The sequence below is a fragment of the Benincasa hispida genome, chromosome 2 (assembly GCF_027475165.1).
Source record: "Benincasa hispida cultivar pf3 chromosome 2, pf3_genome.v1.1, whole genome shotgun sequence".
In the NCBI taxonomy this organism is placed as follows: domain Eukaryota; kingdom Viridiplantae; phylum Streptophyta; class Magnoliopsida; order Cucurbitales; family Cucurbitaceae; genus Benincasa; species Benincasa hispida.
The window spans coordinates 19,010,813-19,082,901 of NC_143479.1; the positions used below are offsets into that span (position 1 = coordinate 19,010,813).

At 34.0% G+C, this 72,089-nt stretch overlaps 3 protein-coding genes across 6 annotated transcripts; 1 reads left to right on the plus strand and 2 right to left on the minus strand.

Annotated features, from left to right (window-relative positions):
- The first annotated feature begins 13,754 nt into the window (after positions 1-13,754).
- On the plus strand, positions 13,755-16,731 carry LOC120071115 (heptahelical transmembrane protein 2-like). Its single transcript, XM_039023177.2, has 4 exons — positions 13,755-14,265; positions 14,362-14,457; positions 14,613-14,688; positions 15,716-16,731. The coding sequence occupies exons 1-4, from the start codon at positions 14,018-14,020 to the stop codon at positions 16,385-16,387; spliced, it is 1,092 nt and encodes a 363-aa protein (XP_038879105.2). The 5' UTR covers positions 13,755-14,017; the 3' UTR covers positions 16,388-16,731.
- On the minus strand, positions 16,629-33,993 carry LOC120071114 (Tetratricopeptide repeat (TPR)-like superfamily protein). 4 transcript variants are annotated; one of them, XR_005480162.2, is made up of 24 exons: positions 33,564-33,993; positions 33,121-33,182; positions 29,809-29,901; positions 25,470-25,542; positions 24,907-25,326; positions 24,319-24,383; positions 24,076-24,204; positions 23,947-23,988; positions 23,351-23,875; positions 23,104-23,261; positions 22,444-22,930; positions 22,218-22,280; positions 22,026-22,127; positions 21,499-21,813; positions 21,323-21,415; positions 21,138-21,239; positions 20,922-21,026; positions 20,713-20,846; positions 20,429-20,612; positions 20,214-20,345; positions 20,023-20,135; positions 19,591-19,669; positions 17,200-19,321; positions 16,629-17,002 (listed from the first exon to the last, which is right to left on the minus strand). XR_005480162.2 is itself a non-coding variant. In XM_039023176.2 (23 exons), exons 1-23 carry the CDS (start codon positions 33,631-33,633, stop codon positions 17,324-17,326), a joined length of 5,544 nt encoding a protein of 1,847 aa, XP_038879104.2. In that variant the 5' UTR covers positions 33,634-33,993; the 3' UTR covers positions 17,095-17,323. The 4 variants fall into 4 exon arrangements, 1 of the variants encoding a protein (XP_038879104.2); XR_005480161.2 differs by having other exon boundaries at positions 16,629-17,088; XM_039023176.2 differs by lacking the exon at positions 16,629-17,002 and having other exon boundaries at positions 17,095-19,321.
- A 5,265-nt stretch (positions 33,994-39,258) lies between these two features.
- Positions 39,259-40,051, minus strand: LOC120071517 (DNA-directed RNA polymerase subunit beta). The gene is made up of 2 exons (XM_039023840.2): positions 39,675-40,051; positions 39,259-39,579 (listed from the first exon to the last, which is right to left on the minus strand). The coding sequence occupies exons 1-2, from the start codon at positions 39,980-39,982 to the stop codon at positions 39,441-39,443; spliced, it is 447 nt and encodes a 148-aa protein (XP_038879768.1). The 5' UTR covers positions 39,983-40,051; the 3' UTR covers positions 39,259-39,440.
- Between the last annotated feature and the right edge of the window lie 32,038 nt (positions 40,052-72,089).

Genomic DNA, 72,089 nt, shown 5'->3' on the forward strand with positions numbered 1-72,089 from the left:
CAAAACCCAAGTGAATCTAGAAAAATCATCAACTATCACAAATGCATAATAATTTTCTCATAGCTAGCAATTTTAGAAGGGCCAAATAAGTCTATGTATAATAGTTGTAGGGGTCTAGTAGTAGAGATCACATTTTTAGATTTGAAAAAAAAACTTGGTTTGTTTTCCCATTTGACAAGCATCACAAAATTTATCTTTTTCAAATTTAAATTTAGGAAAACCTCTAACCAAAGAATTTTTGGAAATATTTGAAATTAAGTGCATGCTAGCATGTCCTAGTCTTCTATGCCATAACCAAGAATCATTTTGCAACGCGGAAAGACATTTATCAATAATAAGACAATAATTCAAGTCAATGATATACACATTTTCACCCTTATTTCCAACAAACATGACTTTTCTATTACAAACATTTTCAATAATGCAATTATTTTTATCAAACACAATTCTAAATCCTTTGTCACACAATTGACTATAATAAGTAAATCATGTTTTAAACCATCAACTAAAAACACAATTTCAATCAAAATATAAGATTCATTACCTATATTGTCCTTGCCAATAATTTTACCTTTCTTGTTATCACCAAAAGTTATCATGTCTCCATCCTTTTTAGAGAAAGAAATAAACTTGGATCGATCTCCAGTCATGTGCCTTGAGCAACTACTATCCAAGTACCACTTATTTTTCTTAGAGGCTTTCAAACAAACCTACAAACAAAAAAATTCAAGTTTGATTCTTTGGTACCCACACTTATTTGGGTCCAATAGTGTTAACATTTACAAACTTAGGGATCCATTTCATTTTTGCATTAGTATTAAAAGCATTGGATCTAGACAAGTAATAAGAATAAGCTTTATGTCCATAATTGTCACAGGAAAAACAAACAACGTTATGTAAAGATTTATCTCTAACAACAAATTTATGCACTTTACTCTTGGAGAAATTCTTTCTTGGAGCATTGTAAAACTTTGCTCTTTAAGAAAAGTTTCTTTTTGAAGAAGTAGTGTGGCCATACTTCAGTCTAAAGCACTTAGTTCTAGTATGACTTTCAATACCACAATTATGACATATAGGCACGAAACTAGATTTAGCATTATTAGACACAATATTAGACATATTACGCACAATAGAAGATTCTTTAACAAATATAGTTTTAGAACTTGAAAAAGTAGAACATTCATCAATATAGCCCAAACCCCTTTTATCACCAAAAGACTTGCCTACTTCAATTATTTTGTCCAATCTTTGAGCATCTATTGTCAACTTTTTAATAGACTCCTTAGTTTTATCAAGTTCTTGCAAAACATTTAGTTCTTTTTCTTTAAGTGATTTAATCAAATTATCCTTTTCATAACCATCATGTTCAAGAAATCTAACTTTATCAAGCAATGCATTTTTCTCATCACAATCACATACCTGCTTATTCTCTTTAAAGCAAGCAATTTCATCAAGTAAAGACTTATTTTCACTAGTCAATTAGTATTGTATTTCTTCTTAAGCACAACATATTTTGAGCTAAGTTTTTCTAAGTCATTTTGCATACTTTCAAAAGCTTCAAACAATTCATCATAAGGATTCTATAGTTACCTCATCATCAAGTTCATCATCTTTTTCATTATCGGCCATAAGACCAAGATGTGTCACTTCTTCATCATCACTTCCACTTTCACTTTCACTACTATCATCCCAAGTAGTCTTCATTGTCTTCTTCTTGGATTTCTTAGATGATTTGAGAATTGGACAATTCGTTCTTATATGACCCAATTTTTTGCATTCATAACAAATCACCTCATCTTTTTTGCTTTTCTCACATTTTGACTCTCTTTGGGTTGATAGGTGTTTCTTGAATTGCTTCTTCCTCTTTTAAAGATTTTGTACTTACGTAAAAAATAGGTGGTGTCATCTTCATCAAGGACATCCTCATCTTTGGAGTTAATTTCCAAAGAGATGACTTTTAATGCAATACTCTTCTTCTTTTTGGCCTCATCCTCCAAGTGTTCCTTCATAGTGATCTCATGGGTCATGAGTGAACCGATGAGTTCCTCCAATGAAAGTTTGGTGAGATCTTTTTCTTCTTGGATTGTCATCACCTTTGCTTCCCAAGTCTTAGATAGAGACCTAATAATTTTCTTAACATTTTTCGATGTTGTATAGATTTTACCAAGTCCCTTCAAAGCATTGATAATGTTAATAAATCTAGTAAACATATCCGTTATACACTCATTAGCATCCATCTTAAATAATTCATAATTATGAACAAGCATGCTAATTTTAGACTCTTTAACTTGATTTGTTCCTTCATGAGTAATTTCAAGAGTATTCCAAATTTCTTGAGCGGAAGAGCACATGGATATTCTATTAAATTCATCTTTGCTCAAAGCACAATATAAACAATTAATAGCTTTAACATTAAAAGAACACTTTTTTATTTCATTTTCATCATACTCTTCTTCTAGTTTAGGCTTATCAAGATTATCAACCTTTTTCATGAGCACATAAGGACCTTTAGCAATAATTAACCACAAATTATTGTCAATAGATTGCAAATAAATTTTTATTCTAGCTTTTCAATATGCATAATTTGAACCATTAAAATAAGGAGGTCTAGAAATATATTGCCCTTCAACAATTCCATTTCTACTAGGTTTGCCTTAATACTCTAACAATAAAGTTTATCAAGAAAATTAAATTTCAAAAGAGCAATCCGGTCTCTGATACCAATTGTTGGATCGGTATGGCAACCCTAAAGGGGGGTTTGAATAGGGTTTAATTAAAAAAATTTCTTAAACTATGCTCAATTTGATCTAATTAGATATTTTTAAATTAAATTGATAAAAACTCTAATTTATGTTAAATAACAAGATTGATAAAAATTATGTAACAATATACTGAAACAATCTCAACCAACAAAATCAAGCAATTACAATTAAAATTAAATGCAAGAATAACTAGTGGTTCGATCTATATCTACTTTCCCAAGCGCTTCTTGGGACTTCGATTAAAAAATCTTCTTTTGACTCTTTCGACGGGTGAGAGCCGAATCGCTACCTTGCTCATTTTACGGGTTCAAGAGCAAACCTTATCCTTTCCATGGGTTAGGATCCAATCGTTATAATGTTTTGAAATTTTAAATCACACAATGAAACTCTCTAAAAAGAGTGGGTATACAAGATTGCGCTCACACACTTTAATCCTCATAATACAATAGAAATTTCTCTCAAGAATAAGATGAAAAGAAAGAAATTGGAAGCTTGTAGAGAGAGTAGAAATTGTAGTTTTTTTTTTTTTTTTGCTAATTTTGAGGATTGTAAAATGTGAAAAATTAGAAATAATTTTAGAGAAGATGAAATATAAAAAAAGAGCAAAGTGTGAGTTAAAAGAGGGTTTTAATTTGAGTCATTGAATTGTTCAAAAAGTTAAATTGAATGGTTGAGATTTAAACTCAACTAGACAAACACAAATAAAATATAATATAATAATATATATCTTTTAAAAATATTTATTTTAAAACCCAACAAAAAACAAGAGCCTGCCCATTTTTCAAAAACTAGCCATTAGACACAAACATAAAATAATATTAATTTTTTTTAATTTAACAAAATAAAAATTTTTACAAAATCAATTTTTTTAATTCTTTTTTTTTTTTAAATAAAAACTAAAGTCCACCAATTGCAAATTTAAAGCCTCATATGTCATTCACTCTATAGCTCCAAGTGGCTTTCTTTAATTGGTCCAATTTGATGATTAATTTGCCATGTCACCATCTCTAGTATGTTTCCGTTACGCTTCTTTTTGTTATATCTTCTTCATCCGAACTCCGATTTGGGTGATTCAAGATGCGTCGAAATCGTTATTCCAAGATCTACGTTGTGAATTATTCAAAATAATAAAATTATCAACTAAAAAAATCAGATTTATTATCATTAAAATATTAATTAATTAATTAATTAATTAATTTGGGATTAAGAACCAAAAAGCCAACACAAGTGCTATTAATTTGACTAAGAATCCTATCAATCTTTCTAAGACTAAGCATATTAATACTAGACATCATTTTATTAGAGAGCATGTGCAAAATGGTAATATTACTCTTGAATTTGTAAGCTCTAATAATCAATTAGTAGATATTTTTACCAAACCTTTGAATGAAGAAAGTTTTTGTAAAAATAGGCTTGAGCTTGGTACATTGTGATGCATCTTGATTTCCTATCTTACTTGATGTTATTATATAATGCATATAGATAATGGGAGAATTTGGAAACTTTGTATGTGCTCATGGTTTTAGGGGGGCGCTTATATGTATATTGTTCTTTTTTATGATTCTAAAGGGGGTGAAGTATAAGAAAAATGTATTATAATTATGTTGAATGATTGTTTCTATTGAATGTATTATTTAGGGGGAGAATTAGTTAAAGGGAATAAGTTAATTCTTTTGAATGAATTTCAAGCGTGATCTTTGTAGTGATACGTATACTTGATATTGAAATTATTTATTGATCACATGTGTTGCATGTGTATTTCAAGTTATTTTTTTCTATGGTTTGTCATCGTCGAATGAGATTGTTAACTTTTTTGTCCTTAATTTCCAATTAATTAATTTTAATTAATTAATTAATTAATATTTTGATGATAACAAACCTAATTTTATTTACTAACAATTTTATTATTTTGAATAGTTCATAGCGCAAAGCTCGAAATAACGATTTTGATGCCTCTTGAATAACCCAAATCGGAATTTGAATGAAAAAAATATAGCAAAAAGAAGCTTAAAGGAAATACCCGAGATGGTGACGTGGCGAATTAATCACCAAATTAGACCAATTAAAGAGTGCCACTTGAAATTATAGGGTGAGTGACACATTGGGCTTAAAATTGCAATGGGTGGGTTTTAATTATATTAAAAGAAAAGAAAATTAAAACAATTGATTTTATAATTCAAAATTAAAAAATATAATAATAATAACCAACGGTCAAATTTATTAAAAAAAGAAAGGAAAATTGAAGACCGTTGGATTATTATATATATATATATATATATATATTTCTTTTATTTTACTTTTTCACTTTCAATCTCTCCATTTTATCAATCTAATGGTCTAATCAAAATCTGATTTTTACCCATTTTTCCTCTCTTTTTATACTTCAACTTTTTCATAATTATTTTAACTTTTCACATTTTACAATCTTCAAAAAACAGTAAGAAAGCCACCATTGTTACTCTTTCTACAAGCTTCCAATTTTCTTTCTTTTCATCTTATATTTGAGAGAGGTTTCTATTGTAACGTGAGAATTAAAGTGTGTGAGCTCAAATTTGTACATCCACTCTATTTAGAGAGTTTATTGTGTACATTTAGGGTGTGTTTGGTAGGTGATAAAAGTAGAGAGTTGAGTTGAGGTGAGTTGGTAATTATTATCTGGAGAGTTAAATTATCTAGGGAGTTAAATTGTCTGTGTTTGTTTGCAGAATTGAGTTGAGTTGGTAATTATTGTCTTTGTTTATTGTGCATTATTGTCTATGTTTGTTGTGCAGAGTTGAGTTGAGTTGGGGGATCTTATGCAGTTTTTTATGAATAAGATTAGTTCTATTTTTTCTGTTTGTTTTTTTTTATTTCATTCTTTTATTTTTTAGTTTTATGTTTTGCTATTGTTGATTAATTTTCAAATATACACGTATTTTCTCAAATCATTTATGACATAAACTGGACAATCTCAATTTTTTTTCTCTATCTGTAGAACATAATAGATTATTTTTCATATATTCTTTTCAAAAACTGTACTAATTCTAATTCTCTTCAAGCTATAAAACATACCAACAAAATATATTTCATATTGCTGCTCAATTAATTGGTATATTGTATATTATATGTATATATATCGAAGGTAATTATCTCAATTACTAATTGGTATATTGTATGTATATATATCGAATCTAACTTAACATTATTAATCACATATCATACAGTTTATTTTTATATAATATGGATAGTATATTTGGAATTGAAATTGTACATAGGATAATTAACTTTCATTTGATTATGATGGTGAGAATGTAATATAGTACAGTAACATTTTTCTTAAGATCACAAAAATAATATGAACCGACTGAACATATGGCCGTTTAAAAAAAAATCACAAAATATATGTTCTTTTCGATACTTATAATATTCGTGTCATAATACAAACACAAAAATTACATGTCATGACGTATGCAAATGTTATAATTCTTTTGACGATAAAAAAAAAAAGAAAAAAAAAAGAGAGAGAAATATGGGGAGAATCTAAATGGCGAAGATGAGGGAAGAGAGAAAGAAATGATATGGTTTTTAGGGTTAGTTTTAAGTGGGTAAAAAAAAGGTAGTTTTTTTCTTTATGGGCTTAATAAACATGGATAATAAATATCCATCCAACCCAAACTCATACCCATTTATCAAACACCCCCTTAAGATTCAAAAACATGGTAATGGTTGGATCCTAACCCATGGAAAAAATCGAATTTGCTCTTAAACCCGTAATATGAACAAGGTAGCGGTTCATCTCTCATCTATGGAAAGAGTCAAAGAATATTTTTTTAATCAAAGTCCCAAGAGATGCTTGTGTAGGTTTTGTTTGACCGAACCACTATAAAAATCACGATGTTCTTTTCTCTAACTCTTTTCTAGTTATTTTTTTCACTTAATTTTAATTGCTTGCTCTTGTTGGTTGATATTGATTGAATAGATTATCACATACTTTTTCTTAATCAATATTGTTATTTAGTATCAATTAGAGTGTTGTTAATTTAATTTAAAAATTATCTAATTAGATCAAATTGAGCATACTTTAAGAAAAAAGTTTAATTAAACTCTATTCACCTCTCTCTAGGGTTGTCATACCGGTCAAACAAGCTCCGGTTCGAAGGTATGGATTATTTGACTTTTGCATTCCATCTTTGTTCGAAATTAGAATAAATCTGAAGCAACTCTTGTTTTTCTCTCTTAATTTTTGGGAAATACATGGCAGTTTCTCTTAATTATTCTTGGGGACCAAGGATTTAATATGAAATGCTCATTGACTTGGATCCATCGTTATGCTAATTCTTTTGTTGTTGATGTGATTAACTGATCTGCCTTTGATCGGCAAAAAAAGGAGATTTTAGATCTTGCTTTAATCTTGTGATTTATGTACATTATGTTTAGAGATACTTGCAAATATATCAATCAGGCCTAAAGTATTAATAGATATTTGTTCCATGATGAAGCGCTTTTTAGGTAAGTAGAATTTTAGACTACTCAAGACATTTTAAAGTGTTTTTAGAGTACTTTAATCGGTACTTTTCTTATAAATGTTTATAGGAAAGATTTTCACATAAAAACAATACTTATAAGTCATTTTAAACTCATACGTAATTACTCTAAAGCTCACTTGAATTTTATATGCTTAAATTACATGAGATTTCGATATTTATTTTACATTGTCATAGTAGTTTTATGTTTGGCAAGCTTGCATTTATTTGTTATCTTCATTGAGAGTAATATTATGTTTTATTTTTTTGCTTATTTGTTAAAATTATTGTTTTATCTACTTTGTAGGTAGGAGAATGACCTATGAGTTCCAAAAATTGACACTAGAGAAACTTGAGAAGACATCATTGAACACTCCTCATTTATCTTTAGCATATTTTTAATCATTTTAACTATTTTGTGATTCATTTATTTTGAATTCTATTTTTGTATGCAACTTAGCATGTATACTCGTTCACTGTAGAATATATATGTATACTTCATGGTTGATACGTAGGGATTTGTTGCCGAAACCATATGGAGTTGATTTGGATGAAAAATATATTTTATTTTGATTTTGGAGTTAAATTATCATCCAATTTTTCTTTTGTAACTTATTGGAGATTTGTGAAAGCAATTAAGATTGTGTTTTGTGCATGTGCGGGTAAAAAAGAAATATTATTGATTTGCACGTGCGTAAGCAACAAATATATATATATATATATATATATATATTTTCAATGATAGAACGATGACATACTTTTAATATTGAACAATTACTGACAAAAAGTAGGTGAAAAATCGACACTGAAGATAATGTTCAACGTCGGTTGAAAATTGACATTGAAGATAACTGACATTGAAATCGTAGTCATCTATGTCGGTTTAAAACCGACTTTAAAGACAACCGACATTAAAGATCTTTTATAACATGATTTTCGATGTCAGTTTTCAACTGACATTGTACCCCTATAATGTCAGTTTTAAATCGACATTAGAGCCCAGTTTTGTTGTTGTGTCAACCTACTTTAATGGATTGAGATATATATAATTAATTATGAAGTTAAATGTTTGGTTCTTCATATCTATTTCTTTCACAAAATAATTTAGAAATATACATATAAATCATTATTTGTTTAGATATAGGTCACATTATAAGTTAGTATTGTTGGGGTGATGTCCTAAATCTCGTAAATTTTGTAGTTTGTAAATTATTTGTATACATATTATTTATTTAATAAAATAAATTGTTATTTTATGTGACATTTAATTAGCATTAACACAATCCAATAAACTAAGATTCAAGGTTATTTTATATAACTTAAACATGCATGTGGTTGACATACAAGTGAATCATGTTTAAGTAAGAACCTATATGGTATATGGTATATGGATAAGGTTGGGTGTCTTATCTTGGTGACACTACAAATGTAACCTACTTTGTGATTATTACCATAGTTGTAAAATATTATAAATTATTTGATCTTAACCATTCATGTGGAGATGTGAGTGGGGGTATTCTATACAAAGAGTTTGTATAAGATTGGATTGCGAAATGATTAGTCTCTCTTGATAATGTCATTACTTGAAGAGACTTCCATTTCACTAGGATAAACATAGGTGATTTGCCCTTAATCCTAAGTGAGTTGTGAACTCCTGTCTATGAGGGCGATCTTTTGATCTATATAGGTGAGAGTGGCCAGATTCGTCGACTCGATATGTCCACCATTTTGGAGATACGTTCGAGTAGGGAGTTGGGAACACAACTATATAAGTTGGAATTCACTCCTTTGAAGGAACTCTTATCAAAGAGTACCTATGAAAGGAAGCAAGATCGTTTCAAATTCATTGTGACAGAAATACCGCATTCACAAACATACAACAAGTTATACAACTACAAACAAATTACGACATGCTTTTAACAATTAAACAACAAAGGACAAGAGATTTACCCTTGAAGAACTTTTCTTCCTTTGATCTCTCGCTCTCGTCCAGGCCAGCAACTCTCGCTGACGTTGTGATTGTCAAGTTAAACGTCCACCAAATCTCGTTGTTGCTCACCATCGAATGGTCCTCTACACGAATAGGCAGCAAGGAGGACATTACCACTCAGTAACCTCGGTATTCTCGGAGTGAGAATTCAGGATTTGTGGGCTCTGTTGGATTTGGTAGAGGGGAGGATCGTTTTCAACGACCAGGGAGAGATTTTGTGTCTATCATATAGACAGGTGCTTGATCATTTTTTAAAGGGTGCACGATCGTTTAGTAAAACGAGACTGATCATTTAGATGATCGTTTAGGAAATCTCACTCTCGTGCGTGACCGTTTAGAAAAAGTTATACAATCGTTTAGGTAATCTGCGTGTGTACATGATCGTTTAGGAAAACTTTAGCTATTGTGTATGCTCTCGTTAACTAGACGATGGGCAGTGTACTAATCGTGAAGCGATTATTCGACCTCTTTGTAAAATGAAACCTATTTTCATTTTATATCCTTCAGTTACGAAAACTGAATGCAACCTCCCACTTTCATGTACGGTTATAGAGAAAAAACCACCAACAATTATCTCATAATTGTTTAATTAAAAATAAATATAATCATATTATATTTATAACCTATAGTTTTAATATCACATCTTATGCAACATATAAACCATAGTCTTTTTCTCCTCTACTAGATATAAATTATATTTATATCATTTTCCTCCAATTAATGTATCTCATACATCATGTCAACTATATCATATACAATTGACCAGTTTAATCATGTCAAATATAATCAAACTCCCTCTTGTCAATTTGAACACTTCAAAATGACCCAAAACTAATTCTCAACTTGAATCCATTGAGCTACCAAGGGGACCATATGAACCTGTGGCCTGAAGATCCAACGGTACGTGAATAGCTTACTAAACTCTTTAGCCACGAGATCCACCATCCATTAACTACCAGGCATTTCACTAAAGACCGACAGCTGCACTCTTCTCACCATAGATATATTTCTGTATCCATCGGATATAACCAGTCATCAGTACGATAATCCTTCACAGATACTCGTAAGTACAACTGGGTCAATTTATCGTTTTGCCCCTATAGTTACATCTAACTCCTTAAGTACCACTGATCCCTCTAATGAACAATACAACATAATCCTACTATGTGTGGACACCTCTCGGGCCATGAGAAGGTGTATGGCGCCATATCGTTCAAGTCCCAGAATCAGCCCTTAAGAGAGCAATCTATCTACTTACCCCTGGTTCGGGGAAGGAGTGAATTCCATCTTGTGTAGCTGAGTTTCCAGCTCCTAAATCAGATGAATCCTCAATGTGGTAGGTTTGAGTCAACAATCTGGCCACTCGCACCCATGAAAATCAAAGGACTGCCCTCAAAGGCAAGTTCTCAACTCACTCAAGATTAAGGTCATGTTACCTATGGTCATCCTAGTGAAGTGAAGTCTCTATCATGAACGGCGTTATATAACGAGACTATAACACTTCGTGGTCTGGTCTTATACAAACTTCTTTGTATAGGATGCCCCCACTCACATGTCTCCATATGAATGATTAAGATCAGACCATCTGTAACAAGTCACAACACTTGTAACTATTTTAAAAAGCGGGTCGCATTTGTCGCGTCACCAGATAAGGTTTCCCTCCTATATTCATATACTACAGATCATTTTGGTTATCATTTAAGGCATGATCCACCTGTATGTCTCCACATATATGCTTAAGTCACAATGACAACCAGGGATCTTAGTTTATTGGTTTGTGGTAAAGCAAATAAAATATCTCATGTTTCATAGATAATAGTGAAGAAAATATCATATATTATTACATCACAAGCGTTTGTTCAATACGGTGTTTACAAATTATAGGACCCAATGAGAGTTTAGGGCATGAACCTCAACATCTTTTTGTTATTGAGGGTAAGTAGATGAATTGCTTCCTAAGGGTTGATTTCGAGTCTTGAACAATAAGACGCCTTACCCTCTCATTGGCCAGAGGAGAGTCTAGTTTATAGTTGGACTATAACTAATTGTTCATTAGAGGGATCAATGGTATTTAAGGAGTTAGATGTAACTACATGGGTAAAACGATAATTTGATCCAACTGTAAACGAGCAATTCGGGAAGGGTCAACTTACTGTTGATTGGTTATATTTGTGGACACAGAAATATAGCTACAATGCAAAGAATTTAGTAGTTGGTCTTTAGTGGAGTGACCAATGAATGTTGATTAATTAAATTAAAGAGTTTAATTAGCCTCGTATCGTTGAAGCTTCTAATTTTTAGGTCTATAAGGTCCGATTACTAGCTTACTAAGAATAAAACAAGGAATAATTGTTTTTAGAATAATTTGAATTGTTCAAATTATTTAAAGGAATTGAAGGTATTTATTATATTAATGTGATTAATATTCAATATAGTGTATATTGATATACTATATAGTTAATTACAAATATGATTTATGATTAAAACTATATAATATGCGAGAGATAAATATTTGAATAAGATTCAAATATTATTTATATGAATAAGATTTTTATAAATGTTATAAGTTAAAATTAATGTGAATAAGATTTATATTAAAACTATAGATTATAAATGAGAGTTGCAATATGATTAAGATGCATAACATATGGTTCATTAATTAATGGTTAATTAGTTAACCATATATTATAATGCTAATATTATATTAATAATATATTATATGTGTGCACGTATGGGAGGGGTTTGTTGTAACTCCCCTCTCTCATCTATCCTTAGTCTATTGTGTGAGCAGATAGAACGTACAGAATGTGAACACACAAAAGGGTTTCAGAAGAAAAACTCTCTTCCTATTAAAATCTCCCTGGTTTTACCCTTCTCCCAAATCATTAAAGGAGGCTACACTTCCTATTCCTTGCCAGTGAATACAAATGCTCCAAGTGGTATCAAAGGAAGATCAGTATTTGTGTTGTCCTGTTTGAGGGAGAAAGTTATTGTTCGTGATTTTGTGAAGGAGTATTCGTGAAGAGGACATCTTCAAGGGCAAGTGCACGTATTCCCTTGGGTAAGCGTACTTATTCTCTTACTTCTCAGTAGAACAAACTTAGAGTTATTAATGTTTATCCTATGTTACGTCTTTTGTATGTTTTTCTCTGTTTTTCATTGGTTTTAAATTGAATTACAAATGCATGACATTCACACGCTTCCACATGAAATTTAATTCCTTCAGGTCTATAGTGTTTTATACCTATCATGCCTCTAAATATTAAAATATTGGTCATTTCCTTTTAGAATATTTATAGAAGGTTTTTTAACCATCAATTTATGTCTTATAAGTTTCTAGTTCATCATGTTGAAAAATTGAGGAGTAAAACGAGACACCACCGAAATACAAAATACCAAGAGAATATAATATAATGTATTTAATCTAAAATAAATAAAATAAAATAAAATAACAAAACAATAAAATATGGGAAATCCTATGGAAATTTTCTCATTAATTTCTTACAAAATTTCACATTCTATTGGAAGAAAAATTATATATATACATATTGAAACATCAATATAAAGTAAATAACAAAGAAAAATGAAAGATGAGAATTTTGTTTATAAACTAAAAATAAAAAATTAAAGTCACACTTGATAACACTCGATAGTATTTAGTTTTTAGTTTTTGAAAATTATACTAGTCTTTTCACAATGTCTTTCCATGGACTTTTTATCTTTCTTTAAGTAACCAAATTCTTTGAAAAAGGAAAAAGAAAAAATCAAACTTTTTTTTTTTTTTGTAAGTTTTCCGAACTTGGCTCGAATTTTTGAAAACATGTTCCAAAAGTAGATTAATGAAAAAAATTCAAATAGGTAGAAATGATGCTCACAACCTTAATTTTAAAAAGTAACAAATTAAAGTATTTGGCCGAGTCGGAACTCAGAACTCTACTCCCTATTAGATCAAAGGAGTACGTTGAATCTAGAACTAAAAGACATCAATTTTACGTTTTATTTAACTTCGATTTCATAAATTTTTAAACTTCATTTATAATAATGGTCTCAAACACAACAAAATGGTTTTCTTCCCTTTTTAGTATAATCAGATAGTTATCACGCAAATTCTCAATTATATATGATTAATTTGATCAAATGAAGGCTTTTATTTATTGGGGAAAAAAAACAATTTGCATGCCTAGTGCACAAACTCCAATTTAAAGTTGAATTCCCAAAACAAAAGAAGAAAGGAAAAAAAAGAAGCCCTTTGGTTTCTCTTGTCTTGAAAATTGCATGACGAACACATGGTCAAGCCTCCGTCAAAACCAAAATCACAAGAAAAAAGGCAAAGTGGGCGGTGATCAGAAGCACCCGTTTTCATCTACTCTCACCTAAATTAAACCCCTAAATCCCCCAATACAAATCTTAATATTTCTCCCCCAATTTTTTCCCTCCAACCAACAGCTAACTGCCACGTTGTCATTTTTCGAATTTTCTTTATTTTCCTAAAAATAGTAACGTCCATCTACACACAGCATTTTGCCATTTACACATTTTCATATTCCCCCCCCAAAAAAAAAACAATAAATAGAAATAAAAAATAAATAAAAGGAAATTAGTTGGTTAAACTAAACGAAGTCGTTATTGCCTATTATAAATCCCGAGGAACAATCGGGGGATTTTTAGACCATTTCTTCCCGTCATCTGCCAGAGAACGCAGATCCGGCGAAAATCAGCCGGAAATTCCAAGAATTTGAAGTTGAATCCGACGGTTGTGAATCATGAGCAGCCATCGCAAATGCGACGATGGGCGAGATGCGGAGGTTAAATACAACGAAAAGACAGAGAAGAGGAGGGAGAGGAAGAATGAGACGAGGTCGTTTCAAAGGCGATTGGTGAAGTACAAGGACTTGCCGGAGTATCTTAAAGACAACGAGTTCATATTGGACTATTACCGGTGCGAATGGCCGGTGAAAGAGGCGCTCTACAGTGTATTTTCATGGCACAACGAAACTCTCAACATCTGGACGTAAATGCCCTTCCCTCACTCTCATTTACTTTTGTATTTCTTCGTTCATCTTTGCCGGTTCTGTAAGCTGATAGTTTCGCGTCCGATTTTGAGCAGCCATTTGATAGGGTTTTTTATATTTGGGGCAATGGTTGTAATGACGCTGATGGAAGGGACGGAGCTCGGAGATTTTCTGCTCGTCAATTTCTCCAGGTACACGAAGCTAATCTCCCGACCCGAGGATTTTTTATGCTTCGTTTTTTCACATTCATTATTAGGGAAATTTAGGATCGAATCGATTTGATATTGATAAGGATGAGTAATTTCATAGCTGATCTGTAATTGATTGTTTTTGGTTTATGGACCAGAGGTACAGTTACGGTGCCGTTTTGGACAACTATGGGTATGGAAAAGGACGTCAACGGCTCTGATAGCTTTATTCCAGTAAGCTTTTCGTTTGTTCTTTATATTATCGTTATCTTTTTAGCCATACTTTGTTCTTTGGATTGGATGTTTGATGGACGGATTGTGACGAACACTTTTCATTTTGTTGTCTACAGCTTATTTATTCATTTATTTCGATGGTCTGTGGTCTGCAATTAAAATAAGTTATCATAATAATGAAAGTACAAAAAGAAAAAAAAGATAATAACTCGTGAAAGGAAAAGGAGAATAGACTTCATTGAATTTGAAAAGAATGGAAGAGTGTTGGAATGAAGCATGGTTGTCATTTTGGATACTCATATTCAATTCCCCATGTTAATGAAATATGCAAACTCGATATGAGCTGTTTAGTGATTATTTATTTTATGTCAATTGGGTTGGGGAGAGTCACAAGAAAGAAGGAATAATTCATTCTTCAGCTACTTAAAGAGGTCCACACGTTTTGGGATGATAGGAAGTTGAAAATTTTAATTGCAGATTTCTATTTTCACGTCTTTTGATTTGCTTCATTGTTGCTTCACTTTTAAATCGAATCCAGATTCTCAACCCAAACAAGAATGTTTCGTCATACCCATTTGAAAAAAGGTAACGATCTTTTTTCTTCTTGTTAAAGATGTGGAAAATTCTGTGACAATGACACGTGTTTTTTGGTCAATATATGTTAGATGATATAATATTAAATTTATCATCGCTCATCAGTTTAAAGTTTTTAGTCGATCAATGATTTAACATGGTATCTTCTATTTATTGGGACTTCTGCATATTTCAACCTCATAAGTTAAGAGAATGTTAGATGATATAATATTAAATTTATATTCACCCATGAACTTAAACTTTTAGATCTATGAGTGGTTTAACAATACAAACGAGGGTTATCCTCGTTATTGAAAAGTGGAGTTTTAGTTCACGTTTATGATGCCAATGATCCATGTTGAGTGATAATGTAGTTCGTAGTCGGGATTCTGGAGAGAGAATTGGCGTTGATGATTTAGGAACTTTGATGAATTTTTGTTTCTTTTATTTGCAGGAAACAAGACACGTCTCAAAGTCATCAGTTTTCTTAGTAGACAGAGCGGATGAAACCACGACTTTACCAAGATGGCCATGGCTCGTTTTCTTAATTGGTGCTATGGGTTGCTTGGTTTGTAGCAGCCTCTCCCACCTTCTCGCTTGCCATTCCAAACGCTTCAACCTTTTCTTCTGGCGCCTGGATTACGCAGGCATTTCTTTGATGATCGTCGGATCCTTCTTTGCTCCTATTTATTATGTGTTTCTCTGCAGCTTTTATCCTCGGTTGTTCTATCTTTCTTCGATATCCGTGCTCGGTGTTGCTGCCATTGTTACTCTTCTTGCACCTGCTCTCTCGGCCCCTCGTTTCCGGGCCTTCAGAGCCTCCTTATTTCTCACCATGGGCTTCTCAGGGATAATCCCTGCTGCACATGCTGTTGCTCTCTACTGGGGATATCCGCGTATTTATCTTGCCTTCTCCTATGAGCTTGTCATGGCGATTTTATACGCTACAGGAGCTGGGTTATATGTTAGTCGGATACCAGAACGATGGAAACCTGGTGCCTTCGACATTGCAGGACACAGCCACCAGCTTTTTCACGTGTTTGTCGTTCTGGCAGCTCTGGTCCATAGTGCAGCAACATTGTATATTATTGATTTTCGACGGAGTTCACCCACTTGCAACTCTTAGGGATTCCTTGATGGCTAAGCTGCCAAGTAGATCGAGAGCGAGTTTCTGGGTCATACTCATCAATCGTCTCCAAATATGTTATGGCATGGTGTAAACTGAAACAGCTGTAGTTCTTCAACTAAGGAAGTGCAGGAATTACGTGTCCCATAGCATTTGCTATAAAAGAATTCTTTTGCTCTCAAGAATCTAGGAACCAACATCTCATTCAATAGAAAGCACAAATCACTTATACACAGTGTACTTAAAAGTAATTAGTTCATATCTTCCAATTGCTTTCCACTAAGTTGCTGTAGAACTCGAATTAGCTTATTTTACAAATTCACGTGTTCACGAAGTTGAAGAAATTGAAGGTTTAACAGTTGCATGTCTTTAAAAAAATTATACTTTAACACTGAACTCTAAATAAACGCATTCATACATGTCATATCACTCGTAAATAGGTCATAAAACCAGATTTTTTGAGAACTATGATGAATCGGTCCGATAGAAGGTTGATATCCAAGCAGCTCAGGATGGCTTTTCTTCGGTTGTATCAGTAAAATTTCAAGTTGCCCACGGAACATGAATATTCATTACAGCAGGCGACTTCCACGCAGCTATCAGTCCAGGAATGATCTGTGAAGAGTATAAATCATCCAAGAGACGTTTCCAGATTTGGTTGAAATTATGGCCGGAGTTGAGAAGAATTTACAGATAAGAAACTGAGATAAACAAACAAGAATGCTAATGAAATCCTTCATTGCTTGTGGTATATTTTATTAACATGTTAAGACATTCACGATACTCAAATTAGGAAGACTTCTGCTACGTACCTAAACTGCATGTGTATTCACATAGCCTCGATTGCAGCCGCTTGTACTACAGCAACAGAAACTACCACTCAGCAACATTCGTCAACAAAATTATCTGAGGTAATACAAAACTGGTGATTCTCCTTCAACTAGAAACCTCAACAATCTCAGCTTCATTGTCACTGTAATCTCCCCAATGCTTGCTAGATTTTTTCTCCAAAACCATGTCCTGGGAAACTTCTTTTGTTGCAACAGAATCACACGCAGCCACCAGAGCAGAGTCGTGGAGCTTTTCTTGAACATCAGATTGCGAGTGATCAGTTTCTAAAGATTCAACATGTGGCTTTGGCTCCATTTCTTGTTGATTCTCACATTCAACATCAGTTGCAGAATTAGTTTTATCATTATTTTTTTCATCTTCAGTCTTGATTTTTATTTTGGAATCAACATCTACACCTGGTGAAGATGCATCTACTGGACTTCCATTTTGAGTCACTGGAATACCATTAACTGGTGCCGGATAACCAGTTGGGGACAGCAGGATACCATTAGGGGGAAACGGGAAACCATTTGGAGAAGCCAAATATGCATTTGGAGATACTGGATAACCATTTGGAACCCAAGGGTGGCCAGGTACAAACTCAGCTGCATGGGGATTCATAATTCTAGGAGCATTGAAGAGATTCCCATCCGCACTATGATCACTATTTTGTGAAATTGGTTTGTTACGGGGGATCCGATTACCAGATCTATTGTAGCCACCGGATAACCGTGGACCATAGGGTACCCTGGCTGTTGCTGACTGATTTGGCGATCTGCGAACTGGATTAACAGTAAGCATTGGAGGAATATTAATAGGTGGAGGCAAAATGCCTCCATGATCTTTAAATCCTGGACCTGAAACTGAGCCAAAGACGGGGATCGTAGATGGATTGAAGGGAGGTGCAGTAGCAGAAAGTTTCTTAGTTGTCTCCTTCCCACCTTCCACTTCATCTTGCTTTTCTACTTCAGTCGGTATCGGCTTAACATCAACACTATCAACTGGTAAATCATTTTCAGTTGCCTTTTCTCTTGAAACAGATGAATTTTCTTCGCATGAAATACAATCATTTTCTGGGAAAACAGTAATACATTCTTCTATTTGTATTGAAGCCTCAGAACTTTCAACTTCTATTTCATCACTGGGCTTGGTAATCACTTGCAATTCATCAGCACCCGCCATTCTATTTTCCATGGATGAACACTTCACAGCCTCCTCCTGGAGTTGGGCAGATATAGATTTCTGTTTGTCTGTTTCTGTAATCTCATTGACAAGGCCTTCAACTTTTTGTTCTGCACCAATTCCCTCAACTTTCACATCCTCTCCATCTTTGACGGTGGCTACTTCACCATGAGTGAGCTCAGCTGTAGCTGTCTCCTGGATTTCTGGTGAACTCACTTCAACATGATTAGGCCCTTTTGCCAGCTGCTCTGTCGCTGCCTTTACAATAGTTCCAGGTGGAGCCAATGCAACTTCTTTGTATGAGAAAAGTTTTCCAGCTACCTGAACACTTCCTGAAGCAGATATAGATGCAGATTTTGCAACTTGATCAGTTAAGGCAGGAGAACATGGAGCTGATTTGGGGTCAGATATTTTTTCCACACTGCCTGGACTGAAAAGGCTACTCGTAGGCTTAGAACTGAAACTTCCACTCTTAGTCAATTTCTGAGGAACAGGAACGGATGAGCCAACTGAAGCTGTAGATTCACTTGAGCTGGTTCTAGGAGATACAAAGCTATTAGGCTTTCCTCTGTATCTTGATGATTGAGATACGTTTATGAAATTGGTATTCAATTTTGCCAAGCTTGGTCTCTTTGAACCTGAAGACTTGCGACCTACAATAGAACGGCCTTTAGGAACAGCCTCTTGCCAGTCACCATCTGAGGCCTCATCTTGCACTTGGTCAACATTTTTATTAAGCTTCGTAGCATCAAACAGAACCGTGTCAGGTTTTTCAATTACATGTTCCTCCAACGGGGCTTCTTGAGATTTGTTTTCTTTATCACTTGGACTCTCAATGGCAGAATAATTTGGCGACAAATCTTCGTCCTTATGGACTTCTTCAGCTCCTGTTTCTGTGTATTGACCCGATTTTCCTTTGATCTGTTCAGAAAGGAAAGGCAAAGAATGTTTCAACAATAAGAAAATTTAGGATGTTAAAGTGAATTTTGTAATTTCCTTTTAGTTTAATGTTTTGCTAGTAAATCTAGCCAGTGGTGCTAATTCTCTATAAATAGAGAGAGTTTAGATCATGAGTTCATATTTTGTGAAGACCAAATAAAGATTTCCATGTGAGTTTTTTGAGTGAGCTTTAGGGTCCATAAAGAAAGGAGTTGAAACTAAGAAGAGTCGAGAAAAAGGATGATGGGAACCTTGTTACGAGCTTTCCTTTGAGCATCTCTGACTTTTAAATCTGCATCAGGGGCTATATAATCCAAGAGGTCTGACACACTAACCAAAGGAGGGAAACACTGATTAGATTTTTTTCAAAGTAATGGGACAAGAAAAGATGTAAGTTGGATATCAATTGTCAACTTAATAGGAACAAAAAAAAAATAAAAATACCGATTTTAGAAAAAGGTTTTCACTATTTTTCAAAATATCATGAAAAAATACCATATATTTTTTATACAATTACGAAATAAAATTAAGAAAATCCCAAAAACCTCCACTTTTTGGGCATTGCATCAATAATAAGCGTCAACAGTATTTTTTATTATTATTTTTGAAGAAAAAGAAACCCTAAATATCAAGGTAACAAAATATGGTGTCAACAATAAGAATTAATTCTGTAGGTCGCATACCTCAAATGACCTTTACTGGAGATGGAAGCGTCTGGCTTAGGGGTGCCATTTCGTGCAGCTTCCTGCTGCTCCAAGGCCTTTGATTCAAAGTACTCGAGCCATGCAGCTGCGTCCTGTGTCACTTAAATTTTCTCTTAAGTTTATGGCTTAAAGGCAATAAACATGGCTGCACTTTAGACTTCACATCTAACCTGAGTACGCAAATCCTCAGATCCAAGTTTGGCCTGTAGTATTTGCAGAGTGGTCTGCTCATGCTGAACACTCAGTGAGTATGCTTCCATTAAAGAAAGAGCAATTGCTATCGCATGGTAGCTTGCAGCAGTCTGTAGAAAATGATTACTAAATATGATTATGAACAGAAATACACAAGTCTATGATCGAAAAAGACATAGACATAGAGATTCGCCTGTATGTGATCAGCCCCTAGAAGTCTTTGGTTGCACTTCAAAGCCTCATGCAGGTATCTTAAAGCAACATGCACATTTCCTAAACCTTCTTCCATCATTGCTACGTTAATGTAAGTAGCTGCTGTGTTTGGATGAGAAGGTCCACAAGTCAAATGCAAAAGGTACAGAGCTCGGTTAACATACCTGTAATCCAAAAGACATTTTACACATTGGACAATGAAAGATTTAATCCATCTAACATCATTCAATCAATATCAGCTAAATGTAGCAAGTGAAAACATACTTCAACGCCAATTCTGTGTGCTGAAGTCGATAATAGAAAACAGCTAGATCTCCATAACTTTTCATTGTATCAGGGTGGTCAAGTCCAAGTTCTCTCTCATTAATATCCAATGCTTTTTGCTGATATATTGTTGCCTATGTAAAGAAGTGCCAAGTACTTAGTCTTTAAATACTTGTATGAAAAATCCATTGTATTAGAAGAGAATCTACCTGATTAAAATCCCCTGTGTGATAAAGCACAACTGCCAGAAGACTATATGCTCCAGCAGTCATTCGATGATATGGACCGCAAACAGAGACAAGTTTTGAGAGTGCCTTCAAATTCAATAAGTTTCCACCGAGTTAATTTATTAACTTAAAGATGTTAAACTACAAGGTCAAAAAAAAAAAAAAAAAAAAAAAAAAAAAAAAAAAGATATCCCTCACCTTTGTACCATAATTAACAGCATCCTCCAATTTCCCTTTATCCAAAGAAGTTTTGGAAGATTCCAACAGTGTACGCCCATCTGCAGACGAACATGCAACATGCTGTAGCAAAGGAATTAACATTGTCAAACCAACACAAAACTCTAATCATCCAGTTCATGGTATGAAACTTCAACTACACCAACCTTGTACACAGGGACCATGCTAATAATATCTGACTTTGTGAAAGGTGACGCACTTTCCATGTTGTAATCTCTGGGGACAAGCTCTAGCCCAACCTGATGGGACAAAATGTCAGTGTTAAAAAAATGATGCCAAAAACTATTCAAAAAGAAAAGCGTGGCTCGTCTCCTTTTTAAACCTTGTGACATAATCCTCGAAGGATAGCATATTTTCTGAGATCTTGAGCGCTGTCATTTTTCCATTGCCATCCAAATCTCTTTAGAAGGAATGTTTTCACCCACTTCCATTTCAAATTACAATCATCATTCCAATCGGTTTCATCTTCAACTGAAGGTGTTCCCAACAACACATTTAGACAGGATGCTATTGATGTGGCCAAGTCAGAAAAATTGACTGCAGCTATAACTGCTTGCAATATGTGTTTATAAGCGCGAACAATCATTTCATGTATACATAAAGATTGCACATGTGGAAGCTTATCTGCAAGTTCAACCTGTAATAAAACAAGGAAAATAAGCTTAGAAGCAACAAATAAGAATTCCAGCCACCTATTTCATTTCAAATCCCATCATTCACGAAGAATAACGTATATATTTCTGTTTTGGATTATCCTAAAAAATAATAATAATAATAAATAAATAAATAATCAAATAATAATAATAAATGTCTAAAGAATGGTGTCATAAAATAAAATGAGGCAATTACCACACGGCCCAATGAACACATTTGCAACCCCCGGGTGTGCATGAAATCTGTCAACGTCCTTCCATCAACAGGTGAGAGTTCAAGGGATCCAAAGTCTGCAACCTGTTATATTTGGGGTCATATAAATAAGTCCTCTTGAGCGCAAGATATGAGAAGCACAAAAAAAGAAAGGCTGATTATTGACATTCTAACCAGTTTCGGAAGGGCAGTATCAGCATAATAATTATGAGCCATATCAATCAACTCCTCGGGTGACTGTCAGGGGAAACCAATAACCAATATTAAGACTGAAGTTAAAGCATAAAAATTATCTTCTAAAGGTTCATCCATTGAGAAAAAAGTGTGAATGGTACAAAATATCTTAGAATAAGTAGAGAATAAGTAGACTAAGAAGAATTAATTTATTAAAAAGAAGAACCTTTTTGTGAAGACCGGTTTCTGATTCTTTCAGTCGCAAATAAGCAGATTCAGGAAGCAACATTTTCCACATTTGTTCCATATCCTCGTCTTGTTTCTCCAGTTCCTTTTGGTTAGTGGGATCAACTTCCTTCCCAGGTTCTACTTTACTAGTTCCAAGGTCTGTTTTTCTCTTAATCTCCTTTAAAAGTCCACCTTGTTTTCCAAGACCCTTTACAACTGGCTCTAACTTGGTTTCTTCTGTTTTCTTAGGCTCAGTTTTTCCTGAAGCCTGATTTTGCAAATGTTGAACCCAACATGCACCAAGCTCCCACCTAATGGACCTAGAGTTTTTGGCAGGTTCTTCCTGCAACCTTAACAAACTTTCTTCTATTACCTCCCTCACAATCGTCCTTGAATATTGTAAATGATCAACATTTGTGCTCGGCGATCGTGTAGAAGTATTTGATGCCTGAGGTGTGATTGACTTGTGCAGCAACATTCTCAAGCTAAATTAAAATGACATAATCCAAATATTAATTAAGTTATAAAAACCTGTTACCAAGTAATAAAGTATGACTCCAAGCCAATAATTTAGAGATTGTTGCCTTGCACTCCAACTCTTTCCTAGAAAGATGGGTCCCTGGTCAAGACTTAGAAGATTTTAGAAAAATGAAAATACCTATTAACATTTAGAGCATTTTCTCCTCCTTCTGGTTGATCTTCAATGTCAATGTCCTGAGGAATGGGATTTCCCTCCCAATTCACCTCGGCTGTAACTTTCACAATAGCTGTGTAGCCACAATGTCTAATGACCACAACGCCTAATGTGGAAGTGTCCTACATTGATAGGTTAAGAAAGCAATCAAAACAACTTGAAATTGAAATAACATATCATATCAAACATTTATGTTAGCCATACTGCTTACATGGACAGTAGCACTCTCATCAGCAGTTATGCCTTTAAGTAAATTTCTACGAGAAAAATCCTCCGTCGATACTCCTAGAACCAAGCTCCCATCATTTTTACAGTCCAATTTTATGCTTGCATCTTGTACGTCTCTTGTTACCTTAATGATTAAATCTCCAACAACTTCCTCGTGAGATACTAAACTATTTGGATCATTCACAGGAAATTGACTAGTCTTGATAAGCCGATTGATTACTTCAACAGCTTTAAAGACCGACACATCGACAAATAAACTGTGAAGCAGAAATGCTTTTCTATCACGGATTTGCCTCTCCTCTGCAGTTTTGCAAGGCATTGCAACCAGAATTGCAAACTCTTTTGCCCATTCTCTGAAATTATGCTTGCCATCTCTTCCTTGCCCTCCTCCATTTCCTCCCCAATTCTCATCTTCTACAGGAAGTTGGGGGAAAGTAGATGGGTTCTCAGCAACAACAGGAGGAACCACCCAAGTATTTGCCCTAAAACCATAAGGTAGGTTTCCAAACTGAAATGAAACAGAGTCAATATGACATTATCTTCTCCAAGTTCCCAACACTCTATGTCAAATATACTTACTTTGTTGTGATCTGTGAAAGCTTTCATAAGAGCTCTATATGCCTACAAAAAGATTGTATGTTAACGATTAATGAAACCTTTCATAAACTGACAAAAATAAGATCATGCGTGCTTTAGATAAATGCTTACAGCATCAAATGCTCTGCTTATCTGCTGCAACAGTCCCACCAAGGAATGATTAAGAAGATGTTTCCCAGCAGGGTAAAACCCTTTTCTTGAAGCAACAATTGTTGTTGGTTTTCCATTGCAAACTCGAACCTTGAGATACAATTATACACAGTATATAAGAAGGCAGTCCCCAGGGATGAGTAGTTTTGTGAATAAAAGAACTTGTACAAGGGAAAAATACTGTAACATAATGACTATCCTCACATCAATCTGAAAGAAATCATCTTCTGTCTTATCCACAAGGAATGGACGACTTGATCTCCGAATGTCTGCAAGAAAAAACTAAATAAGAAGACAATATGACCAGACATTTCTTAAATAATAACTTTCATCAAATGATTCAAATCAAATCAACTACAAGAAGTAAATAAAATTGTCATCCAACCACAAGTTTTCGTAATGTACCCTCCGATTCACACACACTGACAACACAAAACTTAAAAAGAAAAAGAAAAAAAAGTTTTAAATGAAGCTTCCCACTTCAATTTTTGTACCTATCAAAAATTTCACCAAGTAACAGAATGAGTTCACATGGCCATATCTCAGAGTGTGTGGGTCGCAAATAGCTTATGAGTTCTTCTCAAACAGAGCAGACGGTGTAATTGACTCGTTACCTCAACTATAACAATTAAAACTTGAAATGTCGGAATGAAAACAAAATGAAATAAGAAAACGAAATGAACTAAAATTTCAGAAAAGGAAACAAGAATTTAAAGAATAAAAGATAGAACCATGAAGCATTGGCTCCATTTCCACCAATGGCAGCACCAAGAAGAAACATAGATAACTCACATTGAAGTGGTGGTGTCAGGTAAGAGAAGGAGAAGAACTCATAGAATTGGCCAAGCCGCGGCGGCGGGCACATTGAAATGGAGCCATCAGCTTTCTCCGAACTATCGTATGAGCCGTCCAGGTTTCTGAAACCCTTAGGCCCATGTCTGAGATTCTGTGCCCCACCGCCAGAGCCAGTGGCCACCTTCTTATCTCCGGTTCCGGTCGATTTAGGTTTGAAACTCTGCTCGCTGCCGGTTTCGGGACTGGGTAGTGCAGCCTCATAATCGGTCAAACAAGATTCTTTCGAGGCAAGGTCTTTGGGACTGGTTCGAGCCGGTGACTTGGGGGAATTGGAGGATCCGCCGAATGAGGTGGTGCAAGCGACGATATCCAGCAGTCGCCGGATGTGCGCGACGGCGAGTTCTTCTGTGTAGTCCTCTGCCAAAATACCAACACTGGAAAATGAAAATTTGGGAGGAGAGGGAGGAAGGATAAGGTGCAACAAGATGTATGATAACAATATCCATTACAAATTTTGGTACGTTGGATTCTTTATTTCTAAAGTGTGGGGTCAGGTTTACCTTGGACGATTGTGAGGTGGCAGGGTTTTAGAGAGATGATGTCCACCGAATCTTTTAGCCTAGACCCTCGAACCTGAAAATTTTAAATTTGTTAAATGCTTGTATCAATGGACGCAACATGTTTCTTGTATAAGAGTACAACCAAGGATTTGTAGTTAATAAATGTTGTTTAATTTAATTAAAGAGTTTAATTAATTAATCTCAAATCATTGGAGCTTGTAGTCTCCATTAGATTCCTTTGTTAGCTCATAATGAATTAACAAAGACCAGTATTTTGAAAGAATAATTTGAGGTGTTCAAATTAATTTAGAAAATAATATGTTAATTGTATATGATACCGTTAACATAATATACATAGATATATTATAATATATAGTTAATTCTAAATTAAACTATATAATATAGGAGATTTAATATATTTGAATGTGATTCAAATAACAAATTTATATGAATGAGATTCATGTTAAAGTTATAGGTTAAAAGTTAATATGGATAAGATTTATATTGAAATTATAGGTTATGAGAGATTTATACATTTGAATATGATTCAAATGTTTATTTAATAAGATATGAGATGTCTAATTAATTAATAATTAGATTTTATTATTTTAATTAAATAAATATTCATTTAATTAAATTAAATAACTCATATGCATTGCAGGGATGGTGGATTGAAATAGGAAGTTATCCCACTTCATGTTAAAACACATAAAAGGTCTCTGGTTTTAGGTTGGTTGTTCTTTGTACAAGAAAAAAAAATCTACTCTCTCACTCTCGTAATTTCACACAAAGAAAAAGTTCTCTACATAAAAACTTTTCTCCACCCAATTCCCGCAATCTCTCGAAAGAGGCTTTCACCAGCTGGGCTTTACCAAAGTCATAGTAAAGAAGACTCTTTGGAGGTGTCAAGATGTTGAAAATAAGAAGAATAAATTACTGGAAAAAAGAATAAGAATTATTGTTTAAGAGTCCTACAAAGGTGTGTTAATTTTTCTTTCCTCTCATGCTTAGCCTGATTAATTACAGCATGTGATGTTGTTTGTTGTCTGTATTTTAATTTTGTGTTTTATCTTCTAAAATAAAAAGAAAAGCGTTCACAAGCTTTCACTGTAGGATTTGATCATATCAAAAAGTTTGTGGTAAGCGTTGATTTCTTTAGGTTGAAATTTGGCATCCCAAAGATGATCTATTTAGGACATGCTCATGGATCTAGTTGACAATCTATCAAGTTTGGATATGCTGCTGTATTGTGTTGGTTGTTGGGCTTTTATGGTATGACTAAAATCTAGTGAATAAGTGATTGCCTATCCCATCAATTGATTCAAAGGTGTAATAGATGTTTAAATCAGTGAGTGATATAGGTATTGTGTGAGTTCCTACAATAGAAAGAATGGTTGAAAGTGGAGACAGTTGGTGGTCCTCCAACATTAAATTTACTTATACTTAATGTGGACGCTTCTTGCACTTCATAGGGTACATGAAGAGGGGTTGTGCTTTAATATTCTTTGGGTCAGTAGGTGGTACCCTTGTCAGCGTTTGATGAATCTTGTGTTAGGTGCTGACAGCAAAAGGTTAACTCTACTAAATGGTCTCTAGATGGCAGATGAGTTTGATTGTTCCAAATTTAAAGTTGAATCTGATTCTCAAGTTTTAGTTAATGTAATTCACGCCAATAAGTTTCATGAGTCTTCTTTGGGTGTGTTTTTTTTAAAAATAAATTAGAGGATGGTGATGGCAGTGACGTATTTAGGATTTTATGTAGGTGAACAGAGGTTCATATAAATATAATTTTTTTCTATTTGATAAAAAAAATAAAATAGATATATGTAAAATGATACGATGTAAGGGAATACGTGTTGTAACATCCTGATTTTTATTTTGTAATTAAGTTTTTTTTGTTATTGTTGGCTACTTGGATAAATTATATGGGATTTATGTTTTTGGGCTAAGCTAAAATATGATTTAATTATTTTGAATTAATTGAGTTTTATTTTGACTTATTTTAAAATATTTGATTATCTATGGAGATAACTAAATATGTATTAGATTTTTTTTTTTAGGAAAAGGAAAATATATATATATATATATATTGGAAGATAATTAAGGAATTTGTTTTTTTAAGGGAAAAATAAGAGTTTAATTTGGTTATATATATATTTGTGGAAAGGTTAAAGAAAAGAGAAAAGAAAAAAGAAAAAAAAAAGTAATTTTCTTTTTTTCTCTCTCCACACACACGCAACCCTCCTCTTCTCTCCTTCTTTTTTTTTTTTTCCTTCCAGCCTTAGCCGCCGTAAGCAACCTCATCTCACTGTGACCTCCTCGCCAGCGCCGTCGCAAACAGCCTCACCTCGCCGTTCCGTCGACACCGCAAGCACCGCTGTCTCGCCGCTCGCCTTGCCGACATCAGCCCCGGTGTCCAGTTTTGCTTCTGCCACCGTTCGCCTGCTACTGCCTTTTTTGAGATTGGGTAAGTTTGGATTGTTTTGGGCAAGGTTTGGCGTTGAGTCTTTTTAAAGTGCCTTTTGGTGTTGGAAACGATTTTAGTGTTACTCATTGTGTTGACTTTTAGGATTTGGATTTCGAGGCGTTGCTAACAAAGAAAGAACCATTCTCTTCATCGAAGAGTTTCAGTTTTGGTAAGTTTTGTGTAAACTGGTTGGTTATTCTTTTGGATTGAGAGTAATAGTGGAAAAAAAAAGTTATTGATTTTGGAATTAATTCTTGATCAGATTGGCTACTTGAATCAAGTTTTGGAATTTGTCTTGGATCAAGCCACAACTTTGTGTTGATTCAAGTTTTCCAAAGGTTTTAAGGAATTATTTGCGTGGACTTTTGTAACCAAGTTGAGGTAAGTGATACTATTACTGGTGCCTTCGTGCCAGACGATCTAGATTAGACCTATCAAGTTACTTGGTTGACTCTGGAGCATGATTTTGTTTGATATTATGTTTTGCTAGTTGCATGGTGGTTGCAAGTATTATGAGCATGTTAAAATTATGATCAGTACTGATATTGTGTATGTGATGCATGAATAGACTAGTAGAGCGGTTTATTGTCTTGCCTTAACGCGTGTTATTATTATGTTTGATGGTGTGCCTACGGGCCGCTAGACATGCGTGAACCGACAGGTTAATGTTCATGTTATTATCATGTTTGACGGTGTGCCTACGGGCTGCTAGACATGCGTGAGCCGACAGGTTTACGTTCATGTTACTTTTATTTTCATGTTTCATGTTTTGACAGTGTGCCTATGGGCCGCTAGACATGCGTTAATTGATAGGTTAACGTTCATGTTATTATTATGTTTGAGGTGTGCCTACGGGCTGCTAGACATGCGTTTCAAGGCAAGATAGTACGTCTTTTGGTTTTCCTTTCGTCATAAAAAACCGATGTAACTGTATGAGCCACGGACTATTTTTTTTTCTTTGCTCGTGGATGCATAGTCTGATCCCGGTAATGGGATCACTTACTGAGTATTTTATACTCAATCTTTATCCTTATTTTTTTTTCAGGTAAGGGCAAGGACACTAGGGCGATTGACAAGAGGAATCCGTGACAGTGCCAAAGAAACCAAAATTCGCTTCCGCATTTGACTGTTTATATTTTCACATGTTTTGTTTTTATCCCTTCATGGATTTATCATAATTTAATTAATTAATTTATCTATTAATTTATTCATTTTTTTTATAAATTGTTTCTTGTTAAAAAGGATGCCCGGGTTGAACAATTTAAGATTTTGAGATATGTTAGAACATTTTTTTTTATATATATACGAAGTTTAAGATTATGATTATTTTCTTTAATTTACTTTATTTTCTTCAATGAGAATATTTATGCATGCATGCAGTAACGATTCCTTTTTAGTAGTCCTAGAAAGTGGGGTTGTTACACGTGTTTCCCTGAACCGTTTATAGATCTATTTCCGATGAATGATTAAGATCTATTTAGGTAGATTTAATTAGATTTTAGAGAAATGGTAATTGTGTGGATCATAAGTTAGCAAATTGGGCTTTGTCCAGATGGGAGGACCCACCCATTTGACTAAAACCCGTTGCGGGTGTCATTTCTCCTTAATGCAATTGTTCTTTAGGCTAAGGATATGCAGAAAATTCCCAAGAGACACGTGGCCCCATTTTATTGGGTCAGGTGACAACTGAAAAAGCTGGGGCCCAGATGCCACTAAAGTTTTGAATGTGACCGTTTTTTAAAACAGAAGCGAAAAGTAAAAGTCAAAACACATTCAACGGCGCACAGTAAATATCTTGACGGGGAAGTGGGACCCACACCTTGATTTTGTAGATTAAAAATTAAAAGTATTGAGGAAATGGAAAAGAAATACCTCGTGCGACAACGAGAAATTCGTTAAATGACACGTCTCCACGTGTACGCCTAATAGCTTCCTCACATCCAAGATCCTGTCCGTCGATATTCCCTACAAATTTAATTCCATCCTTCCTTTTTTCAGCTCCAATAAATACAGCCCCACTTCAAACATAATTCATCGACTAAAAATTTGTTTACCGTAATCTAATTTAACTATTAAGGGATCATTTGTTTATTTGATAGATAGATAATCACAATCTTAAATGTTCAAACTTATAAATATTAGAAATTATGGATGTTTGAATATTTAGATTATCATATTTATTTTGTAGGAATATTTTTACAGATATATGAAAATATTTTGATAACTGCATTTATTTTGTGAGATTTTTACTCGACAATATCTTAAATTTACATAAAATTCCAAGAATACTCTTATAACTATTTATTAATTTATAATTAATTTGATATAATTTGAACTTGTATAACATATTTGGTTTTATCCATTTAAAATTAATACAATTTATATTATTTTTATATGCTATTTTTCTCAACAAAGTAGCGTATCATAATTTAAGATTTTTTTTTATAAAATAAATATTATTTTAAATATAAATTTAAATATATTGCTTAAAAAGTTAATAAGAATTACGATATAACTAAAAATATATAATATACAATGTCGACAGTATTTATTTTAATTATATAATGCAAATAAAGATATATATATATATATAATAAAATAAAAATGAAGGTAAAAATGTAAAAGGGGACGCCTTCAACTTGGGAATATGAAAAACCCATGTTTTAAAATGGCATCCAAAACTCTTCAGATTTCCTCCGTCTGAACATCCTAGGATACTCAAAAATCTTCTGCGGGGACATTTTACAATATAGCAAAACAAACACGATAATCCAAATGTCCACTTCATGGAAATTTAAGATGCCCGCGAAATAAACGACCTCCAAAAGCATTATAAATTTATGGTAAAGGTCAAATTTAATTTTCAAACTACAACAAATATCACGACTTTCCCTTTCTAAGTAGATGCTTGAATAGTTAATCTATACTCATATTTACTAAAGTATCATATTTGTTTATAATAGATTCATAAATTTTAAAATTTTATAATATACATTTTTAAATTTTAACTTTTTAATTCCAGAGGTCTTTACACTTTAAAATTTGTTTGATAGATACATTTGGACTTTTTATTTCATGTGTAAATCGTTGGGCTATTCAAAGTGATTATTATTATTTTTTAGTGTCTATTAAATACATAATTTAATGTTTAGATATCTATGAGTTATGACATATCTATGAGTTATGACATACGTTTAAAGTTAAAATATAATTCAACAATAAGAAGTCCTGATTTAAAAATAATAGGTAGCTGGGTACATTATTCCAATGTTCTTAAATATTTGTACTGTCTTTTTTTTTTTTTTTAAAAAAAAAAAAAACCATTTTGAGGGAAGCAATTTAAAAGTATAACGTTGAAAAGTAAAGGAATGAGCAAAATTGTCGTCTGTCACTCTCTATTTTTTATCTTTTGGGTAATATCTGCCCACTCTATCTTCTTATTTTGTATTTTTTTCCTAAAAACTCCCGTTGGATAATGATTTTTCTTTTTCTTTTTTATTTTTAAAATAAAAAATCAAATAGTTATTAAATGAGGTCTACTATATTCGGTTAAATTAATAGACAGTGTTATTTACCATACTCATAATTCATATTTATGAATATAGTAAATAATTGTATATATATTTGTAGCATTGGAATTTGTTACAGAAATAACTTGCATAAAAATCTATTTTTATTCTTAACTTTTTTATCTCTAAATTGAATGCATAAAAGTAGTATGCACAACATTTTACGAAAATTTTTTAGTACAATAATTATACAGATGAGTGACTGAACCTCTAATTTTAAAGGAGGATGTATATGGAAATTACATTGAAATGATTAAACTTTGTTTTACACTTGATTGAAAATTATTTATAAATTTCTAAATGCATTAAAGATAATTTATGGTTTAATTAAAAATTTAGTCCCATTACTTTAAAAAAAAATAAATTAGAATTTAGTCTCGTAATTTTAAATCTTAAAATTTAAGGACGTTCTTAGATTAGGATAAAACGTAATAAGTAATCTTTATGATTTTGATAAAATTTTCATACATACTTCCTACTACAAGGATTATCAAATAAATCCACGTATTTACTTATTAATTTGTTGTAAAAAGTACACTGAAATTTTGTTTAAATAATGTTTATAACAACATTATGTTTATTTTCTATTATATAACCTTAATGACAATGTTTAAATATCTGAAAATAAAGACATAATATAAAAAAAAATGAAGAAGAAGATAATGGATAGGTATCATCTACAAATATTAAGGACCCGTTTGGATTGACTTGAAAAAAAAATCTTTTAAGAAACCCATTTTTTATTTAAAGATTTTTTTTTAATAATTGATTAAACTATACTCGAAAAACTATTTTAAGTGGTTGTCAAACACTTAGTTTCTTCCATAATGATTTATGTTTTAATTATACCACAACAATCACATTTTGGCAAGATAAAACCAACAAAATTAAAATTAAAAACATGCAAAAATTAAGATTAAATATGTAGAATGCCGTTAAAAAAAACTAAATATTTAGAATGACGAAACATTTTTCATGATTAAAAACGAAGATAACTAAGAATAATTTTTTTATATGCTATATTTTGTAAGAACAAAAATGGAAAATTATTTCAAATGGAAAAATTATTGAAAATATTTACAAAATATAGTGAAATTTTGTTATATTTTGTAAATATTTTGGTACATTTTTCCATATTTGAAAACAACTCAATAAAATTATCATTTAATAATGTAGCCATTTTGGAAGGATAGAAAATAGTTTAAAATAAACGAATAATTTTATTATTTTTTATTTCTTTAAAATAAAAATAATGTAAAAATAAGAAGTATGAATAAAAATTTGAACAAAGAACTTATTTAACAAATAAAATTAATTTCAACTTTTAAGGGGGGAAAAAAACATCGAAGAGAACTTGAGAGAAAAAAATGGAAGTGACAACTAAACATATCTTGTCAAAAAAGAAAATGAAAAAAAACGAGAACCTTTTCTTTTCAATGACCAATGGACAGATTCTCATAATTGTAGAAGAATTCTCATAGTAAATTTTAAGAGAGAACATTATAAATTTTCAAATGTTACCCCCCAAAAAAAAAAAAGAAAAAAGAAAAAAAGAAAAGAAAAGAAAAGAAAAAAAGAAAAATGTAGAAGAATAGCTTTTCAAATGTTTAATTACCTTAAGGGTCACTTGCGAGTCTTCTGGAGTTTCAACCGTAAGTTCAACAACAGTGGGCAAAACTGTCAAACAAACAAAACAAAAATAAAAATAATTAAAAATATATACACACATATCCAGAAAGAAGATATAGCTCAAACATTAACCACATATTTGATTTCCATTTAATTTCTCCAACCAATGGAATAGCCCAAAATACAATGTCCAAAACTCAGCCTAACAACAACTAACATACAACATATATTAATGACTACAAAGTTTGCAGTTCAAATTCTTCTCTTTCTATTGTATTGAAAAGAAACACAATCCTTCAATGAAAATCGACTATTATTATATTAAATCGAATTATCCGACACCCAAAAATAGTTCGAAGAAGAAGAACCCAACAAAGCAAGTAAATTAAGAAAACACTTGAAAGAGAGAGTGTAGTTGGAAGAAAAAACCTTTCTCTTCTTTCTTTTTCTTGTCTCCTTTAGGCTTATGAGGCTTTGTTTTTCCAGCTTTGGGAGCCATATATAATTTGGATTATGGCAATGCAAAATGGTTAAAATCCAATAGAGAAATTGGGGAATTTTGAGGGAAAATGGGTGAGAAAAATTGGAAAATGAAGAAGGGTTATATAAAGAAGAAGAAGAAGAAGAAAAAAGGTGGGCTGTTTACATAAAGAATGTTAAAAGAAAGAGAGAGAAGAAAGAAGAAGAAGAAGAAGAAGAAGAAGAAGAAGAAGAAGAAGAAGAAGAGAAGAGTAAGGATAGGATAAGGTAAGAGGGAAAGGGAAGGTTATGTAGGGGACACTAAAACAAAACAAAACAAAAACCAACTCAATAGCGCAAGCGTTAGAGAGTGAATTGTAAAGGCTAGCGATTTGGGGCCTCTCGTTTCTCTTAAAATTCTTATATTTATTGTATGGAATAGGTTGATAAGGAGAAAACGTTACTCTCCCATCTATCATCAATCACTTAATAGCCTATCTCTTTATGTTAAAAGTGTTAGGTACAATTAACTCTCCTTTGAAATGACGAGAAAAAAAAATTTCATCGTAGCTTTGAAATTTTAATAAGAGGGATTTCGTTTTTTTTTTCATTTCGAGAAAATTTTAATTTTTTAGGAATTAGCTACGGTTAGCTCAATTTATTTATTTATTTTTTTTCAGTTTTATGTTCCTGATTACGTATAATTGTATAGTTTTACATGTCAATGTCGTTTATGACGAAAGATGAAACTTTGTCAATGTGTTGTTTTTCTAATATCTAACTTTTCTCAATTTTCAACTTTGTTTTCAATAAAAAATTATCACTATCAAAGACAGTAAATAGAAGAAACCACAAAAAATAACTTATATTTATTTTTAACTTCATTCAAAAAAATTTCAATTAAATTTTCACATCATTTACCTCAAAATTGAATTGATGTGAGTTTTGTTTCTTTTACCAACCAAAAAATTCATTTTCACATTAATTCACCTCAAAATATTCATAAATATTATTTATATTATTTTGTAATTATTTTTTCATTTTTTTTTTAAATTTATGCTCTCGCATCGACGTTTAGACAAATATTCATAATATATATATAAATGTTGTCTTACATTATAGAAATGATAATAAAAAATAGTCCATTATAGTCTACTTAAGCCAAAATCAAAGTTTCATCAACTAATTATAACAATTTCCATCGATTTCCATAAAGTTTTCTAAAATTTCCCTTGACATTAATATTTCTATAAAATTAGGACCTTGATATTTACATCGACGTCAATATTTCGAATCTTGCATACAAGTCTGTGGTTTGCTATATACTAGCTCAAAGTATTTCTATCAGTGTCAGATGATTATAAAGATCAAGTATTAAATGCTATGAAGTAATAAATTCAAATTTACATTTAAAAACACTTTCGTTAATCAAGTTTTTTTTTTCTCTTTTCTAATATATGATCGATTTAATTGGTCAATAGAGTTAGTCGTTAGAGCTGGTCATTGCTAGAGTTGGTTGTCAGAGGTAGTTGTCGAAGGTAATTAAGTTGTCAGCTAGAGATGGCAGATAGTGATGGTTGTCAGAGGTGGCCGACAGAGGGGCGGTAGTAGCCGACAGCAACCATGGTGGAAGTGAGGTAGAGGATTAGAGATAATATTTTTATAACTTTATGTAGTATACAAATTAGAGAGATTAATCATTAAATCCTAAAAAAATTAAAAAAAAATTATTTCAAGTGTTTCTCTCAATTCATTTTTCCAAAAGTAATTTTGTGGAGTGGGATAATACTCATACTTTTTTCAAAATGACTTTTGTATATATATTAAATTAAAACACTTGAAAAGTTAAACCAAATACATTTTAAATTTACTATAAGCCAATTAACTTAACCTTCTATATTCAAACCCTCTATAATGTCATTTCCTCTCAAATTAATTAATATTGATTAACTCTACAAAATTTTAAGCTCACAAATAAAGGAGTGTTAAAGATTATCATGACCCATAAATTTAATTTTTTTTGAATCAATCGATGCTTTTAACCGTTTACTTAGTAGGAATCAAAATGATATAAATTGAAATTGAAAACGTATTAATGTTACTTACTAAAATACTTATGATATTTTAAATTTATTTAAATTATTGCTAAATAATATATGCCAATATAATTTGTAGGGGAAAAAAGTCAATTTTGGACTCTAACTATTTAATCGAGTTGTATCAAATGTTTAATCCAAATCTTCCATTCCAACTCCGTGCACATGGAACTTAGATAAATATCTTGTAATTTTAATCTTAGAATTTAAAAAGTGTTACAATTTTAGCACTTCTAATAAATTCTTCCTCCAAATATTATTATAAAAAGTTTTCGTCTCTTGTGTATTCAATCAATTACAAAACTTATGCAGGATATAAAGTTGTTAATTAATACGGTACTAGAGTTCTTCTTCTTCTTTTTTTTTTTTTTTTTTTTTTTTTTTTTTTTTGTTGTTATTGGAGGAATTCATGGATTTTGGCAAAGGTATTGAATGTTAGTGTATGGATTAGATACAACCATTAATGTTCAAAAGACTAAAATTTTTACATAATCCCACCTTTTTTTTTTTTTTTAAAAAAAAATGACAAATTATGTATAGAAATTAGCATTATTTCAACTTGGGCCCTTCTTAATAAACTCCTTTCGAACTTTAACCTTTTGCTTTAGATTTGGTTAAGTAAATAAAAAAAATAACAAATAGGTACAAGATAGGCTGCATTTAATCTTATGTTTTCTTTTTTCTTATCTACTAAAAATAAAATTAAAACAATTCATTTGTTTAAGAAAAAGTTAAGACATGATACATTGTTATTGAGTGCTATCAATACTCCACAAAAGATGGCACAACTTTGTTTTTTTTTTTTTTTGAAAATAAAAAAAATTGTGCAGCCTAGTTTTTTTAAAATGGAAAATGGAGATGAGAGTGTTATGAGAACCTCCCATTTTGGAGTGTCAACCAATGGACAGACTACTTGAACAATCCCCACACGATAAGATCCCTTTCTCTCTTCTTTTATTCTATAATTCAACCTTACACCATTTAAGGAAAATATGTTTAGAAAATGTTTTTTTTTTCTGTTATAGAAAAATGAATTAAAATATTTACAAAATATAACAAAATTTTAGAACAATCAATGATAGATGTAGATAGATACTGATAGATTTCTATCCGGTGTCTATCATTGATAGACACCGTATAGAAGTCTTTCAGTGTTTATCAATGATAGTTTTAAAATTTTGATATATCTTGTAAATATTTTCAATAGTTTTACCATTTGAAATAATTTTCCTTTCTTTTTTACCCTAATTGTTCTCATATTTCTCTCTCTCTGTTGGTCTTTTAATAGCGATTTAGAAGTTTTTGGTGATGCTTTTAATTTATACTTGTCTTCAATATTTAAGAATTTGATGTTTATGGCAATTTAGTTGTTGCAAATTTTAAATGTTTCAAATAATATCTTCCATTATTTCAAAATTATCTTTGATCTTTTATAAACGTTCTAAAACTTCTTTTAACATATAAATCTATTAGAATGTTGAGAAAATTGAGACCAAAAAATGAGTATGGATATTAAAAATTAGGATTTGAACATTGTTACAACGTTTCAAATTACTGTCACACTTGATCAAAGTCTCAATTTTCATCTAATATTCTCATGATTAGAATAAAAAAGTCAAAGTCAATTATACTATTATAATCTTTTTTTTTTTTTTTTTTTGAAAGAACGTATGTGTTGTTTTTAAGTGTTATTATTATTATTTTTTGTAATTTAGTCTTTTATTTTATATGTATGGTAAATAATGAGAGATCAACTATTTTGTTGTTTGTGGAATCATCTCTATCACTTTTTGATTGTGTGGTTTAAAATTTTCTTTTCTTTTATTTTATTGTTATCTTTTTAAGTTATATCAAGGGTGGAGAAAACTCAATTTTTTTTAAATCGAAAATACATGTTTTATGCTAGTCGAACATGCATAAGTTTGTGTTAGCATTTTATTTTAATTCATATACATTATGGATATAATAAGATTAAATTTAACTATTAGTTGATATTAAGAAATGTGACAATTTAGATTGTATATATATTTATCTTATATTAAATAAAAATCTAAGAAAACAGCTTTGATTTTTTTGACGTATAATAGCTCATTAAATCCAAACGGAAATTCGGTTCATAAAATATTTAGATGTAGGTATGCAGTTCACCCACATATGTTCAATTATAAATTGTTATATGACAAATTTTTCATTTTTCAAAAAAAAAAAAAGGTCACAAAATTTATCTTTTGTTTCTTATACACATGAGGGCTAACACTAGATTTATTATTATTTTCCTAAATACCACCATAGAATTGACTTCAACAAAAAATAGAAGTTTTTGATTAAAATAAATATACAACAATATTTTAAAATACAACATATATATATATATATATACATACAATAATACAATAAAATTTTCTAAACCAAACCAAATTTAGTGGCTTAATAATTTTTATTTAATTTTAAGTATGACGGTTTATTTTGACAGTTGCCAAATGACTTTATATAATAAGTTACCCTTCTCTCAACATCCTTTTATATCCTTAGATAAATATTAACTTTCAATAAGTAGATGTTTTTTTTTCCTCTCTTACAATATTGTACTTTCGAAGAAGCTTTAAAATCTAAGCATGTGAAATGGAAATAAAATGTTAAAAAACTTGAAAGGAAAAATAAAAGGGCAGGTACAAATTAAAAACGGACTTTATTGCAAAACTGGATGATGCACATCATACAAAAAAAAAAAAAAAAATGGTCACCAACATCCAATAGTTTCTAAAAGTTGCCATATAGTATACCCAAAAAACAAAAAATAAAAAAATCTAACTCTAAAATAATTCCAATTGAGTTATATTCATATTGACATCCAATTAATTTTTAGTTTTCCTAGTACTAAGCTAACTTAACCCAACCATTTCTTTCAGCAGAAAGGGGAATACTTGTCAATCAGACTATGCTCATTTGACTCTAGTAATGCTTAAGGCTAAAGATTTGAAATTTGAATTTGGCACCTAATGGTCCCAATATTCCCCTACGACTTAATAACGTCATCTTTTCTTATCTTGAAAAGCTTTTAAGAGAAAAATTATCACAAGGTCACCTAACATAGGATTAAAGCTAAAAACATTTAACTTTAGGGTTCCTATGAATAGGCCCTGCAAAAAAATGTGGACCTTGACAAGGTAATATCTATAAATGCCTATAAGCATTTTTTTTACACTACTTCCATTATCTCAAGATTTCTCTCTTTCAAATATAATTTCGATTCATTCATATATCTCTAGTAGACTTCGGTATTACATATAATGAATTTGTAATGTTTGAGAGGAAGTCAAACGAATGCCCTATACAATATAGAAACTGGCACCGGCATAGTGCTGGGCCAATAACACTATGATGATCAAGTTAATAACGGAATGTTTTTCAATGTAGGTTCAGACACTTACCATATTTTTATCTACGACATTGCACGTCCGTGACCAAGATGTAGATATTTGAATCTCTGTCTCACTTCCACTCTTAAACGGTAAAAGAGTTAATTAGTTAGTTTTTGTTGGGGAAAAAAAAATCTAAAACATGCAAAGTGGAAAACCAGCATCAAACATGTGCATATCAGTAAATGAATTTTGTACATATTCTTCAAAATCTCCCCACTTCAACACTTGTATTCAGAGGAAGCAAAAAACAATTTTAGCTTAGCTACCATTGAAAATTGAAATTTATTTCTTAACCAGTTTGGGAAATGCATCCGCCATACACTTATGAGTTATGAAGAATCCGAATCTAATCTGGAGAAAGAAAAAACCAGAAATACGCAAAACGGAACCACCAAGAAAGCTCCAATCTTTAGCAATTCTTCGCTCTCCTTCGTAATTACTCCAATTCTAGACCAATCTCCACTGTACCTAATCATTTTAAGCCCTAATTCGACTTCAATTTCAGTGGAAACACAAACAAACTAAGCGTTTCTCAATTGAAATTAGAGGTAAAATTTTCATACCCTGCATCGACGAACCCTAATCCGAGAACCGAAACGACAGATCGGGCGAGAAGTGGATTTGAAACTCTCAGTGAGGGAAATTTGAGTTGAGATGATTTGGAATCTGAATCGGAATCTTCCGTAAGTTTTGCCGATGTGATTCTGAATTTTCTGCTATGGTTGTTGTTCGAAAGGGGATAAGGTACGGTGGAGACACCAATGAAGATAAAACTTGAATTTACCATCGCCATTGTCGATCTGGTTGGACTATTATGGAAAATCGGAAATGAATGCAGGCGGAAATCAATTACGGCCGCATCCTTTTTCATGAATGACAGAGAACAAGTGGCGAATACGAAGGGAAAATTATAAAAGTGGGGTAGTCTTTAAAACTAATTAGAAAGTTTCAAAAATATTTATAATAATATGTTTTAAAGAATAAATCTTATTCCCGAAACAAGGCATTAAAATCTTATTCCCAAGGCGAGTTGGGGAAATGGGATTCAAATAGAATTATTATTATTAATTATATTTTTCAAAAAAATTATATTATTATTTAGAAAAAATAGAATCATTACTGCATTTTGATTTTAACTCCAATATATAAGACAAATACTTTAATTTATAAATTTTAAATAATAAATATGAAAGATGTATATTAACTTTGACCAGATTACAAATCTAGATATATTATTTGTGAGATTCAAAACATACTTTTCAAAATATAGATCCCGTTTGATTTCGTTTTTTTTTTTTTAATTTTTAAAAATTATATCTATAAACAACATCCATTTCACATCCAAATTTCTTAATTTACTATATACTTTTTCACATATTTTCAAAAATTAAACTAAAATTTGAAAACTAAAAATGTAGGGTTTATTTTTGTTTTTGAAATTTGGTTAAGAATTAACTCTTTTACACAAAAAATGTTCAAAATCATTGTAAAAAGTCGAGAGTATTGTTAAATGAGAAATTTTTGACCAATAACAAATTGTCCGTCATTGTTTTATATTCTCTTATTTAATTTGAACAAGATGCGTAACTGCTCATTTCCTATTTGATCCCTTTGAATTCCATATTCCAAGAATAATTGAGCGTGAGAGCCAAATGAATCGAAAGATTCATGTATGGACGCATTTGCCTGATTGACACTCTGAACACTTCCCCCTCTTACTAAGACTACAAAATGTTCTGGGGTTCCATACTTTGGGGCAGTTTGAAAATAAATGAATTGCTTTTTTCTTTTTCCTTAGTTTAGCCAATTTCCCATGAAATATTTACCATTCGAAAAACGAGATTAATAAACTAAACTCTTTAATTTAATTAATCAACATTAATTAACTGTGAGTCACTCCACTAAATATTCATAGTTGCACTTTTTGCACTATAGATATATTTGTGTCCACGAATATAACTGTCTACTTACCTAAAGACAGTAATGCGTGAATTTCATATTATGTAGCTATGTTCCCAGCTCCCTACTCGAACAAATTCCTAAAATAGTAAATTTATTGAGTCAACGATTGTAACGACCCTAAATTTCAATACTTTACTAGGAATCATTACCTAAATTTAACTTAAACTCACTTTATTATACCTTATATTTTAGAAAAATTTTAGCAGCATAACAACGCTACCACAATAAAATAAAATTTTTGTAACACTTGTTTCAAAATAACGCACTCCCAATGTTACGTAAGGCAATATATCTTCAATAGATTTGCCAGTACAAAACACGAATGCTCAAATAAATACTTAATAAGATTCAACCAAACTTGCCAAACTTAAACTTATATAGAATTGAAACACAATAAACCATCTAAAACCTATTATAAGTTCTAAACTCCAACCACCTAAAACAACTTAAAACTACAGCAAGTTTCCCAATCTTGAAACAAACTCATATAAAAAACATATTTGATAGTATGAGATCTCATCTCAAAATTAATTGGCAATGAGATGTAAGCCCTCTATTCTTTTACTCTTTCTTGAAAATGCTAGAGAACTAATAGTTGAGGTTGAACTCGAGGACTCGAGGTTAAGTTTGATTTGGGATTGTTAGTTAATAAATATATTTGAAAAATGAAAGGAATCAGATTGACGTTTATTTCATTGAAGAAGGGGAAGTATGGACCGAGGAATAATTTGAAGGGTAACAAACTTAGCCGAACTTGTATAGGATATTTGAGGGTGAAGTAGGTATGCTCGGAACAAGTCAAACGCAAAGCAACGATCAAAGTCAAAAGTTAAAAGGGTCAAAGTGAACTAAAAACTCATTTTTTTAGATATGGTAAATTTTGGAAATTTCAAAGGTTTAATGGTAAATTGGAGGTGCCATGGACTTGCAGGACTTATTTTAGACTGGAATTGAAGATGAATTGGAAGAAAAAAAAATGAGAGACCCGAGAGAAAAAGAGAAGGGAATTTGGTTGGGTTCTTGATAAAATTTGGGCTGTCTTCTTCAAATTTTTTTAATTGGATGTCCAAAAGGTAAAATGAGAGTCATCTAAAGATGTGGAAAACTCAAAGCTGGAGGTGGCAATCGGGCAAGAAGCAAAAATTTGGAGAGTTGGGTATTCGACTAGTTTAAAAAGAGGAAGAAGAAGTTTTCCAATTAGGGCCTTTCTTGTGAAGGAAAATTGGGCATAAAGAAGAAGTAAAGGGGAAGCTTGTGGGAGGTTTTATTTGAAGAATCATGGTTGGAAAAGCAAGGAAAATGAAGCAAAATAGTGGCGGCCAGAGTAGACGGAAAACGGAGGAAGCTTGGGACTTTTGACTAATTCGTGGAGCTAGAGGCTCATTTGAAGCTCTAAATTTAAAGCTAAGATACTTCTAAGTCCCCTTAGAGTTCTATTGTTTTTTATTTGATTATTATTAGCCGAAATTGAGGAGTTTAAACTTGAAAAAATCTGCAACTTTTTGTCAGAAAAACAGTGGTGTCGAGAACTATTTGCCGATTTCGGAAGTTTTAGAGAAAATCGGATGTCCAAATTTTGAGGTTAGTTAGTCTTAGTAATGGGTAAAAGGTTTATACAGGTCAATTAAGTTTTTATTGACTAAAAATTCTAATTTTGAAATTTGAAGTTTCTTGCTGGAAAATAGGTACTCGTGAAGATTTTGATCGATTTCGGTCGACTTAAGGCGATTCGAGGCTCCAAATTTTGAGTTAAGATAGTTTAAGGGATGGGTAAAAGATTTGTATAAGTTAATCATGCCGAAATGAGAGAAATTGGTTGCTAGAGGATCGTCAAAAAACCTCACAGAAATCTGAAAAATCATAGACTGAAGATTGAAGAAAAAGCTGACTTTTATAGTTGACTTTTGTCAGATATCTATTGTCCATCATTAAGAATTGGAAAATTCAATTTTAGGTCATTATGGTGCTTTTAAGCATGATTAGTGGTCCAATTGGCATTGTTATGATACTTTAAACCCAAGATTAAAAGAATTTGGGATCCTAAGCCAAGTTTGAAGTTGATTAAGGGGTTAATTTAAAGTAAACCCTAATTAAAGTTAATGAGAAAATTAGGTAAAATTGAATAAGATTAGGATTAATTAAGGTATTCTTAATCTTAATTAAGTTTTAATGGATATCAATAAGATGCATGAATCTTAGAATTGAATTAATTTGGAATCTTAAGTTAATTTTAAGATAAAAGGTTTACAGTGTAAGGTGAAATACTAAAATTGGATGACATTAGTGTTTGAAAAAAATTAAGTATACTCGGGCTTGATTTAAGTCCTAATTGGTATCATTAAGATACATTGAGTTTAAATTGGATTAATTTGGGTAATTAAGGTGATTTAAGAAATGAAAGGGACTTAATTGTGAGTAAAACCCTATTGAGTAAAATTAGGGTTAAATTGAAAGGGAAACCATAAAATTGTAAAGATTAAAGCTTAATAAAAGTTGAAGTAGAATTAATTATTATTGGAGATTAAATTTTGGGATCTTAAGTTAACTTTTAAAGTAATTAAAGGACCAAATTACAAAGTAAATCCTACATTGGATTAAATTAGGGTTTTGGGAAAAGTTTAAGTGAAAGAGTGTTTTATCTAAAGGTTAATTTTCAAATAATTGGATTATGGTCATGTGAAGGATAACCAAGAGATTATCAATATAATTTCAGGATAAACGGGAGTTGAAGGAACTAGAAATCCGAAGAGAAGTTGATTAAGTGTGAGTGGTTTATTTTCAATTGTTTTCAATATAAACTATATGTTTGAATTGTGGGTGGTTTTATTTTAAGTATTTTGATATGAAAAATATATAAGTATGATAGTATGCTATGATTTATGAAATGTGTTGGCATGATCTGTTTTACTTAATTATTATTTCAAAAATGTATTCAATCATGATTTCTGAATTCCCATTAATTTTATATGAATTGGAATTATAAAAATGTAGTTTGGAACCTGATTTTACTTTACTATGATCGGTATAATTTTGTAAGAAAACCTTTTGATGGTCAATTTAAGAATGTTGAATGGTTTGTGAAAGTGATTTCAAGCTACTAATTCTTGTACCCGAGAGATGGTTATTTTTCCCATGCTACTTGAATGTATTTCAACCGTTCAAGCAATCAGGGGGCTAATGAGGTCAGATATGGCCAGAGTATACTGGGGAGTCCAGAGTAACTTGGGCCTATGGTGTGGATCTATATTTAGTCTTGAGGCAGCTCTACGTGCATGTATGACCTTGTTATTTGGTTTACGTCGTGGTGGTAATTCCTTATCCAGAATAACCCGCCGGTGTAAACAAATATTTAGGTACAAAGTTGGTGTGATTTTTTGATAACTCCTGAATGCTTTATAATGTGCTTTCTATGAGATATGATCATGCCATTATTTTACTAACACATGTTTGAAATGTTATTGAATCTTTTGTACTTTTCCATTGATTTACTGAATGGTTTGTCAAACTTCATCAATGTTTTAGAAAGAGATAACTTATGTTCATATTAAATTACCACTCAGGGCTTTAGCTCATGTTTTCAACGTTTCATGTTTTCCTCCCCTTACCTCCAAAGTAGTGATCAAGTTCATGGTGCCTGTTAAGCCGTCAAACGGCCACTACTGTTGTTAAACATCTGTTGTATTGTTTTTGCACATGAATATTTCAAGATAGTTAAAACTTGTGAGTTACATGTCAATGGAGGTTTTGTTAAAAATAATCCTTACTATTAGTCTATAAATCTTTTTAAACGATACTATGATTTAAACTAAGTTAAGTTCTTAAACTCTGTTAATGAATGTAAACTATTTTTGAAAATTAGTTTGGAAGTCTGGGTTTGATCTTGAGCACAAAATATGTTAAGAGTTGGGATGTTAGATGTCATAGAGAGAAGTGATGTTTAACATCTTCATGCTTCGTTCTAGGTTAGAGGAGAAATTTGGAACGTGGTGTGACAGGTTGGTATTAGAGCAGGATTTTGGGAAATCTAAGTGTTTTGGGTTAGAGAGTCAGTAAGAGATAGAGTTGCGTTAGTAAGTTTACATTGGTCTTTTCACTAAATTTGTGTGATACATCATTGCATTGTAAGAAACATGTCTTGTTGTGGCGAACGACAAAGGTAACCAACAGAAGGAACTGTAAGCACTACTGGTAAACTTGGGGTGACAAAGAAAGAGCTTGGTGGTGAAACTAAGAACTTATGAACCAAGAATGACCTAAGGAAACCGATGGAGGGTCATTTAAAAAAGAAAGTCGTTGAAGGAACTAGTGATGGATAGGTTAGTCTTGAGAAAAACTTTGAGATTGAATTCTTGAAAACATTGAGAGTAACAATTCTCACTGGAACAATCGATTCTTTGGATGCAAGAATCTGGTTAAGAGAATGCTTCAAAATGATGTACTGTCCTGGCCACAAAAGAGTAAAACTTGCTACATCCTTGTTTCAAGGTGAAATTGAGAACTGGTGGCACATATCTGAAATTAATTATGAAGGAACAAAAGAGATAAGCTGGGAAAAATTTGAGGAAGCTTTCCGTGAAGAGTTTTATCCAAGGTTATCATGTAGTGAAAAATGAAATAAATTTTGAAATTAGTACAGGGTTTCATTACAGTAGGGAAATATGAAGAAAAGTTTATGGAACTTTTGAAAACAAGCATGGAGGTACATCAGGTTCCAAGTCAAGTTCCAGTAGAAATTCAAGGAACATGGGAATTATTATTCGTATTGAACAAACTGAAGAATTTGTTGCTAGTGTTAAAGGGGACCTTTGTGTTTAGTATGCAACAGGTATCATTGGGAATAGTGTCCTAACGAAACTCATACTTATTATATATAAAGACAACCTGGTCACCTTAAAAGAGAATGTCTGCAGTTGATGCAAAAAAGATGTATAAGCAAGGCTAGCAAATACCAACAATGAAAGGTAGCAGTCAAGCTTTAGGTGTTGAAGTTATAAATAGGTTTAAGGTATGCTAATAGTGTGGAATGGTTTGTAAGTAATGCATGATGTATATAAATAAGTTTTTAATAAGAAGTTTTAAATCTTGTGGTTTTGTTCTTTTGATGTTATATGTTATAATGTTTCAACTCTGGATGACGTTCGCTGAATTTCAAGGACGAAATTCCCAAAAGGTGGTAGTAATCTGTAAGCCCTCTCTTTCTTTACTCTTTCTTGGAAATGCTAGGGAACTAATAGTTGAGGTTGAACTCGGGGACTCAAGATTAAGTATGATTTGGGACTGTTAGTTAAAAGATATATTTGAAAATAAAAGGAATCAGATTGACGTTTGTTTCATTGAGGAAGGGGAAGTATGGACCTGGGGAATAATTTGAGGGTAATGAACTTAGTCGAACTTATAAAGGGAATTTGAGATTGAAGAAGGCATGCTCAGAACAAGTCAAAGTCAAAGTCAAATGTCAAAAGGTCACAGTCAACTAAAAAGTAAACATTTTGAAATATGGTAAATTTTGGAAATTTCAAAGGTTTAATGGTAAATTGGAGGTGCCATGGACTTGTAGGACTTATTTTGGGCTGGAATTAAAGATGAATTGGAAGGAAAAAAATGAGAGACCCGAGAGAAAGAAAGAGAAAAATTGGTGGGTTTCTTGATAAAATTTGGGTTGTCTTTTTCAAATTTTCTGATTGGATGCCCAAAAGGTAAAAGAAGAGTCATCCAAAGATGTGGAAAACTTAAAGCTAGAGGTGGCAATCGGGCAAGAAGCAAAAATTTGGAGAGTTGGGATGTTTGACCGGTTTAAAAGAGGAAAAAAGAAGTTTTCGAATTAGGGCCTTTCTTGTGAAGGAAAATTGGGCAAAATGGTACGAAATTCAAGAAGAAGTAAAGGAGAAGCTCATGGGAGGTTTAATTTGAAAAATTGTGGCTGGAAAAGAAAGGAAAACGAAGTAAAACAGTGGCGGCCATAGTAGACAAAAAACAGAGGAAGCTTGAAACTTTTGATCAATTTGTGGAGTTAGAAGCTAATTCGAATCTCCAAATTTAAAGGAAAGTTACTTCTAAAGTCCCTTTAGAGTTCTATGGTATTTGATTTGATTATTATTAGCTAGAATTGAGGAATTTAAACTTTGAAAATTTAGCAACTTTTCGTCAGAGAAATAGGGGTGCCAAGAAGTATTTCACCGATTCTAGGAGTTCTAGAGCAAATCGGGCGTCCAAATTTTGAGGTTAGTTAGATTAGTAATGGGTAAAAGGTTTATACAGGTTAATTGGGTTTTTTTTGGCTCGAAATTCTAATTTTGAAATTTGAAGTTTTTCGCCAGAATATAGGTACTCGTGGAGAGTTTGATTGATTTCGGGCGATTCAAGGCTTCAAACTTTGAGGTAAGATAATTTAAGGGATGGGTAAAAGGTTTGTATAAGTTAATTAGAGTGGGTACGACCAAAATGAAAGAAATTGGTCGTTGGAGGATCCCCGAAAAACCTAGTGAAAATCTTCAAAATTTTGGGCTAAAGGTTAAAGAAAGAGTTCACTTTTCTAGTTGACTTCTATGTGACATCTATTGTCCGTCATTAAAAGATAGAAAATTCAATTTTAGGTTAATTAAGATGCTTTTAAGCATGATTAGGGGTCCAATTCGCCTTTTTATGATAATTTTGATAGATCTGTGAAGTTTTGTAGCAGAAGTGGGGATTGTTTAAATTTTATTTTCACAGAATAATAAATTACAGTACATACAATTATGCATTAGTGAAGAATACAACATGCAATAAAAAGAGGAAGAAGAAGGGTTAGGAATTACATACCCTTGAAGAAACAAAAAACTTCTTCACAAAAGCCTTCTCTTCGATTACGAACAATCACGATCCAAAATGACCACCACCACAAGTGAGACCTCTATATTCTCTATAGGGGCTGAGAATCACAGGAGGTGTTGGCTCTGTAATTTTTGGAAGAGGGAGAGATTGATAGAAAAAGAGAGTGAATTTGGGAAAATGCAAAGAGGTCGTAGAAAAAAAACACAGAACTGCAAGTATCTCTCACAATTCTTCTGTGAAGAAGAATATCTCCCAAAAAAACTTCCCCACTCTTCACGGTCAACCAAGAGAGAATTAAGGAAATGGAAGTTATTTCACTTCCTTTAAATTCAAAATTAAATTAATTTTAATTAATATATATATATATAACACGACCTATAGTTTTATATTGTATCAAATACAATATAACATATAGTTTTAATTCTCTCATTAATGCATGATATTTAATATAAATCTCGTTTATACATTTGATTATATGAATCTAATTCATATAATTAACATTTGAACCATATTCAAATATTTAATACCTCTCAAATAAACTTTATACTATAATGTATCAAATACATTATATTAGTTAGATCATATACATGTAAGTTGAATTAATTATATCATATATAATTAATTCCCTCAATTACTTTGAATAATTCAAAGTAATCTAAAATTGATTCTTAATAATCTCTGTCGAGCTATAGAAGGGACCTTATGGACCTGTAGATTGAAGCTCTAATGGTACTTGTATAATTAATTAAACTTCTTTAATTAAATTATTCAACATCCATTAACTGCTGGTCACTTCACTAAAGACCGACAACTGCACTCCTTACACGACAAATATATTTCTATGTCCATTGGATATAACTAGTCAATAGTGCGATCACCTTTCACAAATTGCTCATAAGTACAGATGGGCTAAAATTACCATTTTGCTCCAGTCAATAACTCCTTAAGTATCACTGATCCCTCTAATGAACAATAAGTCATAGTCCAACTATGTCCAAAATCCTTCTCGGGCCAAGAGAAGGTGTGGCGTCACATTGTTCAAGCCTCGCAATCAGCCCTTAAGGGAGCAACTTATCTACTTATCCAGACGTTAGGGAAGGAGTGATTTTCGTCTTATGTAGCTGTGTTCCTAGCTCTCCAATCAAACGAATCCCCAAAATGGTAGGTTTATTGAGTCGGTGGTTTAAACACTCTCACACATACAAATCAAAGGACCACTTTTATAGGTAGAAGTTCACAACTCACTCAGGATTTAGATCATGTCACCTATGGTCATCTTGGTGAAATGTAAGTCTCTATTATGAACGGTGTTATATAATGAGACTAGTCCTTTCATGGTCTGGTCTTATACAAACCCCTTTATATAGAATATCCTTGTTTACATGTCTCTACATGAATAATCAGGATCAGATCATTTGTATCACTTTACAACAATTGTAATATCGATAGAACGAGCAATATTCGTAGTGTCACCAGGATGAGGTACCTAGCCTTATCCATCTACTACAAACCATTTACATTATCACTAAAATATGCTCCACTTTTATGTCTCTACATACATGTTTAAGCTACAAAAGATAACTTTGGATGTTAGTTTATTGATTTGTGGGTTAATGTTACTAAATATCGAATAAAAGATCTCATATTTTATTAAATAAATAAAATATTTGTACATTACAATTACAATCTACATGACCCACGAGATTTAAGGCATCAACCTCAACAATTTCCCACTTGTCCTAAAGCTAGTGGGGTGTACAATATAAAAGTCATATAATATAAAAGTATATATAAAATAATAAACTAGGGCATAATATACGCCTAGTACAAAATCTCTCACTTTCCTTAGACTAAATGTGGCCTGTCCCGTAGACCCATACTCTACAGGTGACCCTCAAACACCTTAGCCGTGAGAGCCTTTGTAAATGGATCAACAACGTTGTGCTTTGAAGCTATCTGCGTGACGATCACGTCCCTTTGATGCACAATCTCTTGGATGAGATGATACTTTCGCTCTATGTGCTTTCTACGCTTATGACTCTTAAGCTTTTGGGAATTAGCCAACCACTATTATCACAATAAAGGGTGATGGGCTTTTATATGTCTGGAACTACTTCCAGATAAGTCAAAAATTTTCTAAGCTATACAACTTCCGTAGAAGCTTCACAAGCCGATACGTACTCAACCTCCATAGTGGAGCCAGCAATGCAGCCCTGCTTGGTGCTCGCCCAGACTACTGCTCCTCTATTAATAGTGAACACTGATCTTGATGTGGATTTTTTAGAATCCTTATCAATTTGGAAATCAAAGTCCGTGTATCTTGTAAGAATCAGATCCTTAGAATCATATACGAACATGTAGTCCCTCGTTCTCCATAGATATTTGAGGATGTTCTTAATGGTGGTCCAATGATCAAATCATGGATCAGACTAATATCTACTAATTATCCCTACTGCATAGTAGATGTCAAGTCTAGTACATAACATTGCATACATCAAGCTACCAACAACCGACACATAGAGGATTCGTCTTATTTCCTCAACTTCTTGAGGTGTCTTAGGACACTATTCCTTAGATAATATAACTCCATGGCTGAAAGGGAGTAAACCTCTCTTTGAGTTCTGCGTCCAAAACTTGACAAACATCTTGTTAATGTACAATGCCTGAGACAGGGCTAGTGTTTTGTTCTATTGATCTCTAAAGATTTGAATGCCCAGAACAAATTGCACCTCTCCCAAATCTTTCATTTGGAATTGGGTCGCTAGCCAATGTTGGGATTGGTGTCCTAATTCTCCTAGAATCTCATAGTTTGTAATATGTACACATTGTTATGAATAAAATAAGAGTTGTTTTATTTGGCATTTACTCATATCCAATAAACAAAGCTTCATGGTTATTGTATGTAAACTTAAGCATGTATATGAGATATACAAGTGGATCATGCATTAAGTGATAACCTAAATAGGTCTATAGTATAAGGATTAAGGATGGATACTTGATCCTGGTGACACTACGGATATGACCCATTTGTAGAGGTTTTCAAGTGTTATGAACTACTACAGATGGTAGATCCTAACCATTCATGTGGAGACATGCGAGCGGGGGTGTCCTATACAAAGAGTTTGTATAAGACCGGACCACGAAATGGCTAGTCTTTTTATATAATGTCGTTGATGCTTGAGACTTACATCTCACCTAAACGACCATAGGTGACATGACCTCAATCCTAAGTATTTTGGGAACTCTTGCCTTTGAGAGCGGTTCTTTGATTAGTAGGGGTGAGAGTGACTGGTGCGTTATTTTATGATGTGGAATTATGGATGAAATGCAATGATGAAAATGCGTTGAGCACTCAAGTTTTCTTAGTGGAATCCAAGTGTAAACCCCACTGAGTTTCTTGGTAAGTCCAGGGTCGAACTTAGAGACTTGGTAAACAATATGCGGTGGTAATTTCTCAGAAGACTTTACGGTAACCAAATAAATCAAGTAGTTGTTGGGAATGTTGTTTGCGGTAATAAAAATAACCAAATGCGGTGGAGTTCAAAAAGAGTTGATAAATGAAAGATGCGATGAGTATGCGGTGAACGGGTTGAGAAGGGTTTCAGCCAACACTTCCTAGGATGCGTTCATACTATGCGATCATGCAATACACATGCAATAGTAAACCATCTCTCGATGCGAATGCTACGGCTTCTAATGCTAGAACACATGCAATATATGAGATAAGTCTATAGGACCTACATATAAGCCTCTATTCTTATTTATGCGATGACAAAATGACACACACACAAATAAGGCAACCATATAATATCATACCTATCTCTAGGATGCATGTGATGCAAGTTGACAAATAGAGCTTATCTCTAAGTCCCTATTTCTTGTTTATGCAGATCTAATCTTGCTCTCTCAAGTCTAGATTCTAACCTAGCTTTCTCAAGTCTCAGGTTCTTTCTTTAAACTCTATCTCGAGTAGCTTTAAAGGGGTGTTGAGCACAACATAAACAAGATAATCGCATGCGATGAAGATCTTAGGTCATGTTAGCTTAATTCTTCTCAACCTATTCGATAAGTTTAGCTACTCATGCGTGCTAAGAGAGTAAACAGATGTAGAATAAGAACTTGCATTGTATAAATATAAAGTTAAAGTACAAAATAACAATGCAAGAAGAGACTAAAGAGTCTGGTAGCAATCTCTTGCTTCCCAGACTTTTACACTGTCTTTTCTACTCATATTCAAAAGATAATCTCGCTCTCGCGAGAGTCGGCCCGCTCTCTGCTTTCTACGCCTCCGGTTTCTCTCTCAAGATGTCCTGAGCGATCTTTTGGCATCTCGACTTTTCTCTTGCTCCGCCTTAAAATAAAAAGGAAAACTAGGGACAAGGCTAAACTATAGAGAAATTTATCTAAGTATCCGAACTTCTTTTCTGAAGGTTGCCTACGATATTTATAGAGCTTCAGGGTGAAGGGAGGCTTCCCTCTTATGATTGCACAGATGGGATAGCTTTAATTCTCTGACTGATGCGCCGAATATTTGTCATTGAAAAGCTAAATGTACTTGTTATCGTTAGCGGCTTGTCAACTTAATTCGGATTCGACCTTCATCAGTTTTCTGTCCCATCGTGATTAATTATGCCTTTCATCCAGATGCGCCTACCAGGTTGCGCCGACTCTATGCGGTAATCCTTCTTGAGCAGATGTATGCAAACACAAATCACCGTAAAGCCTTGTGGTAATGCTGCGCTCGTCCGTTGATTTCTTGTGATCGCGCATTTCGCCTTGCGTCAATGCATATTTTGCATAAAAATACAAAAATTAACTGTTTCTATGCGATGAACGCATGCGACCCAATGTTATGAACTTAATGTTTTTTGGACGCAATTTAACATATTTTATCAACACAAGGCAACATTGTTTAAGAACTTAGCACTGTAATAACGTGCATTTCTGCCCGTTATCAGTGACCAAATTGCCAACTCAACATGCCTACCTTTTTGGGGATTTGTCTGATTTGGGAGCTGGGAACTCAGTTACACAAGATGAAATTCACTCCTTCCTCGAAGCAGGGGTAAGTAGAAAGATTGCTCCCTTAAGGGCTGATTCCATGTCTTGAACATAGTGACCATAGCTTCTCTTTGGAAGAGAGGACTTGGTCATAGTAGGATTATAACTTATGTTCATTAGAGGGATCAATGGTACTTAAGGAGTTAGATGTAACTACAGGGGCATAACGGTTATTGGCCTAGCTATACTTACGAGCGATCTTTGAAGGGTTATCGCACTGTTGATTGGTTGATATTGACACATAATATATCTGTAGTAAGGAGAGTGCAACTGTTGGTCTTTAGTGGAGTGCCTGGCAGTAAACGGATGGTGGATCCCGTGACTAAAGAGTTTAGTCAGTTATTCACGTATCGTTAGAGCTTCAAGCTACAGGTCTATAAGGCCCCCTTGGTAGCTCAATGGATTCAAGTTGAGAATTAGTTTTTGATGTTGATTTGAAATGTTCAGATTGACAAAAGGAAATTCGATTATATATGATATGATCGGTATGATATATGAGATACATCAAGTGGAGGATTAATGTAAATGAAATTTACATTAAGTACCATGAAATCGAAAAAGAACTATGGTTTATACGTTTCGTGAGATGAAATATTAAAACTATAGGTTATAAATATAATATGGTAAGTAGGTTATCATATTCATTTATAATAATATTAATTATTGGATTTATATCTTTCTCTTTAATAACCAATTGAGTGAGAGGTTATTGGTGGTTTCATGGTAACCGTGAGATAAAAGGAAAAATATTTTCCTAAATTTAGAAAATTTGAGAAAGTTTTTATTCTCGGATAGACTCACCGAATGGCTGTCAAGTGAATAGGATTCACTAAACGATAGTTGAAGAGAGACTAAACGATCATGGAGTGACACTACACGATAGTTCACTCAACTGGACGCTAGCTAAACGATCGCAGAGCTTTTGTTAAACGATTGGGCATTCGTCTATACGATAGACAGTTGTCATCTCCCACTTACTCAATCGTTTACACAATTGTTATTCCTCCGATTTCTTCCTTAAACCAAATCCACAGAGCCCACACTTCTGGATTCTCACACCAAGAATACCAAGGTAGGCATTGTGATGGTTTCTTACTCAACTCGACTGAGTCGAGGTTTTTGGAGGCCGTTCGTTGGGTTCGTAGTGTTTGTATGGTGGTTGCTGATTGATCGGCCTGTGTTGCAATCGCTGTGTTCGAGCTTTTGTGTGTTGCAGTCTTGGAGATTGAACGAGCATTCGTGATCGATGGAATTTGAAGATGAGTCTTCAAAGGTATGATATTCTTTCTCTTGATCTTATTGTAAGACATGTTGTAATTTCGTATTGTGCATGGTCTGTAAGTTTTTGTTTCTTGATTGTAATTGTATATGTTCAAATACGAATGGAATTTGGAATGATCATTCCACTGCTCATGGAAATCCTCATGTTCGATTTCCTTCAGCCAATTCTTAATTTCAATTAGTAGACCTACATCATTCCCAATGAGTAGGATATTGTCTATATACAGTACTAGAAAAGTTATTGAACTATTGATGATTCTCTTGTAAACACAAGGCTCATCATCATTCTGATCAAAGCCATAAGATTTGACCGCAATATCAAATCTTATATTCTAAGATCGAGAAGCTTGCTTCAATCCATAAATGGATCGGTTAAGCATGCAAATCTTTTTCTCTTGACCTTGGGTTATAAATTCCTCAGGCTGTTCCATATAAATGATCTCCTTAAGATTGCCATTCAGAAAGGTAGTCTTGACATCCATTTGCCAAATCTCATACTTATAATATGAGGCGATGGATAGGAGGACCCAGATAAACTTCAACATGGCAACATGTGAGAAAGTCTCATCATAGTTGACTTTCTCAACTTAGGTATAACCCTTTGCCACAAATCTAGTCTTAAAGATTTGCACCTTCCCATCAGCACCCCATTTTCACTTGTATGTCCACTTGTAACCTATAGGTTTAACCCCATCAGGTTGATCTACAAAATCCCAAATCGAATTGAAGTACATAGACTCCATTTCGAGATCCATTGCTTTGATCCACTCATCTTCGTCACATCCTCCTTTGTCTTCTTGTACAACAATGGATCCTCAACATCTTCTCCAGCTACGCTAGCTAGGGTTTCTTTTAAACTTATATAATGAACAAGTAGATTCATAATCCTCCCAGTACGTCCAGGCTCCCTCAACACTTGAGGTAGATTTGACCTACTAAATGATCCAACTTCAACAACTCTTGTTGAGGTTTGGTTTCTTCAATAAATCTTGTTAAAGGTTCAGTTGTTTCATTGGAAAGTTCACTTAACACAATCTTACTGTGGGGTTTATGCTCCCTTATGTGGTCCTCTTCTAGAAAGGAAGCGTTTGTCGACACAAACACCTTATTATCCTTAAGATCGTAGAAGTAACCACTTATCGTTTCTTTAAGGTAACCTACAAATAGGCACAACTTGTAACGAGATTCCAATTTTTTAGGATTTACCTCAAGCATATGTGTTGAGCAACCTCAGGTCCTGAAATGGCGTAAACTATCTTGACGACCATTCCATAATTTCAAAAGTGTTTCAGTAACACTTTTAGACAAAACATAGTTGAAAATGTAAGCTGCAGTTTGTACTGCATAACCCCAAAACGAGTCCGATAGGGAAGCATAGCTGAACATAGACTGAACCATTTCCAATAGGGTTCAATTTCTCTTTTCTGATACACCATTTTGCTGAGGTGTACCAGGTGCAGAGAGTTGGGATACAATTCCATGTTCTATCAAATAGTCTTGAAATTTTAGATATAAATACTCTCCACCTCGATCATATCAAAATGTTTTAATAATTTTATTTAATGCGTTTTTAACTTCAACTTTGTACTCCTTGAACTTTTCAAGGGCTTCAGACTTATGTTGCATTAAATAAACATACCAATATCTAGAATAATCATCAGTAAAAATGATGAAATATTCAAATCCTCTTCTTGCCTTAACATTCATCGGATCATAGGGTTTTGAATGTACAAGTTCTAAGGGTTCTTTGGCCTTATGATATTTTTCAGTAAAAGATCTTTTAGTCATTTTGCCTTCAAGGCATGACTCATACACAAGTAAAGAATTTTCTTCTAATTCGATTAGAAGTCCATTATTGACTAGTCTCTCTATCCTATTAAGACTCATGTGTCCTAAACTTAGTGCCAAAGATGGACATTTTCCTTAGGAGAAATATCTTTTATTCTGAGTTACCGCAGTTTTAGATAGTTCAGTATTTAGGAGGGCTTTAATTGCTAACGGTCTTAGCACATAAAGATCATCTTCCAACTTAGCATAACAACGTTTTATACCATTCTTATAAATAAATGCTTTATTCACAGAAAAATGTACAAAATATTTTTGTTCAATCAAACACTTTACAGAAATTAAGTTTCTCCTTAAACCAGGAACAACAAATACATTTTCTAATAAAATATATGTATCCTTTAAAGTAAGTTGGAGTCCTCCCACTACCATAGCTGAGATGACGTACCTAGTTCCAACATGTATTGTCAACTCTCTAACCTCCAAGAACTAATTCCCTGAAATGAAGAACAAACATGGTTAGTGGCGCATGAATCTGCTATCCAGGTTGAATTATCATTCTCCACTAAACAAGTCTCCAAAACAAGTAAATCATGTTTACCTTGTTTGGCCTTTTTCTTTTCTTCCAAGCATTTGGAACAATTCCTCTTCCAGTGTCCCTTATGGTTGTAATGGAAATATATTCCCTTTGCAGTATTGGCCTTCTTATTCTTCTGAGCAGCAACTTGTGGGTTAGCTTTCTCCTTTCCACCTTTCTTCTTCTTCCACTTTTTGGTGTCAGAAGAAGAAGGCACATATTTAGTTCCAAAAGTCGAACCTTTGTAGAACTTCTTAGAGGATGAAACAACATTTGCCTCACTCTTCTGTTCCTTGGTTTTCATCAAGGATTGGAAATTCTGTAGCTCATTGAGTAAAGTGGTTAGTTATAATCAATCATGTTCATAAGAGCATTGCTACAGAACTGCAGGAAACTTTCAGGTAAAATTTCCAGTATGAAGCTAACCTGACTGGCTTCATCGATGAAAAACCCATTCATCTCCGCCACATTAAAGTTGACCATTATGTTGAGAACGTGTTCTCGAATAGTGCCCCTGCAGAGACTGAGTTGTGCGGACGGTTGTCCGAACATCTCGTGCAGGGACTCCATGATCTCACGGGCAATGATTATGGGGTGCTTTTTGGCCAAGACATCGGAAAGCTTGCCAAGATATACGCTCGGGCCTTCTCATTTGCCCATATCTAACATTCATATGCCTCCAGAACGTTTCAAAGATCATTTTGAGCAGGAACAAGAGAATAATCCTTGTTTGAGCTAAAATAAGTGTCGTTAGTTATATTTTACCAAAAATAAATGAAATTTATAATGCTCTAACTACAACTAAAACTAGCACATAGCAATAGTGAGGTAAGAGGTCGATCCCAAGAGTGTTGGGGTTGATGCCCTAAAGTCTCGTTTCCTATAGTTTGTAGATAGTTTGTACGAACGATTGTGTTGTATAATATATGATATTTACTTCACATCTTGTTTTTCGCTCAGTTGTATGTTTCATTTGCCTTACCATAAACCAATAAACATAAAATCCTTGGTTATCTGTATGTAACTTAAGCATGTATGTGGTGACGTACAATTGGATCATGTCTTGAGTGATAACCAAAATGGTCTATAGTATATGGATATAGGAGGGAAACCTTATCCTAGTAATGTTACGGATGCGACCCGTATTGTGGAATGGTCATAAGTGTTGTGACTTTTCACAGATGGTCTGATTCTGATCATTCGTGTAGGGGACATGTGAATAGGGGCGTCCTATACAAAGAGTTTGTATAAGACCTGACCACGAAGTGTTAACATCTCGTTATATAACATCATTCATGACAGAGGCTTCACTTCACTAGGATGACTAAAGGTAACATGACCTCAATCCTGAGTGAGTTGGGAACTCCTGCCATTGAGGGCAGTCCTTTGATTTGTATGGGTGCGAGTGGCTAGGTCACCGATTCAAACCTACCATTTTGGAGATTTATCTGATTTGGGAGCTGGGAACTCAGGTACACAAGATGAAATTCACCCATTCCTTGAAGCAGGGGTAAATAGACAGATAACTCTTTTAAGGGCTGATTCCAGGACTTGAACGATGTGGCACTACACACCTTCGCTTGGCCCAAGAGGTGTTCATACGTAGTTGGACTATGTTTTATTATTCATTAGAGAAATCAATGGTACTTAAGGAGTGAGATGTAACTACAGAGGCAAAACGGTAAATTGGCTCAGCTGTACTTACAAGCATCTATAAAGGCTCAACTTACTCATGATTGGTTATCTGATGAACACATAAATATATCTGTGGTTAGAAGAGTTTAGCTGTTGGTCTTTAGTGGAATGCCTGGCAGTTAACGGATGGTGGATCTCGTGGCTAAAAAGTTTAATAAGCTATTCACGTACTATTAGAGCTTCGAGCCACAGTCCATTAGGTCCGTTGGGTAGCTTGGATAAAGTTGAGAATCAGTGTTTGGGTCAGTTTGAAATGTTCAAATTGACTGTTCAAATTGATAAGAGGGAGTTCGATTATATATGATATAATTGAACTGGTTAATTATATATGATATAATTGACTAAATGTATGAGATACATTATTTTGGAGGATTTTAGATATAAATATGATTTATATCATGTGGAAGAGAAATTACTATAGTAGATATGTGATATCAAACTATAGGGTAAGAATATAATATGATTATATTCATGAATTATTAAATTGGTTAATTATATGATAATTGACCAAAAACTTCTCTCGATCGTGCGTTAGTGGGAGCGGCCGCATTCGGTTATGGTAACCGATGAATAAAATGAAAATTTGTTTCATTTTGTAAAAGTTCGAAAAAATTGTTAATAGTGTGAAAACGTTACGATTGCATAGCTTGAGAGCCTATATGATAGTTGTTCAGTGCCTAAACGATCACACACCTCGTGCCTAAACGATCGCACACTAGTCCCTAAACGATCGCTTAGCTTTCCTAAAGGATCGCATAGTGTGTCGAGTTTTCTAAACGATCATCTACCATTTACTAAACGATCGCTTAGTAAAACCTACACGATCGTGTAGCTTCTTCTAAACGATAAGCACATTTCTATACGATAGCTTCTTTTCTCTCCCACTTTCTTATCGTCTGCACGATTTGCTCTTTCTCCAACCTCTACCAAATTCACCAAAGATCACACTTTGAATTCTCACTCCAAGAATACCACGGGCTCCATTTGGTGGTGTCGTCCCCGCTGCTGTTCACTTGTTCGTGATTGTTCGTGTTGCTACCGTTCGTGTAGACGTTCGTGCTGCTGCAGCCGACTTGTTTGCTGGGCGATAGAGTTCGCGTAGAGGTCTTCCACTGCGTCTGAGTTCTGAAGCTTGAAGAGGGTCTTCAATTGGTATGAGAGCTCTTTCCTTTTTTAAGTGTTCAAAACATGCTGTTAATTAGTGTAAATTTGCATAATTGTCTGTTAGAATGTATGTGTTGTATTTCGGTCAGGATGAAATCGGAAAGATCCAAATGCGCTCATGGATGCTCTTTGTTAAGAGTCCTTCAATTGGTATCAGAGCCAGCATTTGATATTCCAATTTCATTGTTGCAACGAATTACATATACATTCTTGGTGGGTGCATGTCTGCTCTTTTTAATCATTAAATTGCTGTGGATGTGCAGATTAATAGTTGTTTTCGTGGATGTTAGCCTTCGTTTGATTTAACATTTGTGGTTGTTTGTAAAGGCCCCTATGTTTTTAGGCATTAATAATTGTTATCGAGTCTGTAATTCAAAGTCTATTTGAGTCTTGAGTCGTTCATGAAGAAGATTGGAGCAAGCGTTGCAGTTCTTCGAGGAAGAAGACGATCAAGGGTTGATCGCATCGTGTAGATGATGGGTAAGCGATCGCCGAGTATCGGGTTGTGTAGACGATGGGATGCTCACACATTGTTTAATGCACGCGCGCACTAGACGATCGTTTAGCTCAGCAAGCTTCATCGCTTAGTAACTGACTAAACGATCGCTTAGTATTGTAAGATAAATCGTTTACTTGTTGCCACATTAAGCGATCGCCTAGACGATTAGGCTTCGCAGCCTCGTTGTCATCTACGCGATCGTTTAGTTTTTGCGTTTATCGTCTAGTGTGCGCTGGGCGATCGTCTACCTTAGGCGTTTACTACACGATGTAGTTCTCCTGGCGGTTCAAGACCCAGTTTTCCTATGAATTGGTCCACTCGATAAAAAATGTAATAGATAGGGTTATTTCATTCCCTTTTTTTTTTTTGTAAAGGCTCATCTCGGTCCATTAATCCTTAATTTATTACATGCGATGTATGATTTTTATATGTCATATGGTATGAACATATAGTAAATCCCACCTTAGGATATGCATTGGTCATGCATCATCTCTTTATTATAAATGTTATAATTTTGAGAAGCATGATTTAATTATGTAAGAGCATGCTCATGCATCATATAATATAAGATTTATATTTATACATGCATGAAAAACATTGACATGCATCATCTTTATATTATAATTGTTATAGTACAAGGGTGAATGATAGCATGTTTGCTTGATTATTATGCGTTATGTAAAAGTTATGTTAGTAATGATTGGACATTGCATGAAACATGACACATAGGTTACTCTATAAATGTTATAAACATATTGTTGTACACAATGGTTTTTTAGTTATTTCTTTTTAAAAGTTAAAGAGAAATTAGAACTAAAAGAAATAAGAAAGACATGCATGCTCACTTGGGTTTAATTCATGGTTTTAAAGTGTTTATAACTTGGATCACATAGACCTAAGATCACGGTTCTAATATGATTAGCAACCTTAAAGCTTTAATCTTTTAATTAGTTTAATAGGATTAAATTGACTAATAAAAGAATAAAGTAGCAAATCTATCTATAAGGGACCTTTTGTCTAAGGTGGATTCTGTCTAGGTTGGGGTATTTAAGTTGACGGAAACGTAACACCCCTAACTGGGACTTACCTGGAAAAGTGAATTAGATAGATTTGATGCATGCATGCAAGTTAAGGACATTCCATTAAAGTGTTTAAATGTGAATACTTGAACTTGTTCATATTTCATAGACAAATGTTGTTTATGAGTAGAGTCTTAAAAAGACGACTTAGACTAAAATCAGTAGCCAGATTGTCTAGATTAATGAACCCTTAGGTAGAACATTAAGTGAGAGGTACTTGGGGTTTGAGATGCTTCACTTAAACCTTTCACGTTTCTCCTAAATAGTCCACACCGTGAGATCTACCCTCGGCCTCGAGGCACCTTTGGCGCGTCCCCCTAACGGATTGTGTTTGGGTAGGTCAATATCAAAGTGGATGGAGAGAGTGTTTATAGTAAGTGGGAGCGAGAAGTGCGACAGCATATCCCTCGGTCTCCCTCGTTAGATTGAATAAAGTTACTGCGCATCGCATCGAGGCACCTTGGGAGTGTCCCCCTAAAGGATGGCAGTTTTGTGCGTTTCTTTATTTGATCTCTTGTAAAAGGATAAGGTAACTTAGTCTCTTGTCCTAATCTGCTTCTTCCCTACGGTTGGCTCATTAGGGTGGGACTCTGGCATCGAAAGCGAGGGGTCGCACTTACGCGAAATTGTTAAAGGTTAACAGTTTCAGACCAAAAAATGGTGGCTGTTAGGTTCAATTTCAAGAGTTGGTTCTGCCTAATAGTTGAGAATGTCTCATCCTAGCGAAGAGGCATTCTATCACCCCACTAGTGACGTTTGTCCTGCCTCACTGGAGCATCATTGCAAAATAGAAGTCTTTAACTTAGGGTACTTGAAACTATTTTGTAAAATTAATTGGTTAAAAGTGGTTTAGCAAATTCTAATAAAGGTTTGTTCGTATTTTCAACAACAACTTTTTCAAAATGGTTACAGCCACGTTAGCCTTGTTAAGCGCCAAAAATTTAACTGGCGACAATTTCGCAACATGAAAATACATGATCACACGATCTTAATCATCGAGGATCTCATGTTCGCTCTCACATAGGCTTGTCCTCTTATTCCAGCTCCAAATGCCACTCGAAATGTTCAGGAGGCATACGAGCGATGGACAAGGGCGAATGAGAAGGCTCGAGCTTACATCTTGGCAAGTCTTTTTGAAGTCTTGGCCAAGAAACATGAGCCTATGGTCTCAGCGCATGAGATCATGGAGTCCCTGCGGGGGATGTTTGGACAACCATCTGAACAGCTTATGCATGAGGCTCTTAAATATATATTCAACTCCAAAATGGAAGAAGGCACCTCTATTTGTGAACATGTGCTTAACATGATGGTTCACTTCAATGTGGCAGAGTTGAATGTGTCTACCATCGATGAGGGCAGCCAGGCTAGCATAATCCTTTATTCATTGCTGAAGAGCTTCCTGCACTTTGTTAGCAATGTGATTCTTAACAAAGTGAAATATAGCCTTACAACTCTCCTCAACGAGTTGCAGACGTACCAATCTTTATTGAAAAGTAAGAAGAGGAAAAAGGGTGAGGCAAATGTTGCTTTATCCTCCAGGACGTTCCATAAAGATTCGACCTCAGGATTGAAGTCTGCACCTTCTGCTTCTAACTCTGAAAAGGGGAAGAAGAATAAGGGTGGTAAGGAAAAAGGGAAGGCACCTGCTAACCCACTGCCTGTCGCCCCAAGGAGGCATCCATCGGTTGAAAAGGGAAAGTGATTCCACTGCAATCAGGATGGACACTGGAAGAGGAATTGTCCACGCTATCTAAAAGAGAGGAAGGCAACCAAGGCTAAGGCCAAGGTCGATAAAGGTAAATATGATTTACTTGTACTTGAAACCTGTTTAGTGGAGAAAGATGATTCAACCTGGATAATTGATTCGGGTGCCACTAACCACGTTTGTTATTCTTTTAAGGGGATTAGATCCTGGTGACAGCTGGAGGCTGGTGAGATGACAATGTGAGTAGGCACCGGGCACATCGTCTCAGCTGTGGCAGTGGGAGGGCTCCAGTTAGCTTTACAGAATAGGTTTCTAGTTTTGAATGATGTATATATTGTTCCCGAACTAAAGAGGAACCTCATTTTTGTAAAGTCTTTATTGCAATATAATATACTATCTCTTTTAATGTGGATAAAGCGTTTATTCATAAAGATGGTCTTTTTATTTGTGCAACAAATATGGAATCTAATTTATATGTGCTAAGGCCGTTAAACTTTAATTCCCTCCATAACACAGAATTATTTAAAACATCGTAACTCAAACAAAACGTCGACGTATTTCTCCAAAAGAAAATGCCCATCTTTGGCATCTACGTTTAGGGCACATCAATCTCAATAGGATTGAGAGATTGGTTAAGAATGGACTTTTTAGTGAGTTAGAAGAAAATTCTTTACTAGTGTGCGAGTCTTGCCTTGAGGGTAAGATGACTAAACGACCTTTTACTGGAAAAGTAGAGCCAAGGAGTCTCTTGAGTTAGTACATTTTGACCTTTGTGGCCCTATGAATGTGTGAGCCCGAGGTGGCTATGAGTACTTTATCAATTTTACTGATGATTACTCCAGGTACAAGTATGTTTATCTTATGCAATGGAAGTCTGAATCCTTTGAAAAGTTCAAAAGTTCAAGGCTGAAGTTTAAAACGCATTGGATAGACGGATTAAAACACTTTGATCGGATCGAGGTGGAGAGTTTTTGGACTCGACATTCTAGGACTATTTTATAGAAATGGAATCGTTTTCTAACTCTCAGTACCGGGTACACCTTAGAAAAATGGTGTAGTAGAGAGGAGAAATAGGACCTTGTTAGACATGGTTTGCTTGATGATGAGTTACGCTTCCTTATCGAACTCGTTTTGGGATTTTATAGTGGAGATTGCGGTATACATACTCAACTATGTTCCCTCCAAGAATGTTGTTTGAACACCTTTGAAGTTGTGGAACGGGCATAAAGCTAGTTTCCAGTGGAGACTGTGGTATATATACTCAACATGTGCTTGAGGCTAATCCCAAGAAGTTGGAACCACGACTGAGGTTATGCCTCTTTGTAGGCTACCTCAAAGGTACACGAGGGGGTTATTTTTATGATCCGATGGAAAGTAGGGTGTTTGTTTCATCGAACGCTACTTTCTTAGAGAAGGATCATATAAGGGAGCACAGTCCACGAATTAAAGTTGTGTTGCATGAGCTTTCCAATGGAACTACTTAAACTTCAACAAGAGTTGTTGAAGAGTCTACTACATCAGCAAGAGTTGTTGATGGGAGTTCATTTAGTAGGTCAGTTCCACCTCAAGAGTTGAGGGAACCTCGACGTAGTGGGAGGGTTGCGAACCCGCCAATTCGTTACTTGGGTTTCACGAAAATCCTTGCTATGGTAGTAGATGGCGACGTTGAGGAACCGTTGTCTTATCAGAAGGTGATAGAGGATGTTGACAGGATGAATGGGTCAAGGCCATGGATCTCGAGATGGAGTCGATGTACTTCAACTCAGTATGGGATCTTGTAGATCAGCCTGATGTGGTAAGACCTATAGGTAGTAAATGGATCTACAAGTGCAAACGAGGTGCTGATGGGAAGGTACAAACCTTTAAGGCTTTACTTGTGGCAAAGGGTTATACCCAGGTAGAGGAAGTCGACTATGAGGAGACTTTATCGCCTGTTTCCATGTTAAAGTCGGTCCACATCCTCCTTTGATTGCAGCTTATTACAATTATAAGATCTGATGAATGGACGTCAAGATGACCTTTTTTTAAATGGAAATCTTGAGGAGACTATTTACATGGTGTAACTCGAGGGATTCATAACCCAAGGTCAAGAGCAAAAGGTTTGCAAACTGAATCGGTCCATTTATCGGCTGAAACAGGCATCTCGATCTTGGAACATATGGTTTGATACTGCGATCAAGTCGTATGACTTTGACCAAAACGTTGATGAACCTTGTGTCTACAAGAAGATCATCAACACTTCAGTAGTCTTCTTAGTGTTGTACGTAGACGATATACTACTCATTGGGAATGATGTAGGTCTACTGATTTCAGTTAAGAACTGGCTAGCGACCTAATTCCAAATGAAAGAATTGGGAGAGGCTTAGTTTGTTCTTGGTATACAAATCTTTTGGGATTGTAAGAACAAAGTGCTAGCACTGTCTCAGGCATCGTACATTGACAAGATGTTGCTCAAGTACTCGATGCAGGACTCCAAGAGGGGCCTACTACCGTTAAGGCATGGAGTCACTTTGTCTAAGGACATGTGTCCTAGGACGCCTCAAGAGGTTGAGGAGATAAGATGGGTCCCATATGCGTCTGCCGTTGGCAGTTTGATGTACGCGATGCTCTGTACTCATCTAGACATTTGCCATGCTGTGGGCATAGTCAGTAGGCATCAGTATAACCCAGGCTAGGGTCACTGGACCGCAGTGAAGAAAATCCTCAAGTATCTTTGGAGAACGAGGGACTACATGCTCGTGTATGATTCTAGGGATTTGATCCTTACTGAATACACAGATTCTAACTTCCAGACTGATAAGGACTCTCGCAAGTCCACATCAGGGTCAGTCTTTACTCTTAACGAAAGAGTTGTAGTGTAGCGATGCACTAAGCAGGGGTGCATCGCCGACTCCACTATAGAGGTGGAGTATGTAGCGGCTTGTGAAGCTGCAAAGAAAGCCGTCTGGCTTAGGAAGTTCTTGATAGAACTGGAAGTTGTTCCATATATGGCTAGGCCTATTACCCTATATTGTGATAGTAGTGGGGCAGTGGCAAACTCCAAGGAGCCGAGGAGTCACAAGCACGATAAACACATAGAGTGGAAGTATCATCTGATCTAGGAGATAGTGCATCGAGGGGACATGATCGTCACGAAGATCGCTTCAGAGCACAATGTTGCTGGCTTGTTTACGAAGGCTCTCACGGCTGCAGTGTTTGAGGGTTAGCTACGGAGGATGTGTCTACAGGATCGCCCGTGGCTGGACTAGGGCAAGTGGGAGATTTTCTTTTATTGGGCTTTTATGCCCTAGTTTATTATTTTGTACTAGTTTTATGTACACCCCACTTTGCTTTAGGACAAGTGGGAGATTGTTAGGGTTGATGCCCTAAAGTCTTGTGTCCTGTAGTTTGTAAATAGTTTGTACAAACGCTTGTGTTTTATAATATATGATATTTACTTCACATCTTGTTTTTTGCTCAGTCATATATTTCATTTGCTTTACCACAAACCAATAAACATAAAATCCCTAGTTATCTGTATGTAACTTAAGCATTTATGTGGTGACATACAAGTGGATCATGTCTTGAGTGATAACCAAAATGGTCTGTAGTATATGGATATAGGAGGGAAACTTTATCCTGGTAACGCTACGGATGCGGCCTACGTTGTGGAATGGTCACAAGTGTTGTGACTTGTCACAGATGGTCTGATCCTGATCATTCGTGTAGGGGACATGCGAGCGGGGGCATCCTAAAAGACCTGACCACGAAGTCTTAACGTCTCGTTATATTACACCGTTCATGACAGAGACTTCACTTCACTAGGATGATCATAGGTAACATGACCTCAATCCTGAGTGAGTTGAGAACTCCTGCCATTGAGGGTGGTCTTTTGATTTGTATGAATGCGAGTGGTCGGGTCGTCGATTCAAACCTACCATTTTGGGGATTTGTCTGATTTAGGAGTTGGGAACTCAGCTACACAAGATGAAATTCACTTCTTCCCCGGAGTAGGGGTAAGTAGATAGATAGCTCCCTTAAGGACTGATTCTAGGGCTTGAACGATGTGGCGCCACATACCTTCTCTTGGCTCGAGAGGTGTTCACACATAGTTGGACTATGTTGTATTGTTCATTAGAGGAATTAGTGGTACTTAAGGAGTAAGATGTAACTATAAGGGAAAAACGGTAAATTGACCCAGCTGTACTTACGAGCATCTGTGAAGGGTCATCGTACTCATGATTGGTTATATCCGATGGACACAGAAATATATCTTTAGTGGAATGCCTGACAGTTAACAGATGGTGAATCTCTTGGCTAAAGAGTTTAGTGAGCTATTCATGTACTGTTAGAGCTTCGAGCCATAGGTCCATAAGGTCCCCTCGGTAGCTTGAATACAAGTTGAGAATAAGTTTTTGGGTCAGTTTGAAATGTTCAAACTGACAAGAGGGAGTTTGATTATATATGATATAATTGAACTGGCTAATTATATATGATATGATTGACTAAATGTATGAGATACATTAATTTGGAAGAAATTAAATATAAATATGATTTATATCAAATAAAAGAGAAAAAACTATGGTTGATATATGATATCAAACTATGGGTTATGAATATAATATGATTATATTTATTTATTTTTATTAATTAGACGGTTATGAGATAATTGCCCACCATTTTCTCCGAAATCATGCGTTAGTGGGAGTTAACTTCGGTTATCGTAACTGAAGAATAAAATGAAAATTATTTTATTTTTGCAAACTAAGCGAAAAGATACGCATCATTGCCTACGATATGTTTACAATCGATCACATAGTATTTAAGAGCCTACACGATAGCGCTTACCGTTCACTAAATGATCGCACATCCGCGCACACATTTTCTAAACAATCGCTTACCATTTCCTAGACGATCGCTTAGCGCCTGAGCTGAACTAAACAATCGTATAGACGATTGCCCAGTTTTTACTACACAATTGTGTACCTCGCATTAAATGATCAAACACCCGACTATACATAGTCTTTTCTTTATCCCACTTGCTTGATCTTTAGTACACGATTTCCTTTCCTCCCCATCTCTACCAAATCCGAACAAAGCCCACCCTTTGGATTCTCACTATGAGAATACTGAAGGCTCTGGGTGGTGGTGTCATTCCCATTTCCTGGTGTTCGTGCGAAGTCGTTCGTGGTAGGCAACGGGAGAGTTACTGAACGATTGCCTGACGTTCTAGCAAGAGGAGTTCCTTCGCGGAGAGAGCGAGTTTTCAAGTGAAGAAAGTCTTCAACTGATATGTTCTTTCGGTCTCTTGTATTTTATTCTTTAAGCATGCCAATAATTTAGTGTTGATTATGCATATCTGTATGTGTGAATGTAAATGTGAAAATTCTGTTTCAATGGTTTAGAAAGATCCACTTCCACTCATATGTACTCTTGTATAAGAGTTCATTCAGGGTCTACCAAGTAGAATATTAGAGGAAGAAGTAGAGTATGGTTCATCCATTTTTAAAATGTAAAAATCAACAGGAAAGATTAATTCTCCAACTTTTAACAAAACATCTTCTACTATGCCTAGGGGTTAAATATATGACCTATCAGCTAGTTGTATCGAAACATTCATTTTTTGTAGGCCATTCAGTTTAAGATCTTCATAGACATGAAAAGACATGGCATTTATTGATGCACCTAGGTCTAGCATGGCATGAGTGATAATTCTATCTCTTATCTTACAAGGTAGAGTAAACATTCCTGGTTCTCTACATTTCTAAGGTATGTCCTTTTTTTTTAACAAAACAGACATGTGTTTGCTAACAATTACTCTCTCTTCTTCTTTCCATTTTCTTTCGTTAGTACATAAGTCTTTTAAGAATTTTTCATATCTAGGAATTTTTTGTATTACATTAAGTAAAGGGATACCGATCTGTACCTTTTTAAATGTTTCAATTAGTTCTAAATTGACTTCTTCCCCTCTAGGCTTAGCTAGTCTACTGGGGAAGGGGCCCTTAGGTACATATGGCCCTACAATAGGGGGAGAGTAGTTACGTACCTCTGGAATGATGGAAGATTCCTCAGATTTATTTACCTTGTTATCTTGATCAATTACCTTTTCAAGCTTCTTAGGAATTGGTTGAACTGGGCTGGCTACTTGGGAAGAAGAAGGAATTTTCTTATACCTTCTTAGAGTGATTTTGCTTACATTCGGTGTGGCAGGGAGCTTTCTTGATGATTTACTCTCAAGCTTGCTTACCACAGTTGCTAGTTGCGTGATTTATGTGCCCATGTTTGAGAAGCTTTGTCTAGTTTCTTGTTGGAAAGATTTTGTGTCTTGTTGAAGTTGTTTTGTTTCTTGTTGAAGTTGTACATTATCCTTATGCAAATTGTGTAGTTCCTGTTGAAATTTTAACGAATGGTTAGCAAGAGATTTAACTACATCCTAGAGAGACATACCTGAGGAGCTTAAAGAAGATTGATTTTGGTTCTCACATTGCCTTTGGGATCCCCACTTGAAATTTGGGTGATCTCGCCACCCTTCGTTATAGGTTTTCCCGTGGGGGTCGTACTTCCTTTGGAAACCTCCTGTCGCATTAACTTGAGGTTAACCTTGAGGGCAAGCTTCAAAAGCATGTCAACCACTCGACATGCTCCACATGTTTTAATTTGGGGAAGTCCTCTTTGAGCAACCTATGTGAAAAGGGGAACTAGATTAGATACTTGAGTTCTCAACTCACTAACCTCTTTAGCTTGAACAACATCATATTTTAGAGTCCTTGATCCAACATTCTGTGAATTCTCCACCATGGTTGATATTAGTTGACTAGCTTCAATGGCCGTTTTGTCAGCTAAAGCTCCACCAACGGCTGCATCAATGTTGTTCCTGCCAGATGGAAGCAACCTGAATAGAAATACTGAATAAGATATTGGTTAGAAATTTGATGATGGGGAAAGGAAGCACAAAGTTGCTTATACCTTTCCCAATACTCTTATAAGGACTCTCGTACCAATTGCTTTATAACATATATTTCTTTTCTAATATTATTAGCCTTAGATGCAGGGAAATTTTTTTTCTAAAACCTTTTTCTTAAGACCATTCCATGTGGTGATTGATCTGGTTGACAAGTAGTACAACCAATCTTTGGCCACATCCTTCAAGGAGAAGGAGAAGGCTCTATGATTAAATTGTTCTTACGTTACCCCGTGCGGACGCGTACCGTCATATACCAAATGGAATTCTTTCATGTGTTTATGTGGGTCCTCACCTAGATTACCTCGAAAAGTGGGTAAAAGATGAACTAAACTAAGATTCAATTCAAATGGTGTCGTAGTCTTCAGATATACTATACATAACGGTTGTTGAGTGTAATCTGGTTTAGTAAGCTCTCTTAACGTTTGCTCCCTTCCTTCACCCATAGTGTTTGTTTGTATTGGTTCCTCTTCTTGACTCATTTCTTCAAATTCTCCTTCTTCTCTTCTTATTCTTTCCTTTCATAGTCTTCTCTCCTCACGGGTGATATCTACAACAAAATCATAAAGCACACTCTGGGAGGAGCAGGTCATGCATAAAAGGATAGTTTAATCAAACTAACTATTTTTTTTAATTTTTTAATTTCTTTTTCTAAAAGAAAGGAATTTGAGGATTTTTAAAGGCCAATTGCATGGTTCCCTAGTAACGACGACAATTTGTTTAAGCTAAAATAGGTGTCGTTAGTTCTATCTTATAAAAAACAAATGAAATTTATAATGCTCTAACTACAACTAAAACTAGCACGTAGCAATAGTGGAGTAAGAGGTGGATCCCAAGAGAACCTCTATTAATTAGCCTAAAACAGACTAATTGAATTCAATAATGCAAAAGATTAAACGGGTGGAGGGGGGTTATTTGTTTTAAAGAACTAGAAATTAACTAAGTGAAAAAGCAATAATTGATGGAGGAATTTTAGTAATGAGAGAAGTAAGAGAGATTATGAGATAAGATTCAATTGAAAATGAAATATTGGGGATTTTATGTAAACTAGGCAATTCTATCGTTGACTTAACAAAGAGTCATGCAAATAGATTATTTAATAGTTCATTAGGAATAAATTCCTAATGCCTTAATTAGCTAATTTGAAAATTAACCCTAATCTAGGTCTTAATTGTTTTCTAAAGATATTTCACAATTAATCCCTAAATTGCATTAAACTCATGAGTTTTCATAACTATTCCAAATCTTGAAATCAAAAGACTGAAAATTCAAGATTGATTGCATGAATGTTTTGAATTAATAGGTTTTTTAAAGAAAAGAGGAAAAAAAAGTCCACATTTTCTATCAAGACTACTAATTCTTGTAACCCTAATTATAAATTTGTTATACAACTATGTAATTTTTGTATACAAAAATTGATTATCTTGAGTTGTCAATTCATTCTTAATCAATTTTATTCTAAATCTTAGCAAGAACATTAAAAAGAAAGTAATTACATGAAAGAAATTTCAAGGAAAAGCCTCAAGAAATTGCCAATCTACATAATTCCCCAAGAAAAAGGATTATCTACTCATGGATGATGAAATTCTTCAAGAAATCCATTAATAGTTGCATAATTGGTACAAGGATTGAATACAAATTGATTGAACCTCTCCAAAATTTACAAGAATAGCTCTGTAAATCTGAAGTCTCTCTCTAAAAGTTTAAGTTTTTCTTCCCTCCCTCGCTGAAAATGAAACAACGAAATTTTTGTCAGTAGGCGTAGCGTCGCGACGCCAAGGCCAGCGTTGCAATGCAAAATCGTAGAAAAGCCAAGAAGCGTAGGGCTAACGTTGCAACGCTGCGCTGATGCTTGGTTACGCAAGGCGCGTGCGCACGGATTGCTTCTTGAATATTCAGAGTGTTACGACCCTAGGTCAAGCGTTGCAACGCTACCTTGTTTTATAGCAAATAGATGCATTCTGTCTTCAAGCGTCGAGCTCGTCAGGTTCATTGTTGTAAGGAGCGTCACGACATTGTAAGTATTGCTGAAGAGTTTTGAATTGTTCCTCTTGAGGGGCAAAGTGTAGTTCATCATGGATCTTCTTGTTAAGTGATATTTTGGTGTCATCTAGCTCAAATTAGCTCCAAATCTTCCAAAATAGCTTTGTTGAGTCGGGATTAGAGTTTACCTACAAAAATAACCATTTTAAGCAAACAATTGTGATAGAATTTAGGGTTTTATCATGGTAAAGATAGTCTTTTACAAGAAATATCAATCCTCTATAAGGACAAATCTCAAGTAATTGATGATTAATATTGTGTTAATTGTGTTTTTCCATGTTGTGTAATTTTTACTGGTAAGTTTGTCGGCGGTGAGTAAATTTAGTGTTGTGGAAGTCATTATAAATTTTGTTGAAACGTAAAATCTATTTAAA

Bases quoted from the DNA above. Each gene is read 5' to 3' on its own strand.
- LOC120071114 (XM_039023176.2), bottom strand. From the start codon at position 33,633: ATGGCTCCCAAAGCTGGAAAAACAAAGCCTCATAAGCCTAAAGGAGAC. The intron at 24,205-24,318 runs GTGAGGATAGTC...TTGTATCTCAAG, and splicing joins ATGATTTCTTTCAGATTGAT to GTTCGAGTTTGCAATGGAAA. The intron at 23,262-23,350 runs GTAAGCAGTATG...CTATCAATGTAG, and splicing joins ATGAGAGTGCTACTGTCCAT to GACACTTCCACATTAGGCGT.
- LOC120071517 (XM_039023840.2), bottom strand. From the start codon at position 39,982: ATGAAAAAGGATGCGGCCGTAATTGATTTCCGCCTGCATTCATTTCCG. The intron at 39,580-39,674 runs GTATGAAAATTT...TAAAATGATTAG, and splicing joins TTAGGGTTCGTCGATGCAGG to GTACAGTGGAGATTGGTCTA.
- LOC120071115 (XM_039023177.2), top strand. From the start codon at position 14,018: ATGAGCAGCCATCGCAAATGCGACGATGGGCGAGATGCGGAGGTTAAA. The intron at 14,458-14,612 runs GTACACGAAGCT...TTTATGGACCAG, and splicing joins CTGCTCGTCAATTTCTCCAG to AGGTACAGTTACGGTGCCGT. The intron at 14,689-15,715 runs GTAAGCTTTTCG...TTTTATTTGCAG, and splicing joins GCTCTGATAGCTTTATTCCA to GAAACAAGACACGTCTCAAA.